Here is a 72,089-nt window from a genome sequence, read left to right as displayed (position 1 = left end):
TTTTGTCAATTTTGTGCATTTGTCAGATAAATATTGCATGGTTATTTTTGTTTTAGTGCGGTGCTGATGGTTCCCGGTGATAGATGTAATTTTGTCAATTTTTTTCAAATGTTTCCTTCTGTTGTTGACGATTTGTAATGAAATTTGTTACTGATTTTCAGATATGAAGGCATTTATCTGAAATTAAGAAGTACATAAAGGTGGTACTTCTTGTTTCTTTTGTTGCATTAATATAGTGGTCTTGCTCAATTGAAAAGATTGCAGGTTTTCTAATCTTTAAAATTCCCGGATACGTGTACAGTGGGATTCTCATTGGCAATCTAAAGAAAATTTGTATATAGTATCTGTTTACTGAGTGCAAACTTTATAATCATCCAAACAAATTCACTCTGTTCTCTTTAGATAATGGTTAAAAGGAGCCAACAATGCAAGAAACACTAAACGTGACAGCAAAACTATCACATCTATTTCTTATGCATTCGATATAAAAATTTGATTATTGTCCTAAACCTAATCCTAACGGATGAATCGGATATCTTGCGACAAGATCCCAACCATTGGTCTGATCGTTAAATCCATACAATCCGTCCCATCTTGCCTCTAGCTTGCAGCTCTTCACACACCTCTTATGATCTCTAGCATATGAGTACACAACAAAACCAAAGGATTCAGCTTCCCATCGAAAACCCGCAAAGCAAAATGCATTTTTGCCCAACTCCTGGTGTTTCGGCATGCTTATCTTGATGCTGGCATTGTAAGTTAATGTGGTTGTTTGACCCCAAGTTTGTGGCTTTGGTCCTTTGCATTGAATTTTCAGCAGTGCATCCTGCCCACCTGCTCTTCTTAGCTTGTCGGTGAAGATAATCTCGTCTGAAGTAGCCAGTTTGCAAGCTGCTAATAGAATTGCTATTGCGATGAGAAGTTGAAAATTTTTCATATTGGCCCTATTCTAGTATCTTTCTTCTCTTCAGAGGCTATCTATCAGATTATTTTAATTTGGCCTTACTTTATAGCGTTAAGTTGTTGACAGAGATCAGTTACTGTTTTTCTATTAACTGCGCCTGAATCTGGAAGGTTTCAGCTTCCTTGGTTGCTGTTTTTAGTGCATGCATCAGTTAGGGAAATATTGAGTTAAATGAGATTCATTGCAAATGTAATTCAGTTCATGTTCATAAAATGGAATATTAACTGAGAGAAGCTTTTACTGAGATATATTTATGATCAAAGTAGTGGACGAACTGTTAGGATAAACCCGGGGACTCTATCTCAGCGAATAGTAGAGCAGAAATAATAAAATGAACACACAGATTTACGTGGAAAACCCTCTAAATGAATTTGGGGTAAAAACCACGGGCAAGGATAAACGAACTCACTATGAGAAAAATTTAGGAGTTATAATCTCTCTTCTCAATGAGAAACTCTCTCTATTTTTCTCTCTTTCTCTCTCCTTCTCTCTTTCTTTTCACTCTTAATTGGAGACACTAAGATAATCTAAACTTAACGGTGGGGAGAGCTATATATAAGTGAGTTTGTGCAGTGTTGCTACAGTAACATTTGTGGTTGGTGATTACTGTAGCAGGGGTAGGTATTTATTGTAGACACAGTAACTCTTCATCAATCTCTCACTTGAAGATTTGATTGAGTATCAATTATATCTTCACACTATTCTTTATGTCTTGTCATCTTCATGTTACTCACGTCTCCGACAGACCACAAAAAGATCGACACAAAATAAAGAACGAAGTGGTACTGAACTCGAATGTGTTTTGTCTTCGAATGAAAGGCTGGATTTTTTGTCAAATGTAAAGCACTTTAACCGTCACAAAATAAAGAAATCTTTTTTGTTCATGTCCGAGTTCCTCCAGCACTATTTTCAAGCATATCACCTCTTACTAGCTTGTGTATCTGTTACATATTCTGCTTCTATTATTAAAGTAGTCACAACTGATTACAGTTTTGAAACCCAGTTTACAGCTCCGCCAGCAAGAGCAAACATATAGCTAGTGGTGGATTTGCTATTATCACGACCACTTGCATAATCAGAATCAACATATCCATTAACAATAAAAACTGATCCCACATAACATAATGCAACATTTGAGGTTCCCTTAATGTATCTTACGATCCTCTTTACAGCATTCAAATGCTCTTTATCAGGATTCACCATATATCGACTAACCATTCTCACTGCTTGTGTAATGTTTAGTCTTGTACAAATCATATCAAACATTAGACTTCCCACTGTTGATGCATATGATACTCGAAACATCTTCATCCTCTATTCTTCACTGCTAGAACTCATACTGGAAGATAACTTAAAATTAACAGGAAGTGGGGTAGAAATTGACTTATAATTGTAGGTTGCCTAAAATTCACTGTAGATAGCTTATCCCCATCAAATACCGATGATGAAAGTTATAATTTGACGACTTCAAGAAGGCTATAATTTAAAAACTTTCTCGTAAATCGATGAAGGTTATAATCTGACGACCTTCACAACAACTGATAAAAGCTTCAATCAACAGCTTTTAAAATTAACATCGAGAGTTACAATCTGATGACTCTCATATTTTCAAAGAGCTAAAATGAAGATTACAAGATAACGGTCTTTGCAACGCTCTAGCAAAAGAGACTAAAAATTAACGGTCTCTTCAAATCCAAACGCAGAGCTGACCTCTGCGTCCCAGATTCAAAACGCAGAGCTCGTGGCCGCATTCCAAACTCCCAAAAGTAAAACAGAGAACTCGTAGCTGTGTTCCAAAATAAGACGTAAAGCTCAAGAGCTGTGTTCCAACTTCAAAACGCAAGGGTCAGCCTTGCAGTCCAGATTCAAAATGCAGCGCGACCTGTGCGTTCTCAGCCACCAACGTAGGTCCCAACTCTGCGTTTTAGTCCCAGAACACAGTGTTCGTGCCCAAATCATAGATTTTGCATTTGACTCATTCAAATACGAGTTAAACGGTTCTAAAACCGTTCTCCCATGATTTTAGAGGGGATTACACCCCTTAAACCACTTGAATGGTTTTAAAACTGTTTTCCATGAAGTGGGGTCGGTTAAGACTGTAGGCTGTCTAAAAATCACAATAGATAGCTTATCCCCCATCAAACACCGAAGTTGGAAGTTACAATCTGATGACTTCCAGAAGGCTACAATTTGAAGACTTTCACGTAGATCGCTGAAGGTTACAATCTGACGACCTTCACGACAACCGATGAGAGCTCTAGTTCAACAACATTCACAATCAACATCGGGAGTTACAATCTGACGACTCTCATATTCTCAAGGAGCCAAGACAAAGATTACAAGACAATGATCTTTGCAACGCTATGACAAAAGAGATTACTTGTTGATAATCTCTCCAAAGCAAGACGCGGAACTCATCACCGCGCTCTAAGACCAAAACGCGGAGGTCCTCCCCATGAATCAACACCAAAACACGGAGGTCCTCCCCGTGTGTCAACACCAAAACGCGGAGGTCCTCCCCGTGTGTCAACAGCAAAACGCGAAGGTCGAACCCACGTTACAACATCAAAACGCTGGAGTCGGACCCGCGTTACAATATTAAAACGCTGGGGTCGGACCCGTGTTTTTCAATGCCCAGCGGGTACCCAACTCCGTGTCTCCAGTCTAAAATGCGGAGTTAGGGTCCTGAACGCCAACGTGGGTGTTTGACTCGTTCAAACACGAGCTGAACGGTTATAGGAACCGTTTTCCCTCCACGATTTGAGGGAGTTCCGCCCTACTTAGGAGCGGATTAAGGGGGGGTTACACCCCTCTCAATCCCATTATGGAGAGAATTAAGGGGGCGGTTACACCCCTTAATTCGCTATAAATATGGGTAAACTCAATGGAGTTCAGGTTGGCTTTTTGGATCGGAGAATTGGCAGCGAGGTTGGCGCGGAGGGGACTTGGCTCTCGGTTTGATAGCAGCAGAAGAGATCCTTGGAGCATTTTCTGGAGCTTGGGAGATCTGCAACAAGATCTTCTTCATCCTTGGCTTATCAACCGAACTTTCGGTTCAAATAAACTCTTTTTCAAGAGTTAAAACTCGTTCAGAGTTATCAACTTATCAAGAGTTTCAAACTTGCCACGCAAGTTCTCCACAACGTCAAATCGTGAGGAGGTGATATCGTTCCAGTGAATCAAGACGTGCGGATCATCAACAGAGAGCAAACTCGACGCAAGCATTCGAGGGAGGCACTCCATCGCTACCGTGAAGAACCCAGAATTAAACAAATGGGAGAATCAAATTCATTCTTCTCTCTTTTGTAATCGGAATCCAAATTGTAATCGATTTTGAGAGAATACAAATCAATTTTTCTTTCATTTCTTTTACATCGAATTTTTTCACCAAACAAAAGATGGCGACTCTGCTGGGGACAAGCTTCTCTGACGAAGAAGTGGTGGTGCAATCCGATGTTCATCTCACTGGAACAATCGTCGAAACTCTCGTGGTAGAGTTTGATCAAGCCAAGTTTGAGAAGGCTATCTCCTCTGGATCCCTTAGCCCCAAGGCTATGCGCAAGATCCACCAAGTCTCCAAGGAGACTAAATCTCTAACTGTTGCTGGAGTGCCGAAGAAAGTCCTCTCCTTTGGCCAAAATTCATCAAACAGCCCCTCCTCTAAAGGACCGGGCTCTACCTCTGCCAAACTCGTTCAACGAGTTGAAAACTCCACACCCGCGTCAACACGACGTGTCATGGGTGGTAAAAGGCCTACGACGGAGATAGATCCAATCAACGCTGATGATGCCCCTGCAAAAGCCTTAAAACAGGCCAAGAAGAGCGTTGCTCGTCGAAGAAGAAGGTCTCAGCGACGAGCACAACTCCGAGAAAATCGATCCTCCAACCAATGCGAACTTCGCGTTCATGAGCTTAGACACGACCCTGAGCTACGCGTTTCTACTTTAGAACGCAAGCCTCGTATTTATGAGCCCAAACATGAGCTTCGCGAGAACCAGACTGAACGAGGCCCTCAATGGCGCGTTTTACAGCCAAAACACGGACCTCAAGCCTTCGTTGAACGCGAACTTCAACTTCGCATTTCCCAGTCAAAACACGACCCTCGCGTCGACAATGAAGAACGCGACCCTCATGTTGCCAAACCAAAAAACAGACCTCGCGTTTCAAGTGCCAAACGCGACCTTCGCGTTTCAAGTGCCAAACGCGACCTTTGCATTTCAAGTGCCAAACGCGACATTCGCGTCTCAAGTGCCAAACGCGAGACCTCCGAATACTCTGCGTAGCATGACTAGATTGAGGGGCGGATATAAGAAGTTCATGGATTCAAGGCATCTCAACCAGATCCATGTTCACCAAGAGCCAGTCCTGTCCAATCATGGACTGGGGGTTCCAGTTCAAACCTCACAATCAGTGAGTAATTCTCCTCGAATCTTTACAACAGATTTGAGAGAGTTCATATCGAGAGAAAGACCGATGCAGCAAGTCATTCGTTCATTCCAATGTGAACGGCTGATTCCTATGGTCCTCTCGGGATATCAATGCTGCTAATGTGTGGCCAAACCATTGGTGTTCGACCAATTAACGGACGTTGCTTTGTCTAACCAACAACGACGTTCGCACAGGAAGAAGTCTCCAGAGACCGAATATCCTGAGGTCACTATCAATGTGATCGGCAGAGGGAAAGCCCCAGGTCCTAGCTCCGATGACTCTGAGACAAGTCGTTCGCCGACCGTCAGAGAAATCGCTAACGAGTTTGAAGGAGTTTACCTGAGACAAGTCGTTCGCCGACCGTCAGAGAAATCGCTAACGAGTTTGAAGGAGTTTACCGACGTACTCGGACGCGAACAGGAGCCATTTCCCCTGTCAACTATCAGAGGTTAGCCAGGGGAACCAATTCCAATGATGAACACTCAGCCATTGCAGAGCCCCAATCATTAATCTCTTTTGTTGAACATGAGAGCCCCGCTTATATGATGGGAAACCATGAAGAACTCAGGAAGAGACTTGATGAGCAGGAGGTCATGATCAAATCTCAGTAAGAGCCCATCAATGAACTCATGGCCCTGTTGACTCAAATCGTTGCAAACAATGCCAAATCTCAGAAGACATATTCGCCACCCAGGCAAGAATCTTCCCGGAGAGGAAAAACGTCTTCATCCCGACCTCACACAAGCAAAGGGAAGGGAAAGGTGGTTGATGACATTGTAGGCGTCAAAAATTACTGAAAGATATCCGAATATAGCTCAAAAAAGGATATCATCCAAAAAAGGCAGAAGAACACAAGTATGGGCTGTCTCGCACGCGAGACAGTCTTTACTGTCTCGCAGGCGAGACAGTATTCTCTGTCTCGCCATGCGAGACAGCATTCTCTGTCTCGCCAGGCGAGACAGTTGTTACTGTCTCACAGGCGAGACAGTATTCTCTGTCTCGCCATGCGAGATAGCACTCTCTGTCTCGCCATGCGAGACAGCATTCTCTGTCTCGCCCACGAGACAGCTCTCAAAGAAGTTAGAAACCGTTTTGTAACTGCCGACACGTGGCCACCAACTGTTCAAGAACGTGGGAAACATCATGAGCGAGAATCATGTTGATAACTGCCAAAATAACGGAGTTGTAAAACGTGGGAAGACAGTTACAAGAAAACTGTTGGGCGGTTGAGGATTTCCGAGATAGTATTTACTGTCTCGGAACCCGAGACAGTGTTTACTGTCTCGAAACCCGAGACACAGTAAACACTGTCTCAGAAGCACTGTTTGTCCTAGGGGCTATAAATACCCCCCTGAGATCATTTTTAAAGAGGGCAGATCATTTCTGAGCACTTTGGAGCAGAGAGAGCAGAGTTCCTGAGCTTCTGGCAATCCCTTGAGATTCGAGCTTTGACTTGATCTTAAGAAGAACGACTATCTTACTTTGATAAGATATCGTTTCAAATTCTCACTTCGATAAACGAAGGAAGAATTATTAAACCCCTCACGATTCAATCAGAATTTGTGATTTGGTGGTCCACGAGTCAAAGCGCTCCCGGTACAGGCAAAGATCACACACAAGCAGTGATCCAAATAACGATCCTGTGTTTGTTTCTAAAAAGTTATAATTTTTTATTTTGTTGTGTAAAAGAAGTCTTATAAAAAGACTATCTCTTTTGAATTTATTGTAATCGACTGAAGATATAATGAATTCCACAACGAGACCAACTTTTGACGAAAACAAACTGGCGACCACAGTGGGAGCCAACGGTTTCGCTGCCGAGACCGTCGTGTCGCAGCCGATCAAGATATTGGTTGAGTCCACGGATGAATATGAATTCGACCAAGCAAAGTTTGAGGAATATCTGGCATCCTCATCCTCAAAGTTTTCCTCGCCTCACAAATGCAGGAAAATTTTGTCTTCTAAGAAGATTTTCAAGTTTTCGACTCCGTCGAACATTACAAATGAATACTCTCGCCTGATTGTTGCTGAGAATTCTACTCGCAACATCTCTGCTCGTGATGACTCTGCAAGTTTGGATTCTAAAGTCTGGAGTTGTGCAAAATCAGCATTCGGAGCCCGTTAAGACTCCGCACCCACGAGGGGGTGGTTCTAAACGTGTGACTCCCGACATAACCTTGGATCGCTCAAAGACATAATAAGTTGTCCTGAGAATGCCAACAAGGTTTTACATCCTCAGAAAAAGACATGTTCGTCAAAAGACATCGTTATACTTGGGAGGTCATACTAACAAATGATAGGATTCTCCAGTAATCATACTGATGAGTCATACTATCAAGTTGGGGTTGTGAACAAAACTCAAAAGAGGATTGTCCGAGAAATGAGCTCTCATTGTTTCTGTATGCGATTCATTAGAGCAGTACCGTCGGAATGTGACTACTCCAAACGAGAGGCCATCCCGCGAAGAGCTTCGGTATTCCACAGTCTTTTCACCAAAATGTCGAAGCCTAAGCCGAGACATTTCCGTAAGAGAAGATCAGCTGTCCAAGATGACGAATTCCCTAAAATCACCATCAACATGGTTGATAAAAGAAAATCTAAGCGGCATTCAAGTGACTCTCAAATCCTGACTTTTCCCCGAGAGGAAAAGTCAATCCAAGAATTGCTCAAAGGATGTCTCGACTCTAATTAGGAGCCATCAGACGCAGAGATTACAAGAGAATGCAAGAAGGAATGTCCTCGGAGTATGAATTCTCAGACACTTGTTCTGCAATCGCTTCTGATGATACAATGTCTAGCACGGGACAAACCAGAGAAGTACTCACGATCACCTCTGATCAATTTGCTCAAATGCTTCAAGAAGCTCTAGCGAAGCAACGTGAAGAAATTAGAGCTGAGATGAAGACAGAGATGGAGTTAGCTATTCAACAAATGAGAGAATTGCTAACTCAACGACCTCAACCTCCTGAGTCCAGTCAGCGAGCTGAATCCAGCCGCCACACTCAGAATGTTGTAGATGACAGTGATCCAGAAGTGGATGAGGTCATTATGGCTGATACACCTCCCAATGACAATAACACTGGGGGTGGTTCAACAGATCCTCCCAATAACAACATTGGGGGTGGTTCAATTGCACCGCTTAATAACACTGAGGGTGACCCAATTATTTCTGCTCAACATCACTCAGAGAGAGATGAAGATGAGGACAAGAAAATGCAAGACCTTGAAAACAAAGTCAATGCTTTGATGTCCGCTCAGAAAGTAAAGAAGATGGGTATTCCGTGTCCCTATCCAAGAGAATGTGATTCAATACCATACCCGACAAAGTTCAATCTGATCAACTTCACACCGTTTGACGGGAAAAGCTCGCCTATTCAGCACTTGATTTATTTCAAGTCTCATTTGGGCATGATCTCTGGAAATGAGGCTTTAATGGTCCGGTCATTCATTGGCACCCTTCGCGGGTCGGCTTTCGATTGGTACCGACGTCTTAAGCCAGGGATCAATAATTGCTGGGATGACATAGAAAGTTTATTCCTCAGCAATTTCTTCGATGATGACACCGAAGTGTCAATCGGAACCCTTATGGATGAGAAGCAAAAAGACAGAGAGTCAATCGACAATTTTGTCAAGCGCTTCTGTAACAAGGCAATGAATTGCAGAGATCCTGTTACAGAGGAGTTCATTTTGCAAACATGCCACAATAATCTCTCTATCGATGTCCTGGAAGCCCTAGGGATCGTACCATCCAAAACTTGGAAAGAGTTAAAACTACGTGGCGAACAAGCTGAACACTTTCTTAAAAGAAAGAAAGCTGAGAGAAGCCGACCGATGACATCTGCAATCACTGGGAACGCGACTCCCGATCCGAGGTTTCAAAAGGAGTATTCTTTCGAAGATGATGAAGCTCCAGCCATCTTGAAATACCTCCTCATCAATGACAAAATTGAGCTACCACCTATTAAGGATCAGGAGGGAGCTAAGAGGATTACAGATCCAAACTACTGTGCGTACCACAGAAGGGTTCTTCATCCCACCGAGATTTGCTTTGGACTCAAAAACAAAATCCAAGCCTTAATTGACTCCGGTGTCATAACGGCGAAACAAGCCAAGTAAAGACGACTCTAACTCCATTGGGTACACGAGTATAAACTGTTTCCCCTCACTCCGAAGAGTATACGAGTATAAACTGCTTCTCAACACTCCAAAGAGTATACGAGTATAAACTGCTCCTCGATACTCCAATAGGTATATGAGTCTAAACTGTTTCCCACTCTTGACGGGAAGTTCCTGGAGAATTTTTACATGTAATATTCTTAAGGATAACCCGGTCATGTAACTCAGTATGATGTTAGACCCAGTTTCGTGAAAGAAGCTGGGGGTGGATGGTTCATGTAACGGGAAGTTCTCGGAAGAAAGTTATATGTAATTTTCTTAGGGATAACCCGATCATTACAAACAAAGTGATAAACACTATATCCCCATGGTGATTTCTGAATACTCTTTTGCTGAGATGAGATTCGATCACTTCTTTAGATCAATCTTCCCTTACAAAACCCTTATTTGGTCAAACCTTTAAACAGTTAGGACCAAAACCAAAATCCCCTCTCGATTCCTTCCATGAACGAGAGGTCCACAAATCGAACGATCAAACCGTTAAATAGTTGGGATCGTCTCGAATTCCCATTTGGTCAAACCTTTAAACAGTTAGGACCAAAGCCAAAATCCCCTCTCGATTCTTTCCATGAACGAGAGGTCCACAAATTAAACGATTAAACCTTTAAACAGTTAGGATCGTCTCAAATCCCCATACGATCAAACCGTTAAACAGTTGGGATCGTCTCGAATTCCCATTTGGTCAAACCTTTAAACAGTTAGGACCAAAGCCAAAATCCCCTCTTGATTCTTTTCATGAACGAGAGGTCCACAAATTAAACGATTAAACCTTTAAACAGTTAGGATCGTCTCAAATCCCCATACGATCAAACCTTTAAACAGTTAGGATCGTTTCAAACCCTCATTTAGTCAAACCTTTAAACAGTTAGGACCAAAGCCAAAATTCTCTCTCGATTCTTTCCATGAACGAGAGGTCCACAAATTAAACGATTAAACCTTTAAACAGTTAGGATCATCTCGAAACCCTCATTTGGTCAAACCTTTAAACAGTTAGGACCAAAGCCAAAATCCCCTCTCGATTCCTTCAATGAACGAGAGGCCCACAAATCGAGCGATCAAACCTTCCTACAGTTAGGATCGTCTCAAAACTCTCACTTGGTCAAACCTTACTACAGTTAGGACCATAATCAAAATCTTCTTTCGATTCATTTTGCGAACGAAAGGTCTAACTTTGAATTGGATAATCAAACCTTATGACAGTTATGATTATTCAAATCAATCTAGATTCTCTAAGTGCAGATCCCACTTCGAGTTTCTTTTGCACCAGGAGATAGAATATAAAATTCTTCCTCTCCATCATCGGGTTCATCTCTACCAACAAACAAGAGACCAGGAGATAGAATATAAAATTCTTCCTCTCTGATTTTGGGTTCATCTCTACCAACAAACAAGAGACCAGGAGATAGAATATAAAATTCTTCCTCTCCATCTTTGGGTTCATCTCTACCACCAAAAAAGAGAGACCATGTTACTCCAATAGGTACACGAGTCTAAACTGTTTTCCTACACTCGACAGGTAGTTTCTAGAGAATATTATTCTGAATATTCTTAAGGATAACCTGACGAACTTTCAATGGACATACAAGCATCAATCTGGAAATACTAGCCTCGATTCAAGATCTCAACAACGGTCAAGCGATAAACGCAGTGCCGAAGAAGCATTAGCTATTCTACAAAGAACTGAATAGACTAATGGATAAAGAGATCAAGGGCTGGAGACATTTTACAGATTCTTCTACACGATCTACTCAATCAAGTATTGAAAGGATCGCAAATAAGACTTGTCTTATCCAAAGTGTCCCAGACTCCTCTATAAAAGAATAAGTCTAGAACAATTTGGAGGGGGTATCTGTAGGCATCAAAAAATACTGAAAGATATCCGAATACAGCTCAAAAAAAGATATCATCCAAAAAAGGCAGAAGAACACAAGTATGGGCTGTCTCGCACGCGAGACAGTCTTTACAGTCTCGCACGCGAGATCGCAGGCGAGACAGTATTCTCTGTCTCGCCATGCGAGACAGCATTCTCTGTCTTGCCAGGCGAGACAGTTGTTACTGTCTCGCAGGCGAGATAGTATTCTCTGTCTCGCCATGCGAGATAGCATTCTCTATCTCGCCATGCGAGACAGCATTCTCTGTCTCGCCCACGAGACAGCTCTCAAAGAAGTCAGAAACCGTTTTGTAACTGCCAACACGTGGCCACCAACTGTTCAAGAACGTGAGAAACGTCGTGGGAGAGAATCACGTTGATAACTGCCATAATAACGGAGTTGTAAAACGTGGGAAGACAGTTACAAGAAAACTGCTGGGCGGTTGAGGATTTCCGAGACAGTATTTACTATCTCGGAATCGGAGACAGTGTTTACTGTCTCGGACCCCGAGACAGTCTTTGATGTCTCGGCCGCGGAGACAGTAAACACTGTCTCGGAAGCACTGTTTGTCCTAGGGGCTATAAATACCCCCCCTGAGATTATTTTTGAAGAGGGCTGATCATTTCTGAGCACTTTGGAGCAGAGAGAGCAGAGTTCCTGAGCTTCTAGCAATCCCTTGAGATTCGAGCTTTGACTTGATCTCAAGAAGAACGACTATCTTACTTTAATAAGATATCGTTTTAAATTCTCACTTCGATAAACGAAAGAAGAATCATTAAACCCCTTACGATTCAATCAGAATCTGTGATTTGGTGGTCCACGAGTCAAAGCGCTCCCGGCACAGGCAAAGATCCCACACAAGCAGTGATCCAAACAACGATCCTGCGTTTGTTTCTAAAAAGTTATAATTTTTTATTTTTTTGTGTAAAAGAAGTCTTATAAAAAGACTATCTCTTTTGAATTTATTGTAATCGACTGAAGATATAATGAATTCCACAACGAGACCAACTTTTGACGAAAACAGACACGGCTTCTGACCAAGAAGCCCACAACCTGGAATCTTCCTCTGATGAAGGAAGAGAGACTGAGAACGAGTATAATCTCCAGTCTGCCAAAATAGAAGAATTGGAAGCCCGTCTCAATATCATTGCTAACAGAAGCGAGCTCTAAGATGAGGGAGTTGTCAGGCCCTATCCAGCCGAATGAGATGCAGACCCTTAACCTCCAAAATTTGAGGTCCCGACGCTACAAACTTTTAACGGCACGTGATCACCGAACCAACATATCTATCATTTCAAGTCACAGACTGGGAATGTGATATCAAATGACGCCATACTAGCTCGATTATTCATTGGCACCCTTAAGGAAATTACCTTTGAATGGTTTAGGAAACTGCCTACGGGATGTATCCAAAAGTAGACGGATCTAGAGAGACTCTTCCTATCAAGATTCTTTGAAGATGATACAGAAGTCTCCATCCATACTCTTCTCGCCACTAAGCAGAAGAAGAGGGAGTCCGTCAAAGCCTTCGTCAAGAGGTTTTGAAACATGGCTCTGCGATGTTCGTCAGGTATGACACAGTCTATACTGGTAGAGACCTGTCGACACAACTTGCAAACCGACCTCCTAGTCCGAATAGGAGTTGCAGAATGCCGTTCCTGGAGATAACTAATTTCTCGAGGCGAACAGGCTCAAAAGAGTATTGACAGGATCAAAGCTGAAGAACAAAGTAGGCAGGATCAACCAGAGCAATCGGACCAAGCCCAACCTTCTCCTGAGCAATCGGACCAAGCCCAATCTCCTCAGTCAGAAGGGGAAGATACTACGACTACTGAAGCTAATCCTCTTCAGTAGGATGTCGGGTCTCCAATAACTATCACGTTAACAATTACCTCTGATAGTCAAACTCATTAGATAGTGGCCTACTCCTTTTTTCCCCTTGCACTTGTTCAAGACTGAGGGTTGGTTTATTTGTAGTTCATTGGATTATGAGTAATAAAGTTTCTGAGTTGTTATGTTTAATAGAATACCTCTGTCAACCACAAAATCTACCAAAACTATCACGTTAACAGTTACCTCTGATAGTCCATCAATCTGTCAATCCTCTTCAATAGGATGGTAGATCCACAAAACTATCACGTTAACAGTTACCTCTGATAGTCCATCAATCTGCCAATCCACTTCAATAGGAGGGCAGGTCCATAAAACTATTATGTTAACATCTACCTCTGATAGTCCCTCAACTTGTCAATCCTCTTCTCAATAGGATGACAGGTCCATAAATTTATCACGTTAACAGTTACCTCTGATAGTCTATCAATCTCATCGCTACCGTGAAGACCCCAGTCTTAAACAAAGGAGAAGATCTCTGTCGATCTTCTTCTTTGTAAATCGGGATTCCGATTAAGAAGAGTGTAATTTCTTTTTCTAGGTTAGTTAGAGAGAAATTGTATTGAGAGAATTATATTCGTTCTTCGTCTAAACCAGTTAGAGAGATAATACAATAAATCATATTCTCAATTGTCTTCTTCAAATTTTTCCATAAACAACAATCTTCATGTTAAAACGCCGCAAGATTTTTTTCAAATAATTCTTCTGAGAAAGTCAAATCTACCTATTAATTCTGTCTTGGTAAATTTACATCCCAAGAATCTTGTTTACAGATACTAAATCCTTCATTTTAAATTTCCTAGTCAACTATGCCTTTAATTCTTTGATACAATCTTTGTTGGGGCCTGCAACTAACATGTCGTCAACATACAATAATAAGATAACAAAGTTATTTTCACCAAACATCTTGAAATATGCACAAGGGAGACCGAATTTTTTTTCTTCAAAACCTTCTGGTTGGAGCATGTAAATTTTTTCTTCAAGATCTTCATGAAGCAATATTGTTTTCACATCTAGCTACTCTAGTTGTAAGTCAAATATAGCGCTCATAGCCAGGACTATTCGGACTGTTGTAAGTCGAACTATAGGAGAAAATATTTTATTAAAGTCAATACATTCTTTTTGAGCATATCCTTTTACCACCAATCTAGCACGATATCTCTACACTTGATTATCGTCATTTCTCTTGATCTTATAGACCCATCTATTTTCAATGGCCATTCTTCCTTATGGTAGTGACACAAGTACCCAAGTCTTATTCTTATGAAGAGCTTTAATTTCTTCCTGCATTGCTGCCATCCATAAAGATACATATGTGCTACTTATAGCTTCATGAAAAGTTAATGGCTCTCCATCCTCTGTTAAAAGACAGTATGTAATATTACTCTCCGTACTATACTCCGAGTGTCAAGTTGGTGGTCTTCTCTCACGAGTTGACCTTCAAACTTCTGGAGCCTCGAACTCGACTAGTTCTTGTACATCATGCTCTGGTGTTGTTTCAGAAGAATTTGAATTATTTTCTACCTGAACAGCTATAGTCTCTGAGTCCTTCCTTGAACCGTTTTTTTTATTCACTTTACAGTTGGTTCTTTACAAAGATAACATTTCTGCTAATGATAGCCTTGCGGGCAATGAGATCCCACAAGCGATACCCCTTAACTCTGTCAGCATATCCCAAGAATATATATTTTCTAGATTTTGAATCCAGCTTTATAATTTCTTGGGCATTGTACATTACGTACACTAGACTTTCAAATATATGGAGGTTGTAATAATCAGCTAGCTTACCGATCCATATCTCTATCGGTGTCTTTAACTGTATTGCAGTTGATGGAGATCGATTTGCCACATAACATGTAGTTTTTATTGCTTTCGCTCATAAGACTTTATCCAGATTTACAGTTGTTAACATTATTCTTGTTCTTTACAACATAGTTTTGTTCATCTTCTCCATCATTCCATTTTATTGAGGAGTATAAGCAATACTGAATTGTCTTTTGATGCCATCTTGTTTGTAGAATGTAAGAAATTCACCGTCTGTGTATTCTCCTGAATTATCTGACCTCAAGCACTTAATCTTCTTTTCAGATTCAAGCTCGACTCACGCATTGTAGGCTTTAAAGATTAAAAACACATCCGCCTTCTTCTTGATAAGATACACCCAACACCTTCTGAAGTAATCATCAATAAATGACACAAAGTACTTTGCTCCTCGTATGGATGTAACTGGTACTTGACATACATAAGAATAAACTAGTTCCACAATAGTCTTGCTTCTAGAACATGATGTGTTGAACTTTAGCCGATATTGCTTACTTGTAACACAATGCTCACAGAATGGAAGAACTACCGAATTAAGTCCAGGAAGCAGATTCTGATCAGAGAGAATCTTCAAGTCTCGTTTTGACATATGGCCTAGTTTGCGATGCCACATTATGGTTTGTTCTTCTCTATGACTAGTTGATGCCACACATGAATCATCTTCCTGCAAGGTTTTTCCCTTGAGCATATATAGATTTACAGCTATCTTTTCTCCTTTTATCACAACAAGAGCCCCTCTAACAATCTTCATGATCCTATTTTCTATATAGGTCTTACAACCGAGCTCATCTAATTGTCCTAAAGACAATAGATTCTTCTTCAACCCCTTCACATGTCGCACATCTTGAATGGTGCGTATTGTACCATCAAACATTTTAATTTTGATAGTGTCAATATAAAAAATCTTCAAGGCATGATCATTTTCCATGAATACAAATCTTCCTGAGATAGGTTCATATTTGAGAAACCATTCCCTCCTGGAGGTCATGTGCCAAGAGGGTGCTGAATCTAAAAGCCAGACATCAGCAAATATCTTTCTGCCTTCATCAACAGTGGATGTTCCACTATATAAAATTTTACCATCATCTGATGTACTGACAATGCATCTTTGAGATGTTGATAGCTCTAAAGACTTTTATCACCACTCTTCTTATTATGCCAACACTCTGATTTCAGGTGCCCCTTTTGCTATAATTGTAGCATTTGATATTTTTCTTACTTCTTGATTTTGATCTATCATGTGTATGACTCCCACTGGAGCCATGTTTCGTTGATTTTCCTCTCGTCACCGATAAAACCGCCGCTTGTTGCAAACTTTCCCATCTGTCTTCCTTATTTTTACGCCTACTTTCCTCCTCTAGAATAGCGGCCGCAATGTTATCGAAGACTAAATTGTCCTTAAAACGTTGTTTGTGAGATTGATGATAAGCTGATCATACGAGTCAGGTAGACTCTAAAGTAGAAATTGTGCACGTTCATTCACACCGATTGCATGCCCCAACGTTGTGAGTTGGAAGAACAGTGTGTTTAGGGTATTGATGTGGTCGGTCATTGATGTATATTCCTCCATCCTCAAAGTGTAATATCTCCTTTTTAAGAAGAATTTTTTGTGCAGAGATTTGATCTCATATAGCTTTGTTAGAGTATCCTAGATTTCCTTTATTGTTATGCTTGACAGCACCCTATCTGCTAATACTAGATGGAGATTAGCAATAACATTCCTGTCCATCTCGTTCCACTTCTTATCATCTGTTGTGTTATCTGGCATTACACCGATGGCCACTAGGTAATTATCTTTTCTCAATATAGCATTTATCTTAAACTTACACAGTGAGAAATTACTCCCGTTGAATTTCTCGATCTTGAACTTCGCTGCCATTGTCTCTACCATGAACAGTAGCTTCTTACTATTTCACGTAAACAATAAATGTATTTTTAAACAGTAATCGTATCCGTGAATAACATTGCACTTGTGAATAGTATCGTATTTATGAACAATATCGTACTCGTAAATAGTAGTCGTCACCTTCAAATGGTAAATGATAATCTAATTTATTTTCTGATGTGGATGATCCACCTTTGATGGCAGCCACAAAGCATATGATAAGTAGATACATGCACCCTAAGCCAGACTCTGATACCACTTGTTGGGACAAAGTCGAGGCCCAATAGAGCAAGGTTCTAGCAAATAGTAGAGCAGAAGTAATAAATGAATACACAGATTTACGTGAAAGAACCCCTAAATGAATTTGGGGTAAAAACCACGGGCAAAGATAGAATAATCCACTATGAGAAAAATTTAGGAGTTATAATTTCTCTTCTTAAGGAGAAACTTTCTATTTTTCTCTCTTTGATTTGATCTCCCTCTCTCTTTCTTTTCACTCTTAATTGGAGACACTGTGATAATCTAAACTTAACGGTGGGGAGAGCTATATATAGATGAGTTTGTGGTAGGTGCACATTGTTGCTACAGTATTACTACAGTAATATTTAGTGTGATTACAGTTGGTGATTACTGTAGCGATATGTATTTACTGTAGGCACGGTAACTTTTTATCACGACCTGGGTAGTGGCTGATGAGATGTCAACAGCCACCTTTTGAATTCCTGGCGCAAGTTTGCAGGTATCTATAGATGTTAATCCCTTTAATAGAAGTATACACAGAGTTTGAAGTATTATGCATTAGCTTCAGAGATTGGTGAAGATGCCTCAGAGTAATCATATTCAGATTTAGAACCAGTACGTCATAGGTATCAGCATGCACGACGTATTTGACGGATATATTGCTGTGTATTTTACAGTTAGGCTGCCATAATGATCGACTTTGTTGCCAACCACAAATTTGTCAAAGCATACATCTGATTTATTTTGGGAATTCCATCCATGAGCATAGTGCAACATTGGACAAATATCTAACAGTTTAAGCTTTTGCACTCATTTGGTCCTCGGTTCACTGCCTAAGTCCCATATACTCCCACGAGGGCACGAGTCGCCAGCAAGGTGTCGCGAACTCGCCTGGAGTTCGTGGAGAGCTCGCCTTCGCCTGAAGGTCGTCGCCGCTGACCTCGTGATCGCCGGAGCCGACGAGGTTTGGGTCTACACCAAATTTCTAACAAAAACATGAGCAGATTTTTCGGTCATGCATATGACATCAAAAGAATTTTTTAGTAACGGGCTTCCTGAGAGTTTACAAGGTGAAATTTCTTATTCAGAAATCACATAGCAACTAAAATTTATTTGAATTGAAGAAATCTCAGACCTGCACTAAAATTCGAACGTATTTTCGATCAGATCAAAAACAAACATTGATCATACACATAAATACACTGTATAGCCTAATAACATCGCATTGTCAATTGCATGAAACCGTTCTTCCTAAAATCTTATATCATTAATCAACTCAAAAGATGAATCACGTACGATGACTCTGAAATCGAAGAACAAGCTCCCATTCCCTTGAAGTAGAACTCCTAATATACCACCCACCATCTTTTGCCACCATCTCGCAACTCTCCCTACAGTTCTGATGATCCCTGAAGTAATCATATGCCGAAAATATAATCCCATTCTCTTCTCCGTTCGCGTCGTTCCACTTCCCCATGCAATGTGCAGGCGCAAGATCAATCAAAGCACCTAGAGGCAAATTAACCGTATAAATATCTCCATTAGAGATTTTATGCCAAGGCCATTTTGATATCATGGCTTGGCATGCTACCTGCAGGACTCCTTTCCTCTTCATCATCTGGTTTTGTATCGTGAGCTTGTCCGCATATCCAAGATTGAAGAAGATGGAGGGGATGAGGAGAGAGATTGTGATTGCTGATGCTTGGTGAAGAGACATTGTGTCTGAGATATCTATGGAGTTACTTGACCTTGGATTGAATTTAAGGTTGCAGAGGTTTCATTAATTTGTGGGTTCTGTTACTTATCTGGTGTTGAATTCGTACTGAAGTTATGGTGGATCATACAGGTGACATGAGACTAAAATGCTTGAAACTAGATTATTGGTGAATTGGATTGAGATTTGAGACCACTTCTTTTACATTTGAAGGAAATTAATTGTCTGGCAGGATCAAGCTATGTGCAAGGCATTCGGATTTTTAATTACTTTTTAGAAATATTTTATTTATCATAAATAAAATTATCTGATAAAATTAAATATCTTCTCTAAACTAATTATAAAAAAACGACTCTCCAATTAATTGGAGAATTAGATATATAAAACTACTTAAATTTTTTAATTAGTTTTAAGAAATATTCAATCTATCATGCATAAAATTATCATCAAATCTATACCATGGTATTTGGAAAACCACTAATTTGATTGTGAAACTCCTACATGGTGATATTTTACCTTTTGAGTTTGAGATTGAAGATGAAGATTGAAAGAATTGGATCCTCTCCAATTACCACATAATTGGAGAGGACCTGAATCCTTTAAACTAGGTTGATTGTTTTTAGAGTTAATACTTGCCTAATTTTGTGGGGTATTTATCACGGGGGAAAACAAAATTTGATTTCGGAAAAAAATGCAGGCAATGCAAGCAACAGCTTGCACAAGAATATGTAGAGACATAATAAATTTTTTAAAGTATATAAACACAGTAATTGCTCTGATCATGACGAGTGTCAAAAGTTTGCTTTAGAAGTTGTATTTACGTTTGTTAGTTGAAAACAATGACGCGCATAGTTAGCTTAAAGTTAGTATCAGGCTATCCAAGAATTCTTCTTCTGAGTGATTATTGTTTCATCAACAAGGGCTTGTCCCGCTGTAGCTTTGGCTTAGCCTTTAAATGTAACTTTATGATTTGTTTGATTCAGTCCTGGGGTTGTGCTTGGTTTTTAGTTATTGGCCATATGTTGGTAGATGGCTAGAAATTGGCAAATTTAGCAAAAAAAAAAAAAAAAGGGAAAAAAAAAGTTGTAGTAATTTTTTATTTCCCCCTCCCTCCCCCTCTATATGAACAGGATTTTTGCAAACCTCTAGTTAGATTCTTTGGTGTAACCCCTATTTAGGTTCTTTTAAATTAGAAGAATGTTTATAACTCCATCCTTTTTGGAGTATGCTTTTTTTTTCAGTGGTTTTCTGTACATACCCCTCAAATCTTTTTATATTTATAAGATTATCCCCCAAATCTTGACATACGCAAAATTACCACATTAAGGTTTTCTACCCTTCCTACTTAACAGTTTTAGTTTCCATGCAGGAAAATGTTACAAACATATTAAAAATTATTGGAAAGTTTTGACAATGCTCCATTTAGAAACCAACATATTTAAATTAAGGGGTAGAGCTAATAAGAGAGAATTGGGGGGTAGTTTATCCAAATACCAATATTTGGAAAATTTCTTACTCCCCCAACCACCCATATCCAAAGGGAGTCGGCAAATATTCCTATTAACATCGATGAACAAATAAAAATGTAAGTATTTTTTATTTTATGACAGTAGAAGATGGTCTCAGAGTCGGAGAGCAAGTTGATCAGACCATGCATCCAATTGTAGAGCAGCTATGGCCATTACAATTTCCATATCAGCCTATCTTTTTGCAAAGTTTTCTCCATTATAAATATTTGTTACTGCGGTGTTCTCCATTAATTGTAAATATTTGTTACATGACGAATGGGTTATCCTTTGTATCTGTCTCCAGCAAGACTGTAGATTAGTTTATATAGCAACTTTTGTCCTTAATTTTTTTTGTCTTAACTATCAACCTAGTAGCATTATATTAAAAATTTGTCATTCACAATTAAAGTTTTTCAAACAGTTGAACATCCAAAGACCAAACCACTGTAAATAAAAATCAACTTTTTACTAATTAATTGAACACGAGAGTGCACGTCTATTTAATAATTCATCAATAACTCACATATCAAGATAATAAAATTGAGTGATCTATCTTCTACAAGGAAAATGCCACTCTGATAACAGTAGATAATGATACATGATTAGTTGACCCCGCAAATTTTTGTACGTAAGTCAAGAATGAATGAAATACTAATCGATCTGCCATTATCCATTAGCGTAAGGTTAATTAAGGACATATCATATGTTTTGGTTCACTTATGTCCATATAAGCTTGTCTACATTACTACATCATTAATTAAAATCATACTCCCTTTAAAAGCACGAGTTCGAAAAAATCTTTTAGCAGACAAAAATATCATTGGAATTCAAATACTAATCCATTAAGTAAAAATAAGTTAATAAATTGATGAATTCTTATTGGATATACATAGTATGAAGATAAGGATATAGTTTAAATTGACCCATTTACTGTGTCTTATAAGCTCTATTTCGGAAACCGTAGATGTCAGGACGAGCAAAGCAAACTGATTTAGAGCATGAGCTGCAACAGGCTCCACAGTATTTGATCAACATCCTAGAATCATTTACAGCTAGAATAGCAGCCTTAGAAGAGCGTTTGGACAACCAGGTGACTCTAGCAACACCGTTAGATGAAATTCCTTCACCAATTACACCAGCTGAGTCTATTATATAGGTGTTATCAGAAGTTACACCAACCCCAACTACCATTGAAGCTACATGAAAAGAAGAGAGCCCTAAGACAGGAGAAACCAGAGACAAGGCAAGAACAAGGGGACATTCGCAAGACCAGAAGGGCCTCAACTAGACAATTAGAAGCAACAGAATAATACTAGTCTGAGGGGACAACCAGATTAAACAACTCCAAAGCAGCGCAGATTTCTAGGATATTATTATAACTATAACAAATCTGGCCATAGAGCCGTAGAGTATCATGGTGAATCAATGAGAGGGCAACAAAGAAAGAGTCAGAACTCACAAAAAGGTACAAAGAGCGTGGAAACACCACAAAACACGGGTGCATGTTATAAATGCCACAAGATTGGACATAGAACGAGAGATTATCACAAAGCACCAGTAGGAGGTCAACAAGAAAGAGATCAGAATCAGCAATTGTAGAATTGCGGGCATGGCCAACAACAGAGGATCGAGTCACCTCTGTTAACTTTGAGAATTGAAGATCAGATGCATGCAAATCAGGAGCTACCTCCGAGTCAAAGAGATACTCATGTTACAGAGCCTTCAGTACAACAGAACATAATGATCAACCAAGTTTTTGAGATATATTATTTGATCTTGATATGAGTAGAGTCGTAGTGGAAGGTATGTTTTCGATGAACACCTTCTAGATTCGTATCTTTTGGGAAATTCACAATATGCTATCATGGATAGCCTTCAGTTAGTTACACATTCTCTAGACGATCCTGTAGGCATATAAAATTGCTTATAGGTCCCTTAGCACAGTTCGGCATAAACCGACGAACCAACGAGGCGACGAGATCGACGAATCGCACGCAAGCGACGAAATGCATCCATACGCGTTCAGAATCAAGCCAAGTGTCAAAGAATCAACGAGTCATCCAACCAAGGGCATACTCGGACGAATCACGATCGAATCAAGATCGGTTTCGGACTCGAACTCAGAAGTGGATTTACTGCCAAATCAGGAATCAGACTTACTGCCAAATCAAGTCAACAAATCGAAACAGAACCGAATCACAGAAAGAACCGGAAACAACGGAAAACAACCAAACCCACCACCTAGAGGGGCTCGGCCGAAGCCGAGCCACCTCAGGGTGGTGCAGGAAAATGTTACAAACATATTAAAAATTATTGGAAAGTTTTGACAATGCTCCATTTAGAAACCAACATATTTAAATTAAGGGGTAGAGCTAATAAGAGAGAATTGGGGGGTAGTTTATCCAAATACCAATATTTGGAAAATTTCTTACTCCCCCAACCACCCATATCCAAAGGGAGTCGGCAAATATTCCTATTAACATCGATGAACAAATAAAAATGTAAGTATTTTTTATTTTATGACAGTAGAAGATGGTCTCAGAGTCGGAGAGCAAGTTGATCAGACCATGCATCCAATTGTAGAGCAGCTATGGCCATTACAATTTCCATATCAGCCTATCTTTTTGCAAAGTTTTCTCCATTATAAATATTTGTTACTGCGGTGTTCTCCATTAATTGTAAATATTTGTTACATGACGAATGGGTTATCCTTTGTATCTGTCTCCAGCAAGACTGTAGATTAGTTTATATAGCAACTTTTGTCCTTAATTTTTTTTGTCTTAACTATCAACCTAGTAGCATTATATTAAAAATTTGTCATTCACAATTAAAGTTTTTCAAACAGTTGAACATCCAAAGACCAAACCACTGTAAATAAAAATCAACTTTTTACTAATTAATTGAACACGAGAGTGCACGTCTATTTAATAATTCATCAATAACTCACATATCAAGATAATAAAATTGAGTGATCTATCTTCTACAAGGAAAATGCCACTCTGATAACAGTAGATAATGATACATGATTAGTTGACCCCGCAAATTTTTGTACGTAAGTCAAGAATGAATGAAATACTAATCGATCTGCCATTATCCATTAGCGTAAGGTTAATTAAGGACATATCATATGTTTTGGTTCACTTATGTCCATATAAGCTTGTCTACATTACTACATCATTAATTAAAATCATACTCCCTTTAAAAGCACGAGTTCGAAAAAATCTTTTAGCAGACAAAAATATCATTGGAATTCAAATACTAATCCATTAAGTAAAAATAAGTTAATAAATTGATGAATTCTTATTGGATATACATAGTATGAAGATAAGGATATAGTTTAAATTGAAATGTAAACATGAATGAAAGAGCGACTTAGGTAAATTAGACGATTTATTAAATACCAAATTTACCCCCTTGCTCTTATATGTGATCAATGATCAAACTGCAAACAATTATTCACGTGCTACATGATTAATTATGCCAAACCGAGAACAATTATTCACATGCTATATGATTAATAATTACACACAACGTGGCAATCTCTCACCGACTAAAATTCAAGTAGTTCATGATACGCTTAAGTTAATTAGACGATTTATTAAATGTCAAATTTACCCCCTCACTCTTATATGTGATAAATGATCAAACTGTAAAAAATTATTCGTGTGCTACATGATTAATTATGCCGAACTGAGAACAATTATTCACATGTTATATGATTAATAATTATTCACAACTGAGATTATAATACTTATATATGGGGTTTGGTTAAAATAAATTTCATGTATGGGGTTAACTTATATGATACTACTTTAATCGAATTAGATAATTTAATATTTGTTCTTTACACTCAAACTCTTCCATAAAACTAAGAGATTTATAAAATTAATCTTGGGGGTTTCTTGTATTAAAAAATTATGTTAGAGGACCCATACAGTATGTTTTATAGTTTAAGATTGTCAACACATTTTGTCACTTTTGCATATCAATTATGAGTAATAATATAATTTAATTGATTCAAGTATATCTTAATATATTTCTAGACTCTGATCTTGTCTTTTGCTCTTTATCATGTACAAACCTAGCGATTCTTATTCAATTCCTTCTTTTTTCTTTTTTGTCTCTTGATATTATCTATTGTTCTTCATTATGTACAAACTCATTTCATGGATTAGGGTTATGGTTTTTGAGGGGAAGCACAAGACAAATGGGTTGATTTTGGTATTGGACTTTATTATTTGAAGAGATCATTTTCAAGAAATTCAACTCCAACATGATATTACAATTAATGTAGATGATGAAGACGCTACTCTAGAATTGTCCAATAAAAAGATGTAGGTGGAGAAAGATTGATCTCGGCTCAATTAAAATATGAAACAAAAAGAATAAATGATAATATTTTCTGAACATTTTATACTATAACTTAATTTTTGAGTAAAATTAGAAATTTTTAGAATGAATTTTCATGCAAAATTTTTAGTATTTTTGTATGATTATGTGATTGCTTAATTTTATCACATAAAATTATACTATAGTTACCATTAATCTTTAGTTTTGTCTTTTTATTATTTAAGTCTATCAAATAATGTAGGCTAAGATGTCATATATATATCATGTTTATCGTACTTTTTTTTTATATTTGCTTTTGAGATTGTTTATTATAAAATATGAGCTTATAATGTTGAAAAACACAGTGTAATTCTATTTTCAATGCAATAAGAAATATTATTTTTTTATTGCTAGAACTATAGTTCATAATGATATTGTTATTCATCCTTGACTCTATACTATAGCTTGGGATTAGTAGAGTTTAGAATATGACATTTAGTATCAATTTAACTTATTTTATTTTACTATTCTGCTTGAAAATGTTATTATGTCAACTGATATATTTTTTGCGAAAATCAATTATGATATCCCAGTTAAGTATATTGATCCCAGTTTAGCACAAAAATCCATTACATCAAATTTTTTTATAATGTTTAAATAAAAATTATAGCAAATCTAATAAATAAAATGAATCTGAACTATTTATAGTAATAAAATAAAAAATAAATTATTTTGATATTTAACCACATGCAATGCACGTGCATAAAAACTAGTCTAATTAAAAATATCAGCCTCTTAGTTTTCAAATGTATCGTCAAAAAAGAAAAGATAATTTCTCTTTTTCCTTATTTGGTTTGTAACTTACGTCTAAATATGGGTAAATTTAGCAAAAACCTCCAAACATTTAGAGTCCTTCCCACAAAGCCCCTATGAATTTTGTTTATTCCACTAAATCATGAAAACAACTTCCACGAAACCCCACACCCAGATTATCGTCATTAGTTTTAAAGAAATGATAGGGGCACAACTTAAACCACACCTCCAACCACACCCCATCTCCCATTCGCTACAGTACTCCGGGGCCCCACATGTGAGTTTTTAAATTTTAAAAACTCATGTGGGGCCCGGAGTACTGTAGCAAATGGAAGAGGGGGTGTGGTTGGAGGTGTAGTTTAGGGTGTGCCCCTAACACCACTCTTAGTTTTAACAGCCGCATGTGCAAAGCATGTGGCTATAAATGACGAGAATACTCCTCTGCAACAACAACAAAAAAATCCCTTATTATATGAATCCTTAATTTATATTTTGGTTGATTGGTAAGTTTGGATGGTTTGGATTAATAGAACATCGGGTTGTTTCTTCATTAATGGTGGCGTTTGTGTATTGTAGTTAAACAGTAAAGCCATCATAGGGTGAATTTTTTTTCAAAATCAATCCTTTTGCAAAAATATTCCCTAAAAACGACATGTTTCAACTTTAATTAACAAAATCGACCTAGTTTTAGCCTCAGGACTGAAACTGGATCGGTTTTGGCAAAAAAAAGTTCCCAAATTTCACGGGAGTTCAACTCTCGTGAAGTTTTTACATAACAAAACTTCACGGGAGTTAAACTCCCGTGAAGTTTGAAAACTTTTTTCGTCAAAACCGACTCAGTTTCAGCCCTGAGACTAAAACTAAGTCGGTTTTGATAATTAAAGTTGAAACATATCGTTTTTTAAAAATAAGTTTTAAAAATGGTTTGTTTTGAAAATTTGTCCCATCATAGGGTTAGATGGGAAAAGTTAAAAGTTTTCAAGAGTTATTCGTGACACTTTGAAGCTTTGTGGAAAATTTTGGGTGTTACTGCAGGAAACACGGCCGAAGTTTTGAGGGTTTTGGGCACACCTTTCCCTACATAATTTCTAGTTGGTAAGCAAAAGCTACAAAATGTAGCGTAAATTGGACCCTGAAGAGATTGACTGGGTCTGGCGGCTTCAGCCAGACTGCGGTCTACACGTAAAATGATCAATGTCAGGGGCGGGTAGGAAATTTTATATTGGAGGGTTAAGAATCCAAGGTACATAAGTATATTAGTAATAATCAATTAATATTTGAGATATTTTTAGGTTGATTGTACTTAAATAAAGATCACACAGTTTCTCCTCTAGTTTGCACTTATACATACTCACTTGTTTTTTACAACACTTACATGAGTTCACAATTATACATCCTAAAAGTTTTTAAGTCTAGCACTTTAATACCCTCAATTATGAAACATGAGAACCCTCACACCCGAGAGAAAAATATTTTTATGAAACACTCAGTTTTGAAACATTTTAACTCTTAATATTTTTAAAACTATTAAAATACTATTTTAAGATAGATTCGTAGTTGGTTAAAATAAAAATATTATAGGTTTAATAGTAAATTCAACAATAAATTAAGGGTTAAAAGTTCTAACTTTAGCATATGAGTATCAAAAGAGAATTTTCCGGGAGAAATTTCATTTGTGTAACAATAGGGTAGTAAAATGTAAAATTTTAAAAATTTAGGTGTGACATGCTGACAGAGACAAGTAAAGTATATATATGTGCAAAGTGGGGGAACCTGTAAGGGATTTAAGTGCAACTAAGCCATGATTTTAAGAAGGATATAAATATGTAAATTGTTGTATATAACCACTATATATATAAGCAATTTCGAAAAAGTTTGGGGGGCCAAGCCCACCAAGCTAGTGATAGCTTTGCCTTATAATTGACGAGAGATGACATTAGAACTATTTGAAAAAGAGAATTCACCAAATCTTATAAAAATAGTCATCTGAACATAAGAAGGGATAAATATGTTTTTTTTCATAATCAAGATCCACAACCCGTTCAGTCTTCTCTCTTTTCTGTTTGGATGCACTATAATTAAATACACTTAATTTAGCGTAAGTATATTCCTTATCAAAATTCATTAAAGCTAGGTAAATGTAACTCTTCTAAGATCGCCCCATTTATGTTGTATACAACTTGAAATTGTTAGTGGGATATAGAAACGAGACAAAATTTGAGACGTGAAGATCACAACAGATTATGAAAATTCTGGGAAATAATGATCAGCAACAAGCGTGTAAAGTGCATCAAAATCGCGCTACCTACACATGGATTTTAAAATATATGTTTTGACTCATTTATCAAAGTCCAATAATCATTAAATGTTTAAACCTCTAGAAAGATGTTTAAATATCTGATGTGGGGCTATCTTCTTTTTACAAATAAATACTAGCAGAAATAACAGTAAACCATAAATGTTTCGTTTACTTAGTTGATCCAAATTAGACACAATCTCTTGTCATATTTCCTTCATGATGTAGATAGGTGCTTGAGCTTTCATGCTTTTGCTTAAAGGAAATCATGTGGCTGGTAAAAATGAACTAGCATAAACGTCAATTTTTTTTTGCCTGCTGAGCAATTGTTTTCTTGTTTCCTCCAACCGATTCTAGAATGATGAAAATAACAAGACTAGTCAACCCTTTATACATTCACACACGTATACCTAAGCCCCAGCTTATCTTCACCAATATCTAAGTAATTCATCCTCGTTCCTTAATTCTTACACATGGCCTACACATTAATTAATCACTAATTAATTGATTATACCCATGAATTTCCCCTTTAATCCTTTGCTAATATTTCCACATCCTTACCTGTCTCCTTACATTTCTTTAGTTGCAAGTCCCCCTATTTCACGTCTTTACTCCCAAATCAACCCTTTCCCAACAACTTTTTTTCAGTTTACCCCCCCAACCTTATAAATACCATCCCCTCTCATTAATTCATTCATCAACCAAGCAATAAAGAGAGCAAGGAAAAAAAAAATCCAAGTTAAGACTCCCGAAGTCTTCTTCCACCAAAAATGAACAAGACCTCTCTCTTCACCCTCTTCTCCCCTCTCCTCCTCCTCTTCTCCTCCTCCGTCGCCGCCGACCCCGACATGCTCCAAGACCTCTGCGTCGCCGATCTAGCCTCCGGTAACAATATTAGTCTTTTTCGCCTCCTAGTGTATGTATATTCTGTATCTATTTTTCTAGTCAATAAATACTCCGTCTTTATCTCGCAGCGACCAAAGTTAACGGGTACACATGCAAACCCGCATCCGAAATCAACATAACGGACTTCTCCTTCATGGGCATCGCCAAGCCGGGATCCACCAACACCACCATGGGCTCCCTCGTCACAGGAGCCAACGTTGAGAAAATCCCAGGCCTCAACACCCTCGGGGTCTCCATGGCTCGCATAGACTTTGCGCCCGGCGGCCTCAACCCCCCTCACACTCACCCTAGAGCCACCGAGATGATCTTCGTGCTCGAAGGCACGCTCGACGTAGGATTCATCACCACAGCCAACAAGCTCTTCATGAAAACAATCACCAAAGGTGAAGTGTTTGTGTTTCCAAAGGGACTGGTGCATTTCCAGAAGAACAACGGCAATGAGCCTGCATCGCTGATTTCGGCGTTCAACAGTCAGTTACCGGGGACCCAGTCGCTGGGCGCGACGCTGTTTGGATCGTCGCCGGCTGTGCCTGATAATGTTCTGACTAAGGCTTTTCAGATTGGGACTAAGGAGGTTGAGAAGATTAAGGGAAGGTTTGCTCCTAAGAAATGAAAGTGTTGATGATCTGTTTGTTTTGATAGCTAGTATTATTGGAAGCAAATTGAGTTTGTTTATAATTGGAATACTATCAATCATGTGCTAATAAGTTGTGGAGATCTGAAAGCGAAACGATTCAGTGCTTTTGTTGTTGAGGGAATAAATTGCAAATTATGGGAGTAGTTGTTCATTAGAATTTTTTTACTTTATATTATTTCAGTAGGTAAGATCTCTAGGTTTTTGTTGGCAGGGTTAGTTGAGATGAGGGTCCATCGAAAGCACCAAGACATAAACAATTAGATTCTTCTTGTCTTGTCCCTCATGTATATGCTTTACACTTCACTAGCAAAGACACTACAAGAGCATGGGAACAAATATGTTCATCATTTTTTTTTAATTTACAGTGTTTAGCTAAAAATGTGGGTCTTGTAGGCGAACTACTAGGACTTGCATCTGGGTATATGATGATCAAGTCTATTTCTGAAAAAAAAAAGATAAAAAGGAAAAAAGAGACGGTTAAAAACTCAAAAAACATGCTATGTGCTTTTTTCTTTTCCTAACCACCAAGCCCACCATTTGGCAACTGCAGCTTCTTTTGTGATCAAGCTCAAGCAGGGTGTTTCTTGTAAAGGTATATAAGCCCCTTTCCTCGAGAATGATGTCTAATCTGATGAAGGTCACGCACACACAAAATGGCTTGTTGAAAGACAAATATTTTTAACTACTCTGGACCTATGTTAGCCATGAAACAGAGCTGTTCATTGCTGAACCTGTAAGATGCCATGCTAGTTGCAGGCTTCCAGTATACGTGATTGGTTCAGTTGAGTTGACACTAAGTTCCAGCAGAAGTTTTCATTTCAATCAGTTTGATCATGGAACTCTCACACTCCTATTTTCGCCAAATTGTTGGATGCCAAATTTCCTAAATTGTTATTTCAGTATGAGCTACATCACTCGTCGTATTCTTTCTGATCAAAAGGTGTGTATTTTCTGTACTGATTTTCTAAGTTCTTGTTGGCTATCGTACTTTCAGGATCGAGTATTACTAATACAACCAATAATTCCAAGGGTCAAGGGTCAAAGGTCAAGAACCTGTCTCTACCCAGCAATTTCTTTGAACATGAACAAGACTAGTATAAACGCAAACTAGTAACAATTTAATTTCTTCGTTAATTTTGACTTTTTTTAGGATGTGGATGGCGTTCTCGATGTCAGAACTCCAGCTAACCAAGCTATTCTGAAAGCACCTTGTATTTGTACAGGTATAAATTTATAAATAAGCATGCATTTTTTATGACAAAATAAATAGAAACCATATTATCCTTCATGGGACAATAACGTAAGAAAACTCATAGGGGCTTCACGATTGCTAATGCAACAATGTAAAAGCTCAATTCTTATGTTCTACCTGTATTATGATATATAAAAAAGTATCCTTAGGAAGATAAAGCAAACATACATCACATAGATGCATATTTACTGCTAGAAGAAACTTACAAAATTCACAGTTATCTTCTTCAAGGAAGTGGCCTGGACACAGTTTAATGGGCAAAATACTTTAAAAGACACTTTTCAAACGAGGAAGAACAATTTTGTCAGGTAAATAAACATGTTGATATAAGGGAGGCCAACTTAGATGATTCTAATCAATCGATTCATATAGTACTCTCTGTTCTATCCACAAATACAATATATAAAGATGATTCCAATGGACTAGTTCTATATGATATCAACAAGAAACTGGACACTGATAGCAATACTCTCGAGCAATGATACAGATGAGGAGGCATACAGTTAATTGCAGTTTATCATTAATTTGAAAGTCTCCACAAATATCATAAAATATAGAGTGGAAAGGGAACAAATAACAGGTATAAATACAGGAGTTGATACAACAACAACAACAACATCAAAGCCTTTATCCTAAATTTGTGGAATGGGACATACACACGCACAAGTATATTAATATAGAGGATGTAATATGGTTGCAGATGTAAGAATTAAGGGTCAGTTTGACAACTCAAAATTGGGCCAGATTTGAAGTTGGACCAGGCTCGATTAAAGAGTGTTCTTTTGTCTGGCAAAAATTGTTGCCTGGAACGTCCCAGTTTGTTTTAGTTCAAATTGTGGACCCGGGGGAGTTGGTCGGCAACTTAACCGGTTCTGGCCAGAACCAGATTCAGGATCAAAATCTAACCAGTTTAATGTGTTGCCAAATACACCACAATAGACGGAACAGGTATTCCAAGATAAAATAGACAAATATATAGAGGGAATTTCTCAGGTGTAATCATTGGCTACTGCTCCATGGTATCAAAAGGGCAAAGAATAACCATGCAGATCAAGGGAGGAAACGGAAAGCTCGCAGTCATATTCATTGATTCTGAAGTGTGAGATTCCTTAATAATAACAAGCCTTTGCTCAATAAACAAGGAATAATAGCAGACATATTCTCTCTTTAATTGGAAAAGAACATCACATTTTAAAGGATTAGGGAGGTGATAGATACAAAAGCTAGAATGCTTACTTGTTAAGTTTGTGTCACTCATCCAATTGCTATCACGTAGACTGCAGGAGACAATATTGGCTATCAGGATAACCATTGGTGTAGGTTACAATGGATGACCCGCTAGGATTTTTTTTATAGCAGCACACAATAACTCTTATGGTCATTTGCGACCTGCTATTACTTGTGATAGGAAGAATGGATATATGAGAGTTTGAGATGATGAAGAAGATGGTTAAAGGCTTGAAAAATGTGTGTTCCCCCCTTTTCTGGTTTTATATCTCCATATTATAGCGAAATCTCTCGTGTTATATCCCATACAGTAGGTAGGGTTTGGCCAAAGGATTTATAACCGCATAAGTTCTCCTCTTCCCTAGTGTGTTAATACATGAGTTTGAAGTTACGTCATTTATCTTCAGGTGGTTAAAAATGAGGGAATTCTCATCTGTGCAAACATTGGACAAGAACTCTTCAATCGGTTACAAAAAGGAAGATAATGGTAGCAATGCCTAACAAGATAACTGTATATCTAAGGTAGCTGATCCATAACAACCTCAACTAGCTTATCGGTTCTATGAAAGGGCACCTTTGCTTAGATTTACTTTTAAGAGGATTCTCACACGGACTCATTGTCATAAATGTCTCAACAGTAGCATGAGACTTCTTAATAAGATACAAAGTCACTGTAAATATAGACTTACCAAAAGAGTAGAAAAAATTACGTTAAAAAATGTTGTGTTTGGTGCATTTAAGTGAGCCACTTTCCCTTTTTCTCCAAAATGGAGAGTTGAGAAAATTCTAAGCATACATCTCACAAAGATCTGACATCACTAAAGACACCATCAATTATGTTACAAAGTATTCACTACTTCGATACTAACTCCTTTATGAAAGCTAATCCAAATCCAGATCATCTGAGGGTACTATCCCAATTTATTATCTCGTTCGCTTTGCTTAGCATTAAATAGAAAGAAAGGCAAGAGAAAGAGTATGACAACTAACCAAACACAATATACATAGCTCTCTTAAACTTCACTTGAAAAGCAATATCATATCAAGTTAGTAAGCTTGCCAAATTCAGAAAGAGAAGATATAGTAACACTCAAATGAGAGCTACTTTCATTCAAACACGAAGAATGATGTTATATATATGCATGTAATGTACACAAATGCGGAGGAGAGGGTATATCATAAACAAGAAATTTATTTCACAAACCTCACACTTCCTCTCATGCCGACTTCTCCTCCACAAGCGATTCAAGAACGCAAGACTTTGGGTTCACCATCGGTGGGCCCTTCTCCCTCCTCTCAAGCTCATCAAGATTGAAAGTAATCAACCTATCCCAATTCCCTCCTTCAAACAACACCCCAGCTTTCCCATCAGTAACTCTCTGCACAATCCCGCAATACATATGGAAAGGATTATTCTTATTCTTCACAATGACAATCATCCCCGGCATTAACAGAGGCAAGTCAGGAGCTTTCGGCTTCGAGCCTTGGAACACAATACCTGCTTCCTCATTAGCTGAACTCTTCTTTGGTGGTGGGTTTTCCTGGATGAATTTTTCGAGGCCCTTTTCGCCTCCGGGGAATCCACCAGTTAAGCCCATTAGCTCCTTCTCAAAGGCATCATTGTCATCAAATGAAGATGACGGGGTCGGAGAAGGCGGAGTTGGTTGGGACTGTGACCCTGTAGATGGGTCTTGTTGGATTTGCCTCTTGAGCTCTTTTTGGAGGCCAGCTTCTCCATTGCAGAGGCCTCTGCCTCCCATGATCTCAGAGAGATTGAACTTGGCATGGGGAGTGAAGATGAGTCTATGAGATGAGGATGAGGGAGCAGAGAGATGGGTTTTGTGAAGTAACTGAGTTTTGTTGAGGAGAGGGTTTTGGATGGTTTGGATTGGGATTGAAGTTGCCATGATTTTTGGGAGGTGAGGAAGAAGAGAGAGAGTTGAAGAGAGGGTGTTTATTTTTGAGTGGAGGAGGTTTCAACTTTCAAGCCAGAGTTTTGGTGCGACGAGCTAATGCTTAAGGTTATTTGATGGGATCATTTGTCAGCGCGTGGCTAAAAACCTGTGGCTTAAAATTTTTGATTAAATTGATGAATAGTTCAGGTACAGTGGAAATTAAATCTGAAGCTTAAGTTTCATTTTCATTTTATTGAGAAATAATAAAAAGAAATAAACACATTATCCTTATTCGCTCTAAAAAGCTTTATCCTTCTAACAATTTACAACTATAATTGCCAGATATTTAGATATAAATACAAGAATTTTTTAAAAAAAATGAAAATGAAAAAGGAAAAATTTATAGCACTTTGGACTGCATCCAGTAGAACTATGATCAACATTAACATACATCATAAAGATCTCAACTTTATGAACCCTAGTGCATCTGTACTCCATAAATAGATCAAACTAAGTATAATTTAGACAACAATTGTGGCTAAAGTGGATTTAGAACAGTAGGGAATACCAAAGTGGATACAGCTGGCGAACTCCCTGCTCCTCCAAGCCCCAAAGCATACATCCGTCTGCACAAAAAAGAAAGAAAAAGAGAAGAAAAAAAAAAGAAAAAGAAGGAATAAAATGGAAAATTCACAGAAACTGCTAACCCTAGAGAGAAATTTAGGAAATGTTTCTTTGTTAATGATTGGTTAAACTTTACATGCGGGAGCTGTGAACTCGAAGACAGCTCTGAAGAGGCGGTAAAAGATCGCCGGCGCGGGGAAGATAATGACGTCATCGCTGACGCCATTTCCTCTGCTGATTTTCTGCACTGTAAATTAGGGTGTCAGGTGAAAATTACGACGGGATGAGGGGGTCGAAGTGAAATCGGTCACAGAAAGTATTGGGCCGGAAAATTTTTGAGATGGGCCTCGCAGAACGTCTATGGACACTTCTTGCGTTTGCGGAACATTACAAAATAGTTTGCATAAGGACCCGGATGATCTGCAATTAGGTGGTAGATAGAGATTCAAACATACATTTTTCATCTTTTTAATAATTTAGTAGGTTGTATTATTTGTAATTAGAGTTGAAAAAAAATTATTAAATAATGAATTTATATATCAACACATTCACTAGTATAGTGCACGTGCACTGCACGTGGGCATACTCATTTTTTATGTTCACTGTGAAGGAAAAAAAATTTATTATAAACAAACCAGATCGTTAAAAAAAAGTGACAATGCAAAGTATGCGGACGAAAGAGTAAGGGAAAATTTTATCAAACTATATTATCATAAAATTCAATGTAAAAGTTTGCATTGAACTGCAATTCTAGATTTTAAAAAAAAAAAAACAGAAGCAACTTGTGGTCTTCTCTTAATACGCTACTTTCTAAAGGTAAGTCGAGTGTTAAAAAAGATGGTGTAACTTCGTCGGACCCGGAGCAAGCCATAGAACACTCAGACAGCAAATAATCTCAATGCCTGTTAGAATGTATCAAATGATCATAGTTGTTGATTATTAGGAACAATGTTATGACTTCAAAGAAACAAAATGAAGCCAAACTAACTTTCAGCAACAGATAGAATGACAGATAGAGCAATATGCCAACATTTAGATATCTAACTACGCCATAGATTATTACTAAGATCTAATCAAGCTTATGGAAATAATTTTCTTGAAAGTACTTTCTTTTTTAATGGTGACCGCGGCTAGGCTGTGAGCCTATTAGACCTCTGGTTAACTATATACAAACATAAATAGAACCATAAATACTACAGAGAACGAATCGGTCAGAACTTGTATGAGCAATGTGCATTGAGAGAGCACATATTGTGGAAACATCTGATGATGTATTTAAGGCATTGACCGAAATGGCCTGAAGTCTAGCTAAGTCAATTCTATGAATATAATATAATACCATTTAAGTGATAAATGTCATCTACATGCTTACATAATTGTAATATCTAAGAGTTCCAGTACTAATAAAATGTTATTCGTATAAAAAGAATCATATATGATCTCAAGCCTAATATCCAGACAGACTGCATTGGAGCAACACTACCCTAATCACCAAGACAAGTACTACTTTTTGAACTTCGTTTGATGGATGTTTGCGAAGATTATTAGTCTAGAAGCACGAAGACCAATTATTTTGAAGATTACACTTGAAAATCCCAATTCATTTCAAGAACCCCTACATTCACTACATAAGTAGCACGAGGAGATAACTCCTAATAATTTCTGCAATTGGATATTAGGTACACATGAGATGGTAATTGAATATGGTTCGGTGTAGCATAATAACGATAAGGATCGACAAACTTAGGGATTTGCACTATTATTAGGGTTCATTGTTGTGTCTTGATAATTACCTAGGTAAATAGTTTCACCAACTTTTGAACTGCATTTGATAAATACTTGCCAAGATCATCAACAAAGAAAGATTATCAGCACTATATTGAGACCAATTCTTTTAACGGTTGCAGGGCTTTTCATGCTGTCAAAAAGATCTGCAGCACAATTGTCACCATGACATGTTTACATATTGAACGCAATAAGCCAAATTCTCATACCAATAGTTATAATTAGAGTAATTGATTAGTATATGTATTCAGTAAAATAGATGTTAGTGACTTATGGTACATAAACGAAATTAAATTTAAGCTACAAGGTTCTTCAAAACTTATTACTTTATGAATGGGCAAGCTCAATAAAAGATACTAAAGAATAGTATCCAGTAGCATGTTATTGACCAATTGATCAAATTTGTAACCAGTTACATGTTAGATCAAAAAACATGATATTTCTTCTTAATAAAAATTAGAATAAAAACTCAAATATAATTTTAACCTTAAGAATAAAAACTCAAATACAATTCTAACCTTAAGAATAAAAACTCAAAATAACATGGTATTTCTTCTTACTAAAAATTAGAATAAAAACTAAAATACAACTTTAACCTCAAGAGCAAATTACCATACTATTTAGCGAGCCATGCTTGTCCATGGTGCTTATATTATATATTAGACATCAAAAATCTTTTCATTTTCATTGAATCAACACAAAAGGAAAAGCTTATAATAGTACAAAAATTGGATAAAATTGAGGAGGTAAACAATTTTCAAAACTCTATTATAATTATTAAAAATTAGATTAAATTTCTCCAATAAACAATGATAATAGCTTACAAAAAGAAAATTTTAGGTATAATTTAATCTTTGTAGTTGAATATTCTTGGTGCAATGGGTAGCAATTCTGGAACTAAAAGGAAATAAAAACTAAAGAAAATAAACTAAAAACTTATCAAAAAAAGGAAAAATAAAGATCAATATTTAAATACAATATTTTTAAAATATAATTAAATTTGAAGAAATAAAAACTTATCAAAGAAAATGTACATAGTCGTACTTTAGGGAGGGAGAAATTTTATTTGAAAGAGGAGAGGGAATGTACACGTTGAGGGATGTTAGGAGGTTGCAGGGGGCTAATCATGAAATGAACTGAGAGAACGTGGGGTGTTGATTGGACATTAATTAACAGGCATTAGAGTGAGTCCTTAAGAGGTTTGTTGGTTAATTATTATATGGAATTTGAAGAAGCAATATGTTAGAGATTGTAATGGTAGTGGATGATTATATAAGCATTGAAGAATGATTGCAAATTATCAAACTTGAGAATCATAATAAATATTGACAAGAGCAAAATAGGCAATCAAAAGTTTTAACACATATATTCTCTTTTATAAGTAGTATAGATATAGATTATTGATTTGAATAAGCAATAACAAGTGCCCAATTTTGGATTGAAAAAAGTTCTGGATGTGGATTAATTATAAAATTTTATTTCTTGTTTTCTTATATCACATGCTTAAATTATAGAGTTTTACCAAATAAGCTATTCAATAGGTGTTTGGGGTAATTAACTAATTTTTGGTCAAACTAGCTTTTAAGCTACTTTTTTAATTAATATCTATTTATTTTGTAAAATATCAAATAAGATAACTTTTAAACCCCATTTTAAAAAGCTGGTATACCCCAACTTTTGAAAAATTAGTTTATATGTTCATTTAAATAAGCTAGGTTTGACCCCCCCAAAAAAAATTATTCTACCCAAACAATTTTTATAGCATTTTTATCATAAAAGCTAAAATCTAGTAAAATCTAGCATAACTTATAAGCTTCAAAGAATAAGCTTTCTCAAACACCCTCTAAATCTTGGGTACCTTTTACATTGAAACCTATGACTAACTTGTCTAACTATAGATCAAAGTCTTTCACTCAAAAAATATACAAAACTCTATTTGGTATAATATATTGTAGAGATAAGGACTTTGTATTAATTTTGAAAAATTAAATACATTTTTAAAAACTTTTGACATACTGTATTAGGACTAATGAATTTTGTTGATAAAATACATGGTAGGAAGCTGAATATCCAAACAAGATGCATGTGTACCTGTATCCCTATCTGTATGAGAAACAAGATACATATGTACGATAACACCATAAACCCTCCATTTACTCCATTTATATTTTAGTAGCTTAATTAACAATTATATTTCCTTAAAACAAGGGAAATCCTTACCTGGCCTTCTCAATAAAAGAAGTACACTCTACGGTATATATATCAGCAACTTTCTGTGGGTACTAATACGGATTAATGCCAAGTTTAAGTTAACAAACACTTGTACGGTTCATTATTCCTACCTTAAACTATATATAGATACCCAAAGAAGTCAAGTCAATTATGTGGAATCACATGCATCATGTTTGCCACTTGATAGGATATTCCATTGCCCATATATATAGGTCATATGGGTTATCAAAACTTTGACAAAATTAATTTGTGTCATTTTCAAACTTTCATGATAGTTATTTAACTCTACACATCAAAACAAATTCATTTGCGAGATTGGGATACATGTATTATTATTTTTTGAGTCTAGATGTAGTACATGCAAATTAGTGTGTATGTAACAAATTTTATTTATTTAGTATGTCAACTAAATAAATATTTTCTGGAATTAAGCTTCTAATTTTTATCCCTACTACCAAAATATGAACAGTTTAACTTATAAACTACAATCAAACTTCAAATAGAAAATTAGTTAAGTGGTCATTTCATCATCATTAACATCACCATCGTCATCTCCCATGTGCTACATCCCCAAAAGTCTGACAAAAAACATGAAATGCCATAAAACCCGGCCCAAATTCCTCATTCCTCTCATAATCTTCTTCATAACTTGATTATAATTATTATGATAACTATGATAGTCATAACAACTAAATTATACACCTACACCAACTTCTTAGTTTCAGCATGATCCTTAGAATTTATTTGACTAACACATTAAACTATTTGCTGCGACCACGTAATAAAATAAATTTTCCCTTGTGCTGCTACATGCCAATTCATATTACTTCTAACTAACAAAAGGAGCAGCAAGGGGGGAAAAAAACAACTAGACAAGTTGATTGACTTTGAAAAAGTCAACTGATTGAGTTTAAAGTATTTCTCAACAGTTCCCCATTCTGAAAGTACATGTCATGTACCTTCTTATCCACAATGATGGTAAATATTACCAAACATCCACTCACTACTCCAACTACCCAACAAATTTCAGAGCTATGCATGTGAGTAGTTATGTCGGTTTCTCGCAAAAGACAGATCAAATGGCATAAGTATAATCATTTTAAATTATAATCTTGCATTAGTCAACTAACTGAAACAGTTATATATAGAGAGGATGAGGAGATGCATTGGCATAGAAAGAGCCAATAAGAGAGATACTCGCAAAGATAGCCAGTGATCGAACATGGCTCTGAGAATTGCAAGTGCATTGGTCATGCTTTTCACATTGCTCATCTCCGACCTCGGAGGTTCGGCGGCTTTCTATGGCGGAGGCGACGCCTCGGGTACAATGGGTGAGTACCTCGTACTTCTTGTTATAATATCTATATATATCGCGGTAAAAAGATTCAAATGAGTATTGTGGATTTAATTCAGGCGGCGCTTGTGGATATGGAAACCTGTACACCGATGGTTACGGAGTGAAAAATGCAGCGCTGAGCACCGCGCTGTTCAACAGCGGAGCTTCCTGTGGCTCCTGTTATCAGATTGTCTGTGACGCTGCGAAGGACCCGCAGTGGTGCAAGAGAGGCACGTACATAACAATCACCGCCAAAATTTCTGCCCGCCGAACTACAATTGCTCCGAGTAACAACGGCGGGTGCCGAGAAAGCATTTCGACATGTCTCAGCCTGCTTGGGAGACCATCGCCATATACCGCGGAGGAATTGTCCCCGTGTATTACAGAAGGTAACAATGACCATAAATTCTGGGGTTAATTGCAGGCAGTTTAGCCAGTTCGATCTTAACTACCCGTCTAGTTCTGTTGCTGTTGCGGATACACCCCTCGAGTAAAATTTCTAAACATATTTCACTCAGGGGGTATACCTGCTACAATAAAACTAGAGGACTCGGGGCGTGAGATTCACTGGTTGCCAATTATATATCATTCCTCCGAATTGACATAGTATTTTTCGAACACGAGATTTGCAGGGTTCGGTGCGGGAGGACTGGGGGCGTGAGATTCACGATCAACGGAAGGAACTACTTCGAGCTGGTTCTGGTGACCAATGTAGGAGGAAGCGGGGTTGTGTCAGCAATGTGGATCAAAGGTTCGAACACAGACTGGCAAACGATGAGCAGGAACTGGGGGATGAACTGGCAGAGCTTCTCGTACCTCAACGGACAGAGCCTGTCCTTCAGGGTGCAGACCGACGACGGAAGGGTCAAGACCTTCTACAACGTGGCGCCCTCTAATTGGCAGTTCGGTCAGACCTTTTCGACGTCGTACCAGTTTTAGTCACTTGTTGTCCTGCAAACACAGAGTAGGAGCCATCAACAGCTTGTTTCCAATTGCTATGCCCATACTCTCTTTTTTTTTCTCTTTTTTTTTTTTTTTGTGAGTGTGTGTGATGTCTGAGGTTTGTGTTACTTGGATTGTGGCTAAGTATTGAAGTTAGCCCACCAAAAGTAACATGGATACAAGGAATGAGTGGTGTGCAAGTATTTGAAGAGGTTATGGTGTGTATCATACAGCAGTTGCTTTAGATGTTTTAGGTAAAGCAACCTCCCTGTACAAAGATGGCCTTTTACAAGTTGATTCCAAGAATAAAATATCATTTCATCTAAAGTGGGAAAGCGAATGAGATGCCTCAGATGCTTAAATGTGCTTTAACTTTCATTTTCAGCATGTTTAGTGTTAATGGATACCTTTCTTCAGAACGTGAAGCTCTAAGAAATAATTAATAATTACAAGAACTAATAATATAATAGTATTTGGGATGAAAATAAGTCACTACAAATATAGGTTTCTTCTCCAACTCAGTGTTTAATATGTTGATGCGCTTCTGAATGTGACGAGAATCAAGTAATTTCCCCACTGTTTTTCTTGGAAGCTATGGAGAGAGCGTATTTTATGCTTTATTCTCATTCATCACCCATTTGTGCATGCGTAGTAAAAAGCAGTTGCACAAGCAAAGAATCAAAACCTAAAACACCACAACTTTAACGGGAAAAAAAAACAAAAACAAACACAAAAACAGGAGTACCACAGGCTACTGAAAGTAACTAAGAACACAATATATGAATTCAGCATCCGAAAGACCATCAAACGAAAATTAGCTCACGAACAATAAATGAGAGACCATATTCTCCTGCAGCAAAATTTACAATAGCATCAAGAAACAGAGGAACGGGAACCAAGACTAAACTTCATAACACCCCCGCTCAGAATCAAAGTTACAAAACCTTTCTTTTGGATTTGGAGGACTAAAGCATATCCGTAAGCTAGCTATGAAGAAGCACAATGAATAATAGAACAGGCCATGACCACGTTTCCTGGTTTGAAGCTATCAGAAGAAACCATGACACAAATAGAGCGAAGAAAAGATGATATTGTAGCGCAAGTTGATTCAAATTTCATGGTTTTCACTCCCCTTCAATAGATTTCCCATGTAATGCCACTTCGAACTTTTCCCAAAATAGCAATTCCACGCTCCTTCAGCCAGCCTATCAACCACACAAGAGTTGGCTTCCTCGCTGAAGACACCGAGATTACTGATCCCCACATGTAGCTTTCCAGAAAATATCGCTCCCTCACTATCTTCTTTTACTTCGCTCTCGTAATTCCAACGCTCTAATCTCAACAGAAAACAGCATGCTTCAATGTGATCACCATAGACGCTGTTGTTAACTTCATCATCATAAACTTGAACCACTCCACGCCCACTCTTTTCTCCATGGACGAGTAATATTTCTTTCGTCGCTTGCCTTTCTGATAACATAAACAGATAAAATGCTGTGAAGCATATTGCAGTAGAAGATAATAGAGGAAAGAAATAGATAACAAGTTTTAAGATCAAAGGACACAACGAGGACAGAAGAAATGCAATAAAGATTAAGAAGGCAGCAATAAGTTGATCATGCAAGGAGGCATCTAGGCGAGAGTAAAGGGTTTTCATAGGAAGAAAAAAATTGGTGAGCATAGCTAATTAGAAGGGCTAAAGATTAGGCTAGACTCGAGATCAACCTGCACCAGGCTTTTAAGAAGGAGAATATATTCTTTGGATTTAATGGTGGGTCATTACTACTAATAAGCTGGGTCTATATTCTTTGCTAGTGGAAGCAAAGTTACATAACAGAACATTACTTTTTCAAACATTGTTAAGAGGTAGAAAGGAATGCTTAGAATATGAATTAACAATAGTTTAGGGCCTAGCACTAAAGTTGTTTTTTGAGATTATACAAACCTGACAAAACTCTAAAAGATAAGATGTGTCCTGAAGTGTGAACGGTAAGGGGCTGTTTGGTTCATTTCCATAAAATTATGGAAATGGATTCCCCTAGTAAAAAACCAAATTCAATTTTTTTTTAGGATATCTAAGGAATCCAAAACTTGTGTTTGATTTGGAATGATAAAGCAAATAATAGGAAAGCATATCCAAAACTCATGTTTATTTCATTTTCAAAGAATAAGAAAAGAACCATCATAGAGAGAGAGAGAGGAAAAGCCGAGCTAGCAAATATATCAACTTTCTAGCCTATTTCCAAGCCAAAAGATAGGATTTGTGCTCTCCAAAAAAAGTCGTCGTTTTATCACTTTTTAAGAAACTCATTCTTAAATTTTTTTTTTTGAAACAAACCCAACTTTTGGAATCCTAAAATGGCCCAAAACCTACTTTTTGTTCTAAAAATGCTAGTTTCCTAAAATTTTGACCCAAACAAACAGCCAAGCCAAAAATAATATAGAAAATACAAACTAAAGCAGCTATAGTGCTTTGCACATAATTTATCTTGCTTTCTCTTAAACTTCATTTAGGCACCATCTTTCATCAGAAGAGAATAATACACGCAACCCTCTGTTGTTTATTATATTCGAAGAACTGAATCTGATGCTTAGTTTATCTTGGAAACTGGTCTCCAGACAGATGCTAACGTTAATTTGAAGGAATATTATGATTCAAAATCAATATGCTTACTGCTTGATATGCATACCATAACCAATAATGGAAATCTCTATAAATACAGACCCTATACCAAGTCAAACTTGCTCCAAATTTTGCAGGAGAACTTGAAGAATTTTCCTGATTCTCCAAAATATAAGAGCAAAAATGAGGCCGACTTAGTCGGGCCACCTGAAAAGGTCTCAAATAATATTGAGAATCATGTTAGGCCTAAGCTAAAAAATTAAGCCCACTACCAAAAATTGATTGTAGTTAGGTGCATCGATATAAAAACTAGGAGCACCAAGTCTTAAAAAACTGCTCTATACAGCCCATGTCCTCTCACACCATTCTTTCAATGTAGTATTCTCTAATCAAAATCAGTTACTTGAGACAGCGTACTTAAGCTTATAATCATAACACTTTAGAAAAACAAGAAAATAATGTTGCAAGTGCCACCTAACCCGTTATTATGTTATGACAGGAGAACATAATATGTGACATCAATCTTGAAATCAGAATATTACAAAGCGTTCTGTATACTAAAGCCAAGAAATGTCTATTAACAAGCTACATCCTTTTCACTCAACAAAATCCATGAGCTTTAATCAGTGATATTCATTAACTGTATGGTCAACTAAAACCCCCAAGTTACATTTGATGTATCAAAAACACAAAGCTGCATTATGAAGAGGATCTATCAGGAGAAATTTCATAATGGTTGATCACTTACATCTAATGCTATCTACGGACAACACGGTGTCGTTCACGTTTCCTGAAGCGCTCAAGCATGAGTTCATCTGTCGCAGCTTGCCTCCGAACTGCTTTGTCTGAGTTGTTAACTTCTGTTGCCTTGGCTCCTATGTCATTACCTTCTGCATCTCTATCCTTGTATAGTTCCGGATGGTCTGCTTCAAAAGGTTAATGGTTAATGAGTATGAAATTTAAGAAAACTAAAAGGATAAAAGCCAGTCAATGTTTCACTCCACGTAGATATTGGTGGCTACTCTGTCCCTTGGAAAAACCAAGAACAACCTACTGTATTCAATTACAATGCAAGGTCAATGATCATATAGTTACAAACTAGGTTGCATAGGTACGGGTACGGGTACGGACACGGGTACGGACACGGGTACGGGACACGGCAAATTTGTAAAAAGTAGGGTACGGGGACACTGCTCATATATATATATATAAAACAAACCAAAGTCCAAGCTGGTTTTTAACCTGGACCCAAACCCAAGCCCAAGCCCAACTTTCCTAGATCCCTCTAAGGCTCTAACTAAAACATAAAAGAAAACCCTAGCTTTTCTCTTTGCTCCTATCCGCCGCCTCAGATTGATCCAAGAGATCGGCTCCTCTCCTCTTTCCTCCTTCAGATCCGAGTCCAAGGAGATCTAGGGCTAGGGTTTTCAATGTTCTCCCTCGAAGCTAAGCTCGTCGTTCACTTCTTCGAAGCTCGTCGTCCCTCCAATCTCGTCGTCGACTCTTCCCTCGAAGCTCGTTGTCGACTCCTCCTTCGAAGCTCGTCATCCCTTGAAGCTCGTTGTCCCTCGAAGATCGTCATTTCCTCCCACGACTACTTTCCCTCTTCAGGTTCGTAACTTTTTTCCCCTTCACGCCTTCAATCGCCGTGTCCCTGCCGTTTGGGTGCGGATCCGCACCCAAAACGTACCTGACACGGGTACGGGGCCAATTTGGCCGTGTCGGGGTAACATAGGTTACAAACAACTGGGGATTCCCTGTGAGCCCTCTGTCTTGTTTGTCATACTTGAGGCTGTTTGGGAGGCCTTATTTTCAGAAGCTTATAAGCATGTTACCTTTTGCTGGCTATTGGCTTTTATGATAAGAAATTTATAAAAATTGTGTGGGTACAATAGTCATTTGCTTGTCCAAACCTAGATTATTTAGGTAGCTATAGGCTAGTTTTCAAAAGTTGGGGGATCCCAATTTTTTTTAAATAGGACTTAAAAGCTACATTAATTGGGATCTTACCAAGCATGTAGATACGAAAAAGCTATCTTAAAAGTTCTTCCACCAAAATATAAGCCCCCCAAACATCCACTTAGAATTAATTACACTGCCATGATAAGTCATGCTGCTAGGTAAGATATTCATGGTCCACCTCGCTTGTGGAAAAAACCATGGAGTGATTGCCACTTCACAGCATTCGCCGATCCTAGTAATTTGTCTATTATCATTTTTTTGGTTGAATTTTCGCATTGCATAAAATATAGAATTAGTATATCAAATATGCATAGTGCGCGTAGGAATAATGACAAATTTCATTGGTTGTCTCTCATGTTAGTCCCCTAGTAGTATAGGTCACTCTTCTTTTAGCATCTTTTTCAGCACTAATGAACTTTCTTTAACATATAATTATTTGTCGTCTAAATGTATTGATTTCAGCCATTCATTGTGTTAAAATTCTTGCTGCGAATTGTACCAAGTTTGTTCCTGACATGAGCTCAAAATAGTAACTTTGAGAAACACCCAGCTAAATGTAATCTAATTCTTTAGTAGGGAAGTTATCAAAAATTAACGGGACAAATATTAGTATATGATACTCCACCTACTATTTATAATTTATCACATCAAACAGTCCATAATTTCTACACATATATCATTCAGCTGGTGATTATTGAAGAATATGGATTAATTAGACCAGGTTTTGTTGTAAATCAAAAGATCCTATCAGCTTCACTCGTCAGCATTTCAACTTATATGTAATATCTCCTGTGCATAATGGACAGCACATGCAAGATGACGAAAATCTTTCTTCCCAAGGAACCACCTGGGTGCAGCGATTGCCAGGTCTAGTGACTTTCCCCTTCTACCACCACATCATTTTTGTCATTTTGTGTTGGGTCTCAGATCTTTTTGCTTGGTTTTCTGATGGCTTATTTTATGACCTTGTGGGACAGTTTGCATTGCTATATATTTTAAGATGAAATGCCTTTAAATGATATTTTATTTCACATCTTCTTCTTAGTGAAACAAGAGGAATAGCCCAGCCTCTCTCTCTCTCTCTCTCTCTCACACACACACACAGAGTAAGCTACTTAATCAATGGCATCATGTAACAAACCAATAAATCTAAACCCTATTATTTTTTAGGAAAACCAAAACCCTCTTCTACTAGAAAAGCATGAAACCGGTAAAAGAATTGCACCAACCTCTTCGAAGTTTTTCAGCGTAGTCTCGGCCACGCTGAAAATAATCTGCACTAAAGCTTGAGGGGATAGTCAGTTCAGATTTAGCTCTGCCTGCAAGCCTCTTCTCTTGCAAGAGCTTCTTGGCAGCCTCTGTCTCTTCTATATTCCGCAATTTATATCTGCATCCTTAAAAAGTGATTATCTGCAGAGAGTAATGGAATAAAAAAGCCACAAGGAAGGAAATTTTAAGCATCATTAACTGCAACAGAAGTTTTTTCAGAAAAGACAATATCTTGCACGCATCTCTCAAGTAGGTCATCATGTAATAGTAAGCACATACCCCAAACATAAACAAAAACTTAATCTGACATATAGCAGTAACATTTCTATCAAACGATGAACCTGATTGTAGACAAGAAAAATATATCATTCACTTATTTGATTGAATTTAAAAAAAAGAATAAAAAAGAAGTGAAAAAACATAAGAACAAAAAGTTCCTCTGAGAATGTACACTCATCAGATGGAATGGCACGACTGTGTGTGTATATTGGGGATAAGCTGGTTAAGACACAATTAGAAACATCAAGACCTTCCTGGATCTTTCCAACGCAACTGAATCCCAGTCAAAGCGTAGTATTCTCATATCAAACAATTCTTTATCTGACTAAAGGCTATTTAGATCATGTTCAATCCTTCCTGAAAAAATCAGTTTACATTTACAACTTCCTCAGCAGTTGAGTATTTTTCTTTCCTTCAGCTTGTCCTCACGTCAGTCAGGGTCATGGTAGTAACTCACACAAGCACACAGTCTCACTATCCATCGCTTTCTTTCGAAACCATAGCAGGATATAAGACAAAACAGTTTCTTATTAGATTTATATGATATCCTCAGTGGAATACTGGATGATAACGCTAACTTGTCCCACTTCCAACCATTACAGGACAATGGCAGTCAGTCAAAGGCAAAACATTATAACAAAAGAAATCCCACTTCCTTAAACAATTATTTATGCTTGCATGTCAGGTAGTTTCCAAATCAATGTATTATTTCTATTTTTGAGAAATTGTCTGCACATATGCATGCTATATTGGACAGTCAATGGATTAACACAAAAAATTTGATTCACATTGTAGTACTCTTATTCGCTACAAGAGATCATGCAGATAAGCACGTACCACCTACATAGGCACAGGGAATTTTTGTTGAAATTTTGAAATTCATGTCCAAGTTATATAATTCCAAAAAAGTGAAAGGTGCAGTATTCAAATTAAAGAAGCATACTCGATGGGGAGCTGAATTTCTGCAATCCCAGTAGTCCACTGTGTGGAACTTTCCTCAGAGTTCCTCTTCTTTACCTGAAAAGGAAACTAGTGAGAACAGTTTCGGTAGACCGACTTCCAATGGTCAACAAAAGTTAAGAATGTTTTCTATCAGATAACTTAAAAACCTACCTTAAGGTGCTCAGGAACAACATACAATTCATCCACCTGATCTTTCTCCTCTTTATCGCCTGAATCAACACTCTTGCCTCTTCTTTTTGCCAGTTCTTGCTCAACGTACTTCAACCTGTTAAATAGAAAAAAGTAGAAAATTCAGCAAACTGTTCATTCCAAGTTCCAACCAAGGTTTTAAAACCGGTGATATAGCAAAATTCCAAATAGGGCTGAAAATCATACTGACTGAAATTTCAGATAATTCTTATTCATAAATGATACATTAGCATACTATCCTGCTTCAAAAATGAAAATGCAGAATCAAATTTTAACGGATTAAAAAATAATGGGAAATAATAAGAAATATATGTGTGAGCATGAGAATATTTCACCTTTATTACTAACATTATTAGTTGTCATTAGACCTTGGGGGTCAAGGTGTCTAACAAAAAACTACAGGGATATTTCTTATCACGTTGAAACATTGGGAGGGATAATACCAGAATAAATTTCACTAAACCCCCAACAAGTTTGAGCTTTTGGCACTTAACCCGCAAAAGTTTGAAACTCTTGCTAAACCACTAAGTTTGGGAATTCCATAAAACCCCAAAAACAAAATCAAAACTTTTGGTTTTTTTTTTCTTTTTTTTTTTTTTTTTGAATCTCAAACATATTAGGAGTTAGTGAGAGTTTCAAACTTTTTTCCGGTTTAGTGCTAAAGGCCCAAACTTATTAGGATTTAGTGAAATTTACCCTAAATACAGTTTATCCTACTTCTAACATGAGTGATATTCTGGTGTAATCTAGTTAAATCAGTTGAATCTCCAATAACATTTAGCTAATGATTTGATTAATCAACACAATGTTACAGCCAGGTCATAAGCTTCAGCCAAGATTTTGAAATTGACAGTTAATTTCATCCCATTTTTAAATAAAGGGTTATTTGCACTTTAGAACACCCAAAATTTCGCCCTTTCTAATAAGATAATTTATTTGCCGTTTCCCTATGATATTCTTTAACAAAATTAACGTCAACTTTGTTGCATTTTGCATCGGCAATTTGTCAAAATAGAACTTCAGGAGAAAAAAAAAGGTGAAACTTTAGGATAGTAAAGTACAAGTACCAGTATTTAAACTGAACTGAAATTGTGTATTCTGACTAAAAATTGAGCAATTTTAATAATCAAACTCCTAAGCAATCAAATTCCTCCAAAAGATTCAAACTTGTTTCGAACTTTACATGTTAGGGTCTTCAACAGTGACGGCGGTCTCCTGAGCAAAAGTATCCTGAAGCACCAAATCCTCTTTCTCTCCATCGCCATCCCCTTTCTCGCCGGACCCCTGCAGTCTGTTGGATCCGGACTTGCCGGCGAGGACCGCCGGGATCCCAAGCTTCCGCTCCCTTTGCTTCTGCAGGAATTTCACCTCGTCTAGCTTTAATCTGACAAAGAGAAACCCTAGATTTAGATGAAATTTGGTAGATGAAGGAATAAATATGGGGGTTTTGAGGGGGTTTTTTATTAGCGTTAGGGTTTTTTTCCCCCTGGTACCTGCGCTCTTCTTCGTCTTCGGATTCGGGGGTTGGGTCTTCGTCGCGAGTTCGCTTTCTGAAGTTTTTGTTGCGCATCGTTTCTCTTTGGTAGCGATCAAATTTTTGGGAGGAGAAGGTACAGATTTGAAGGCTGTATAGCGGGTTCAGATCCGAAACCCGAAACCCGAAGGTTACTAAAGGGCTAACCCGCTTCCCCGTTGGCTGAGGTTCCGTTTAGGGCCTGATTGTTTTGCAAAAAAATTCAGAAAATGGGGGAAAGAAAATAAATTTTGATATTTTTCTCTACTTTTTGATATTTGGTTCGTCAAAATTCGGAAAGAAAGTGAGGGAAAAAAATTAGTTGTCACCATATTATTGGATCAGATAAGTAATTTTTGATGTTTTCCTCCACTTTCTTTATTTTTTGTTCTTTCTTGTGTTTGGTTCATTCTTAAAACTAAGAAAATAAATGAGAGAAACTTAGCTGTTATTATATTATTGGATGATGTGACTCATACTTAAGAAAATTAATTTCCTTATTTTTTTGGAGGAAATGGATGGAAGGAAATTTTAATGAGATGCGATGAGTTGTCACCATATTATTGGATGATGTGAGTAATTTTTAAAGATGATAGAAAATGAAGGAAAGTTGAGTGAGGCGAGTTGGATGAGTTGATTGATATGACTCATTTCTTGTGTTTAGTTTATTTTTAAAAGTAAGAAATGAGATGTGATGGAATGAGTTGTCACAATATTATTGGGAGAAAGTGGAGAAAGTGAAGAAAAGTGGGTTAGGGTCTGTTCGTTTGCCTTAAAAAAAATGGGAAATCAAAGAAATAGAAAACTATTTCTAAGAAGAATTGTTTTGGGAGTGTTTGGTTTGCTAAAAAAGGAAATCAAAGAAATGAAGATAAGATGAGATGAGTTGTCATCTTATTATAGGATGATGTGAGTGTTTTTTTAAGAAAACTTGTTTTGAGATTTCTTGGTTGGCGAAAAAAATAAGGAAATAAATTATAAGAAACCTATTTCTTGTAATAGGTAGTTTTCTTTTGTTTGGTTATTTCTTAAAAATAAGAAAATAGATGAGATGAGATGAGTTGTCATTATATTATTGGATGATGTGACCCACACTTAAGGAAATTGTTTTCCTAGCTTTTTGAGAGGAAAACAAAGAAATGAAATGTTAATGAGATGAGATGAGTTGTCACAATCTTATTGGATGATGTGAGTGATTTTTAAATATGAGATGAGATGAGTTGGGTGATGTTGTGGATGAAAATAATATTTTATTAGATGTGGTGGATGTGATGGATGAGTTGTTGGATGAAAATAATATTTTATTAGATGTGGTGGATGAGTTGTTGGATAAAAATAATATTTTATTAGATGTTGTGAGTGAGTTTTAGGGATGGAAATGTGTGAAATTGTACTTTTTGAGATTTCTTGGTTTTCTTTTCTTTTTTTTGGTTTTTTAGGAAATAACCGAACAGACCCTTAAAGAATGTGAGGGAAAGTGAAAAAATGAAGGAAAGTGGGTTTTAGATTCTAAGGGAAACGAAACAAACAGGCCCTTTAAAGAGAGAATTAAAAAACAGAAAAATATAATAACAGCAACAACATCAACAATGATAACACATACTTGCCTTAAGCTGTTACTTTGACTCTGCGTGTCATCTTAACTATTTCTTGTTCTTTTCTTTCATCTTGAATTATTAAATTGATTTGAACCCTTTTCAGTTCAGTGCGTAAAATATGATTAAAAATAGTTAAAGAAATAAAGAGAAATGAATTTAACAGTTTGTATGTAGAGTAAGATGAGATAAAACAATAGTTCTGATTTTATACAATGGAAAATTTAATAAATTAGAAGACAATAAGAACGGGAGCACAAAGAACTTAAGTTTGTTAAATATTTAGAAGAAAAGGGAGCTAAATGAGTTAATCCTCGACTAAAATCATTTTAATTCTTGAGAATTCATTACTATTTTGAAAATGGGATTCTTTTTTGCTTTCACTCCTCATATACTTGGAAAAAAACCACAAAAAATGTCTTCACACTTGAAAAAAAATCAATAGAAACAACTTCACGTTTGAAAAATATTCAAAAGAATATAATAAATCATCCGTTCTCTTGAGAATTCAATTACAATATTACTTCAAATTCCTTGTAATTCACACGTCTCATGCATTGAGATGAAAGGTGCATACGATTTAGATGCGGCTCGGGTATGATATTATTCACATCCATATATGCTTACCACTCACGAATAATGGTATTAATATGGATATGCATGAATAAGAAAAATTCATGTCCATATTCACTGAATTCGTATGCATATACGGATGTACATATGAATGGGCCAACCTACGTGCACGAATTCACGTGAAGAGATGGGCAACGCGTGAAGAGATGTTGAAAACGCGTGAAGTAGGGAGAAGTCGAGCAGATGTTTGCTAAGAGCCAGTGGACGAATGCGTAAAGAGATAGGATTGTATCTCTTTTCCGCTGGACAAAGCAATGTGTGAAGAGATAAGATTGTATCTCTTTTCCGCTGGACAAAGCAGGCCCACCCGATTCAAAGCTATATATATAGCTACCCTAGGTCTTTTTTATTCGGTGAGCAAGAACAGAAGTTAGGGAAAAGAAGAAACAGAAGGCGGCTGTGTGCGAAGGAGGCTGGCTTTTGTTTTGTTGGTTGCGGCTTGGTGCGAAGAGGAAATCGCAGACAGAGAAGAAAAAGGGTGCAGTTTTTTTTTCTCCTTTGGCAGCGTGCAAGTCAGAGGCCTTTTGAGAGAGTTTTGTGTGAGGGATCTGAGAGTTTGTGTGAGGGTTTAGATTGAGTGATTGTAACCCCTAGTTGTATCTCTCCCTCTAATAGTAGATCTCCCCCTCCTTGCCCCGTGGACGTAGGCTGTCTTTTTGTGATTTGTATAGCTTGTAGGTTCCCTCGACAAGTCAGTCCTAGAACTGATGAGAGGAAGAGCTGATATCTCACTTTGTTGAGTTATTTTGCTTTCGGTTCTTGTTTCATTTGTGAAACAAGATTTTCATTAATTATGATCTAATCTCTTGTTGTGCACCTTGTGCACCGGAGGTGCTGCCGAAGTTTCCGCTGTGCACAACAATTGGTATCAGAGCTCCGGGTTGGACTTGGGAGCTTGTTCGAAGGATTCGTTAATGGATTCTTATTTGAAGAGTTAGATCTACAATATGGGTGAAGCAAGCACATCAGGATCGTCTCTTATGAAGACGATACATAGTTTGAGCATCAATAACATGAAGATTGATGTTCCGAAGTTCGACGGCAAGATCAATTTCAGATTATGAATGTGTCAAGTGATGGACGCCTTGGATGCACAGAATTTAGCAGAGACTCATAAGTTGCAAGAGAAACCTGCCGATATGGAAGATAATGTTTAGAAGAAGATGAATAGTAGGGCGTGTGGAGTTATTCGGTCATGCTTGACGTCAGATCTTATTTATGATGTGATGAACGAGACGTCGGCGAAAAGGATGTGGGAAACACTCAATAAAAAGTATCTTACTAAGAGCATTGAGAATCGACTTCACTTGAAGAAGAGGTTTTACCAGTTCAAGATGAAGAGGGAAGTTTCCATTAGGGAGCATGTTAACAACTTCACAAAGCTACTTTCAGACATGGCCAATGTGGATATCATTTAACAACTTCACAAAGCTACTTTCAGACATGGCCAATGTGGATATCATGGTTGAGGATGAAGATAAGGCAATGCTACTTTTGTTTTCGTTGCCCGAGGATGATTATGGTACCTTGTTCTTACTATGATTAATGGAAGAACTACTGTTAGCTATAAGGAGGTGACCTCAGCGTTGGTGAATTATAAGTTGAGGAAGAGTGTTGATGAGTCCTCCGAGAAGGCATCGGGAGATGCATTAGTAGTTCAAGGCCGTGGTTCAAACTAAAGCAGAAGGTCGCAGTCTAGAGGTGCACATTGTGGGATTCGTAGGAATCAGTGTGCTTTTTGTAAAGAGGATGGACATTAGAAAACTGAATGCCCAAAGTTAGATCGAGTTGAGAAGAATAAGGGAAAAGTTGTACAAGCTTCAGAGGTGAATGTTGTCAAGTCTAGTGGCAACAATTCAGATTCAGATTCTTCAGGGTATTCGTTATCCGTACTACCATCAGTTTGTGATGCCGACTCTACTAAGTGGATGTTGGATTCGGGTGCTTCTTACCATGTTTGCCCTAGGAGGGATTGGTTCTTCAGCTTTCAGAAGTTGGAAAGAGAGGATGTTATGCTCATGGGTAATGGACATGCATGCTCTATTGGTGGTATTGGTACTGTTCGGATTAGGATGAGTAATGGGATGATACGAGAGTTGGATGATGTGAGGTTCATTCCGTAATTAAAGATGAACATCATTTTACTTGGAGCTTTGGAGGCAGCCGACTATAGGGTGACCTTGGTGGATGCACGTTTGAAGGTCACATTTGGGGTCCATGATTATGATGAAGGGCGTCAGAAGGAGAAATTTGTATTATTTGCTCGGAAGCACGGCGATTGATAAGGAGCTGACGACTTCATCAGATTCGGCTACACTATGGCGTTGTTTAATGCTAGGTTATTTGATTGGTAATGCCGTGCATAGGTTGTTAAGGAGTGCTTTGACCTGCAGTTTAAAGTCCTGTGAACCCATTGGTATGAACAAGAAGACCGGAGTTGAATTTGGCACTTCTATCCATCATTCGAGGGGTCTTCTGAGGGGTGTTCATTCAGGAATTCGGGGGCCTTCCAAGGAAGCATTATTGGGAGATAATAAGTATGTGGTTTTTGCAGTTGGGGATTGTTCTAGACATTGGTGGGTTACAACCAAGTCCCGTTGGTGTGAAGTCCTAGAAGCTGCAACAGATGGAGGAAGTGTATTGGCAAAAAGGTAACCCGATGTTCTGTTTATGGTAGGGGTTCTTTCTTACGTTTGTGCCGAGCTCAAGGTAATTAGAGACACTTTATTGTTGTAGAAACTTCGAGGCGACGTGATGAGATGGCAGATTTAGGGAGCTGTTCTTTTCTGAAGGAGGATCGACGTTTGATGTCAAGCATTAGTATTGGTGTGTGGGCTACGACATGTTTGGGCCATCTTATGCATAGGTTACCGACTACTACATGTAGATATTTTGGATCTGGTGGAACTGCTTCAGATTTTGGGTTGCGTCGGATGTTTGGCTACCTAGCACTTGGTCACATCGTGGATGTGTGATTTGATCCGATAGCACATTTGGGATTCAGAGCGTGTTTGATTATCAGCGGGTGGAGAGTGATGCTAAACCACTTTGGGTGGAGACTCCAGATCATACTGCATCATTTGAGATTCTAACTGATGTGATACAGATTGGGAATCATGTTGTTTTGGATGCAGATGATAGGTTGATCGTTTTGAGTGCAGCTGATAGATGCAGTTTGGATATGACCATTGGTTCACCTCAGGTGGAGGTGTTTGAGGCTATTGGAGGTGCTATCAGCCACAGAGTTGATGATATTGGAGAAGGGTTACGAACTCTTCTATTAGATTAAGGTCGTTCGCGACCATTTGGGTGAACTACGTGAAGGCTTGATTCCTTGAGCAAGAGGATACGTAGGCAGTCTTTATGATGCATCCGATTTGGTGAGTTGATACCGACATTTGGAGAGTGTTTGCATTCTCATTTGGGTTCTCGACTTATTGTGGATTGAGTCCGTTGTCGTGAATTATTTCACGGTGTACTGGACACAACAAGTGGTATAGTTGGTTTGGTTGGTGTCGGCTCAGTTTTGAAAAAACTTCGCCGAGGTGGAGAATTGTGAATGAGCCAACCTACGTGAACGAATTCACGTGAAGAGATGCGCAACGCGTGAAGAGATGTTGAAAACGCGTGAAGTAGGGAGAAGTCCAGCAGATGTTTGCTAAGAGCTAGTGGACGAATGCGTGAAGAGATAGGATTGTATCTCTTTTTCGCTGGACAAAGCAATGCGCGAAGAGACAGAATTGTACCTCTTTTCCGCTGGACAAAGCAGGCCCACCCGATTCAAAGCTATATATATAGCTAGCCTAGGTCTTTTTTGTTCGGTGAGCAAGAACAGAAGTTGGGGAAAAGAAGAAACAGAAGGCGGCTGTGTGCGAAGGAGGCTGGCTTTTGTTTTGTTGGCTGCGGCTTGGTGCGAAGAGGAAATCACAGACATAGAAGAAAAAGGGTGCAGTTTTTTTCTCCTTTGGCAGCGTGCAAGTCAGAGGCCTTTTGAGAGAGTTTTGTGTGAGGGATCTGAGAGTTTGTGTGAGGGTTTAAATTGAGTGTAAACCCTAGTTGTATCTCTCACTCTAATAGTAGATCTCCCCCCTCCTTGCCCCGTGGACGTAGGCAATTTGCCGAACCACGTTAAATAGATTGTCTTGCTGTGATTTGTATAGCTTGTAGGTTCCCTCGACAAGTCAATCCTAGAACTGATGAGAGGAAGAGCTGATATCTCACTTTGTTGAGTTATTTTACTTTCGATTCTTGTTTCCTTTGTGAAACAAGATTTTCGTTGTGATCTAATCTCTTGTTGTGCACATTGTGCATCAGAGGTGCTGCCGAAATTTCCGCTGCGCACAACAGTACACGCATATACAGAATGGATATAAGAAAACTAGAGAATATTGGAAAAATATAGTTCATATGATACAAGAGAGTTCATTGATATGCTTATTATATCTGAAAAAAATAAAGATTAGACCCCTGATTAGTAAACTCAACCTCAATTCGATTAATCTAACGATTAAAACTGTCACAAGTATATGACCATCATATACTCGCGGATATTACACTAAATATCCATATCCGTATCCATAATTATTATGCTATCAAATATGAAAAATGCCGTAGGGACCTAAAAACATGAGACCCTATATGGGACAGGCGATGTGTCGGCTCCATGTCCCATGATGCACGAGGTGTCGGCTCCTTGTCCCATGATGCATGAATAGTGCATCATGAGACATGGAGCCGACACCTCGTCTGTCCCATGTAGGGTCCCATATTTTTGGGTCCCTGTAACACTACCCATCAAATATAGATTTTAATAACTATACTTGCACAGTTGCACCGTAACCGATTCGGATTTGGATATTTTTGCGCACCCCTAAGCCGAGATGCTATGATTTGTAATGAGCAGGTGATAAATTTGAAATCACAATCATTAATACAAAGAAAACGGACCAAACCGAAGGCAGGCCCATGATCATCGTGACGCCCAGCCCAATATCCTTGTCTCCTTTCTATCCAAAACTTTGGATAACACCCTTTCTAACCGCGAACGAAGCTAACCATGGCCGTCTCATAAACCCCAAATCCAACCTCCTCCCAATCCCTTCTCACTTTACAAAAAAATAAAAAAAAATAAATAAAAAAGCCATGAATGTTTGCATTTCTTGCACTCTCAACCCATCGCCTCTTCTCCTCTTCTCAAACCCATCAACCACAAGACCCAATTCCCCAAAAAGAAGGGGCTCAAGTGTAAAATCCCAGCTCAAGACTGTCGAGTCCAATCCAGTGACGTCTTCGTCCGGTCCGGTTCCGACCCATCGGGTCACTGTTCGTGATCGGCAGCGGGGAGTTGTGCACGAGTTCCTCGTGCCCGAGGTAACCATCGTTTGCCAAAATTTAACAAAATGGTGGGTTAATTTGGAGAAATAATTGAATTCCGAGTAATGGGTTTTCTGCAGGATCAGTACATTTTGCATACCGCTGAGTCGCAGGACATAACTCTTCCCTTTGCTTGCAGGCATGGTATTGGATTTTAGCTGAGTTTTGTAAATTATGGGTTCTTTTGGTATAAGTGGGCTAGTGTAGTATTTATTTATTTTTCCTTACGAATTTTAGTAAGTTATATTGGAAACCATAAGCAAGGCTATTTCTGGCCTAAGTAATTAGTTTTTGGTTTATGTAGAATACCCATAAAGGATTGAGGTTTTAACTTTAGTTTAGTGAGCAAAATCTGTTTTTGGAGTCCTTTGTTGCAAATTTGCAGATGTAGTTTTTACTTATTGCCCTATCCGTCTGATGGTGTAACTGACCAGTTTGTTTCATCATATACACACTGTGTAATGGAATATTAGTTGCATACAACGAGGAGGTGTACATCATCACCATGTTGTAGTATACTAAGGAATAAATGTTACATTCATATATCAAACATTAACTATTTTCCTTTTTTTTTGCGTCATTTGCATATGGATGGTGTTATGTTAGTGCATTTGTTAACCAAGATCTTGGTATAATAATAGAAGAAAAATGAGTGAAATAAAAAGGTGTCGGGTCTATGAAGCAGAGATGAGGATAAAAATACGATAAACGATAAGCTTTTAAGAAACAGGACAAGGAGACATACATGTATATCGAAAATAAGGGTAAATTTCACAGAAACCCACCAAGTTTGAACCATTTTGATATAAGCCCCAAAATGTTTGGAAATGCAATTTTAGCCCCAAAACCTTTTCAAATGACCCACCAAAAGTTAGGAGTTATCTGGAAATAAATTCATAAAAATGCAAAATTTTTGAGGGTTGGGTGACATTTCCAAATCTTTAGGGGCTATTTCAAAATGGGCCAAACTATTTGGGGTTTTGTGAAATATACCCTAAAAATAACAAGTATATCAAGAATAAGCGTTAAAACAAATTCAATCAGCTAACTAATAAATCTAAAAAATGGATTTTTTTGCCCCTTGTAACTGTTGGTTACGAGAAATGAGGGTTTCTCATTACTTGGTGATTATTCATCTCTCATTGAGTTAGATTTCATGTAACACTATGAGAGGGATAGATATGTGGATAGAATCCACATAGTAGTATAAGCTGAACTGATTTTGAACTTTCAATTAAAGCTAATTTGAATCTCATAGATCCAAAGAGAGAAAGTCTCCGAAGTGCATCTTAGACCTAAAACATCAAGATTTTAGTGTGAACATAGCTGGATGTGATACTACCTCAGAGAATTGTGCTTTATAGTGCAACGTTGAATCCCTAAGAGGGATCTCATAGTATGTTTGAGAACTGGTCAAAGCGGCTTATAAGTCACTTTTGTGGCTTATAAGCCATGTTTGGCAACCAACTTAATTGGCTTCTAAGTCAAAAAAAGTTAAGTTGCCGTAACCCAGCTTATTTTTTCAGTTGCTTATAAGCTGAGTTGTTTGACCAAGTAATTGACCACCTGACCCCTCAACATTTAAGATGGTTCCAAAACCTATGTTATTTTTAGTCATTTTAAGAATAATAATGTATTATGATCCACCCATTTGCCAAACACTCTTTTGCTGGATGCAGCTTATAATCTTTTTTTTTAACCAAGAACTTAGGCTTTTCATTTGTGGATTATAAGCCAATTTTCCAAACATGCTCTTATGGGGTGTGCCTGATGAAGGAGAAGCGATGAAAAACTAAATTCATATAGCGTACGGAACATATTCTACATGTCATAAACCAATTAGTAGCTTAGAATAGCGAAATTGTGGACAACAGAATGGTGAAGGGATGAATTATGGTTAAATGCTTGACCTTAACCATTGTAAAATTGATCATTATGCTCAGTTTCATTCTAGTTTACTTATTTTTTAGATTATTGATCCGTTTCAGACAATCCCTCTCAAGTTAAAATTCGGCTTTTATTTCTGTAGTTAAACAATGAATAATTTTGCTTGAACTCCAGCAATAAGTTTGGAAGATTTGTAATAGATAGTTATGCTAGAGTATTATCTCATTTGTGGTCAGGATAGAGCATATATTGTAATAGATAGCTAACTTCATAAGGAAACATATATTGTTCAGGAGAGATCGAGCAGCTCTAAGAGTTAATGAACCTTAAACAGAGTACTAAAAACTAATGAATCCAATAGTTTAAGCTATCAATTACCGATCTTTACTTTCTATTTACACCTTGTTTAGATTGAGGGGAATGAACGGAGGTGAAAAATTACTTTGTTTGGGAGTCTCTTTTAGAGGGGATTGGAGGTGAAAATTGTACCGCCTTCAATGTGATTTTGTACTCAAATAGAATCCTAACTGTCCTTTCCTTTCATTTGTGAGTATAACTCAATCTTCCATGGGAATCATGAGTCTTCCACTGACTTAGTCCAAACTAGCAATCAGAGATATAATTTCCCATGATCCCATCACCTGTGGCCTAACTAGACCCTAGTCACTCTTGTGCGCAATCATAGGTATCCTCCATCATTCTTGAGGTAAGTGGCCTTTGGTCCTGGACTGACAAACAGAAACGAGGATAAAAATACGAGAAACGATAAGCTTTTAAGAAACAGGACAAGGAAACATACGTATGTAATGAAAATAAGGGTAAATTTCACAAAAACCCCACCAAGTTTGAACCATTTTGATAGAAGCCCCAAAATGTTTGGAAATACAATTTAAGCCCCAAAACTTTTTGAGATAACCCACCAAAAGTTAGGAGTTATCTGGAAATAAATTCATAAAAATACAAAATTTTTGAGGATTAGGATATCTCAAAATAGGCCAAACTATTTGCAGTTTTGTGAAATATACCCTAAAAATAACAAGTGTGTATCAAGAATAAAACGTTAAAACAAATTCAATCAGCTAACGAATAAATCTGAAAAATAGATTTTTTTCCCCTTGTAAGTGTGGGTTACGAGAAATGAGGGTTTCTCATTATTTGGTGATTTTTCATCTCTCATTGAGTTAGATTTCATGTAACATTATGAGAGGGATAGAGATGTGGATATAATCCACATACTAGTTATAAGTTGATCTGGTTTCGAACTTTTAATTAAAGCTAATTAGAATCTTATGGATCCAAATAGAGAAAGTGTCCAAAGTGCATCTTAGACCTAAAACATCAAGGTTTTAGTGTGAACATATCTGGATGTGGTACTACCTCAGAAAATTGTGTTTTATAGTGTAGTGTTGAATCCCTAAGAGGGATCTTAGAGCATGTTTAGGAACTGATGAAATTGGCTTAGAAGTCACTTTTGTGGCTTATAAGCCACTAAAATATGTTTGGCAACCAACTTAATTGGCTTCTAAGTAAAAAAAAGTTAAGTTGTCCCAACCCAGCTTATTTTTTCGGTTGCTTATAAGCTGGGTTGTTTGACCAAGTAAATGACCAGCTGACCCCTTAACATTTAAGATAATTTCAAAACCTATGTCATTTTTAGTCATTTTAATAATAATGATGGATTATAATCCACCCATTTGCCAAACAATCTCTTATTGAATGCAACTTATAATCTTTTTTTATACCAAGCGTTTAGGCCTATAATATACTTGGTGTAATAATTCATTTGTGGATTATAAGTCAATTTCCCTAACAACGCCCTTATGGGGTGTGCTTGATGACGGAGAAACGATGAAAAACTAAATTTATATAGCGTACAGAACATATTCTACATGTCGTAAACCAATTAGTAGCTTGGAGTAACGAAATTGTGAGCAACAGAATGGTGAAGGGATGAATTATAGTTAAATGCTTGACCTTAACCATTGTAAAATTGATCATTATGCTCGGTTTCGTTCTAGTTCACTTATTTTTTAGATTATTGATCGGTTTCAGATAATCCCTCTCAAGTTGAAATTTGTCTTTTATTTCTGTAGTTAAACAATGAATAATTTGGCTTGAATTCCAGCAATAAGTTTGGAAGATTTGTAATAGATAGCTATGTTAGAGTATCATCTCATTTATGGTCGGGATAGAGTATATATTGTAATAAATAGCATAAGAAAATATATATTGTTCAGGAGAGATTGAGCGGCTCTAATAGTTAATAAGCATAAACAGAGTACTGAAAACTAATGAATCCAATAGTTTAAGCTATCAAGAACCGATCCTTACTTTCTATTTACACCCTGTTTGGATTGAGGGGAATGAATGGAGGTGAAAAAAATCACTTTGCTTGGGAGTCTCTTTTGGAGGGGATTGGGGGTGAAAATTGCACCGCCTTTCACTCCCTGTCAATTTAATTTGTTTTTTGTACTCAAATAGAATCCTAACTGTCCTTTCCTTTCATTTGTGAGTATAACTCAATCTTCCATGGGAATCATTGGTCTTCCACTGACTTGGTCCAAACTGGCAATCAGAGATATGATTTCCCATCACCTGTGACCTAACCAGACCTTAGTCACTCCTGTGCACAATCATAGGTACCCTCCATCATTCCTGAGGTAACTGGACTTTGGTCCTGAACCGAAAAATTTGGGCACACCAGCTTGGCCACACCATTCTAGGATCTTTCAGTATCGATGGTCTAGCGAATATTAGTCTACTTGACTTGGTCCAAATCGGTAATCGTGGATCAAGACATTGCTAACAATATCCATGGGATCTTTCATTTTCTGCATGCTCCTTCATTTGTCAGTTAACAAGACATTTCGGCAGGATAACTTGATTCAGTTGTTCTCTCGACACCTTCAGATTTCATGTTGAACTTCACTCTCCCTTTCCCTTGTACCATAACCTGTATCTGATAGCACTTGTAATATGGACTGGGAAGAGTTTGTTTTTTTTTTCCTCTTTTTTTGGTTTTTTTTTGGGGGATGGGGTGGGGTGGGGTGGGGTTGGGGAGAGATCAGCCCCTCTGGAGTTTATGTATAATATGGATTTTAAACGGAGGTTGAAAACTAAGATTAATTTAATTTATTAAGAGTTGGTCCTACATCTGGTTAAATCCATCACTTTCAACTTTTTCACAGTGGGACTATGCTCATGTGAAATACCACATATATTCTATGTGTTGATCAGATACCACTGAAACATGAGTCAATTAATATTTTGAGAGGATTCTTTTTGGGTTTGATTCTTGAATGATACACAAGTTCTTGCCCCTCCATGGCGAGAAAAATAAATTACTAATGTTAGATTTACCTATGGTGGTTTTGAGCTATCTGTGCTGGCTTATGAGGTTGATCTTTCTAGTTTGGCTTGATCCTAGTAATAAGAAGAAACATGTTACATGGAAATATCTTACAAGTTATAGGATAAAGAAAGTAATTCAAAGTAATGATGATAACAAGTTTTCGAGCATCTTAATTCCTTGATACTCAATGTTGTTTTCGTATTCCTTATATAGGTAAATATAGATGGAGGGAACATGTTTTCTGATTCTTTCAGGTTGCTGTACTAGCTGTGCTGTTCGAGTAAAATCTGGGCAAATTAGACAACCTGAAGCTCTTGGGATTTCTGCAGAACTAAAATCTAAGGTTCTTTTGCCTTCACTTGCTAATTGTGGTTCTGAATAATATTTCTGTCGGTTAATGTTATCTCTTTCCTTCTTATCTAAATGAAGCCCACGCACTGTGATGTTAGTTTGCCTTTTAGTAACTACTGAGTAGATATTGACAAACTAAAAAATATGGAACGTGGCTGATAAGGCAAATTTCCTAATAAGTGATGAGGTTTTTTATTTGGTTGCGGCCGTGTTAACCAGGTAAATAACCTTCCAACTGTGACAATGAATGACTCGTGGAAGTAGGATTGAATCCTGCATGCATGAAAAAAATGAGAAGGAGAATAGGGAAAGGATATTACATGTGAGGTTCTCCATGTCGGTATCAGATTTTCTCATTAGAAGTTTTGATGTCCTGTGAGGTAAAAATATGGATCATTTCGTTGGATAGCTTGAAGGTGATATATTGTCCCCACAAAATTTCATTTAAAGGCTTCAGAGAATTTAGGTATATGTTGAGTTTCTTTGTCAATTCAGATTCACTAGAGCTTGTTAGATAGAACTTGATGAAGCTTTTGCCTCAGCACACTGTTCTTCCTGATCCGAGAGCTTCAACTGTTCCTGGATTTATTTGTGTATTTATTTGATAGGTTATAATTAGCAATAAGTGTGCTTGTTGCTACAAAAACAAAGTTTAGTGATCAACTTTTTTTCAGACTATTGAAATGGATTGGTAGACATCTTGTAGTGATTTGGGAGGCCATTAACTATGCTATTTTTCTTTGCAGGGTTATGCATTGCTCTGTGTGGGCTTCCCAACTTCTGATATTGAGGTTGAAACTCAAGACGAGGATGAGGTATTACAGTCCGAGCAAGAACTCAAACTATAATTATCTCATTGGAAAAGTGTATTAATGTATTTGCTTTCAATTTTAATGGTTATAATATCTCCAAACCCTACTCACTGATTCCTGGAAACATTATTACCCCTTCGTCTTTACAGGTGTACTGGCTCCAATTTGGACGATATTTTGCAAGAGGACCTATCGTATGTTTTCTACGACTATACACATTAGCTCTTGCAAGATTTTACTATCAGTCATAAATTACTCATATTTGCATTTCTTTTCTATATGATGCACATTAACCATTGTTGAAAGCATGATGGGGTTCTGTTTCCTGGATTTTAACTATTCCCTATTATCTGCAGGAGAGGGATGATTATGCACTGGAGCTGGCCATGGGAGATGAATAAGATAGGCGTAATCAGTTTGGAAGTATTGATTTGAAAAGACGACCCATATATTCTCTTTTGTGTATTGTATTATCCAATGTCATCTGAATCAAAATAGACTGTAGATTCATCAGAAAAAATTCGAGAACATTTCTAACTATTCATTTTCTTCTTTGATACATTTGTAAAAATATGCCATTACCTAGATTATATGCTATTCGATCATTCTGGCCACAAAACGTCTTCTTTCGAACTGTTGAACCCATCTTGAAATCTTATGATGGGTACTTCTTTGATGCAAAAATTTGTTATTTAGTCGAAGTTTCTTTTCTACTCTCAGTGAAGATCGTAGACATGACTGGTGAGAACTATGTTGCGCAAGTTCTTTGATTGTTTACTGTTAGGATATGTGAAGCCTAACTATCAGACCTGTCATATACTTCAGAATGAAGAGGAACAAGGCGGAACAGGAGGAACAGGATTGACGACGACGAAGTTCAAGAAAAACGACGAAGAATGCATTTTGACTGGGTCGCGGTCGACCGCGCATGGCGCGGCGGTCGACCGCGAGTCGGGTTTTGGCCCAGTTACAATTTTTGACATGTTTCTTTTTCTATTTGTAAAACCCTTAAGTCTATAAAAGGGTTGATTAGGGCATGATGTATATAGACGAAAATAGTGAAATTTTCTCCTGCGGCGGTCGTGGACGTAGTTTCTCACATTGAAAAGCGAACCACATAAATCTTGTGTGTTTGTGATTGATTGAATTCTCTATTCTCTCCTAAATCTCTATTTTCAAATCGCATCAGGGGGGTTGTGCATCCCCAACAAGTGGTATCAGAGCGACCAGGTTCGGCGCGAGCGATTTGAGGTCAGAGACATGGGATCTGAGAAGGAAACATCCAAGATTGAGAAGTTTGATGGAACAAACTTCGGGTTCTGGAAGATGCAGATGGAAGCCTACCTCTATCAGAAGAATTTATACCTACCATTGGGAGAGAAGCCGACGGATATGAAGGATGCGGATTGGAAGCTATTGGATTGAAAGGCCCTTGGAGCGATGAGGTTGACCTTGTCTAAATCAGTAGTGTTCAACATCAAGAATCAGAATACGACGGCGGATCTCATGGCGGCGTTGTCCAGTATGTATGAGCAGCCCTCTGCGGCGAATAAGGTACATCTCAATAAAAAGCTGTTTAATTTGACTGCGGCGAATAAGGTACATCTCAATAAAAAGTTGTTTAATTTGAGGATGTCCGAGAGCCAGAAATTCAAGGAACACCTGAACGAGTTTAACGAGATCACGGATCAACTAAACTCGGTCAATATTCAGTTTGACGATGAAATCCAAGCCCTCTTGATACTTGGTCAATTACCCGACAGTTAGAAGAGTACCGTTATCTCGATTAGCAGATCATGTGGCAAATCAAAACTGAAGTTTTCAGAGGCGGTGGACATGATTATGACTGAGGAGATTAGAAGACAAGAGGAAGAGATTTCTAATTCAGGGTCGGCGTTGAATCTTGAGAGCAGAGGAAGAAACGGAAACAGAAATAGAGGGAATAGTCAAGGAAGACCTAACTCGAGGAATGGGAGGTCAAAGTCCAGAAATCGCAAGAGCAAGAAGGAGATCGATTGCTGGAATTGTGGCAAGTTTGGCCACTTGAGAATCAATGCCGAGAACCCAAGAAGGACAAGGAGAACAAGACTGAAGCGAACGTGGCCTCAGGAGAATCAGATGATGCCCTAATCTGTTCGTTGGAGAGCAAGACTGAATCGTGGGTGCTGGATTCAGGAGCTTCGTTTCATACTACCTCAAATAGAGATTTATTTGAGAACTACGTTTCAGGAAACCTAGGAAAAGTCAATCTTGGTGACGATCAGCCCTGTGATATTGTTGGCAAAGGAGTCGTGCAGATCAAGCTCAATGGGTCTATATGGAAGCTTGAGGAAAAAATCTGATTTCCATAGGACAATTGGCGAAAGAGGGATATGTATCAACCTTCGCATGTGATACATGGAAGGTTACAAAGGGGTCCATGGTTGTTGCCCGTGGTACAAAGACAGGATCCCTCTACATGACGATAGATGCACGTGGTTCCATTGCAGTGGCTGAAAGTAAGGAAGACCCAAATTTGTAGCACCAGAGGCTAGGTCACATGAGTAGCAAAGGCCTAAAGGTTATGCAGTCGAATGGGAAATTACCAGGTTTGAGATCGACTGATATTGACTTATGTGAAAGTTGCATTCTTGGGAAACAAAAGAGAATAAGCTTCAAAAGGGTTGGCAGAACTCCTAAAGAAGAGAAGCTTGAGTTAGTTCACACAGATGTGTGGGGTCCAACATCAGTACCATCGACCGGCGGAAGGTTATATTTTGTGACCTTCATAGATGATCACTCGAGGAAGACTTGGGTCTATTTCATGAAACACAAATCAGAAGTGTTTGAAGTCTTCAAGAGATGGAAGGCTATGGTAGAGAACGAGACCGGTTTGAAGATCAAGAAGCTTCGTTCTGACAACGACGGCGAGTATGAAGACTCAGAGTTCAAGAGGTTCTGTTATGACAGCGGCATTAGATTAGAGAGGACAGTGCCAGGTACACCCCAGCAGAATGGCATAGCAGAACGGATGAACAGAACGTTGACTGAGAGAGCCAAAAGTATGCGGTTACAAGCAGGTTTTCCAAAGCAATTCTGGGCAGAAGCAGTCAACACAGTTGCCTACTTGATCAACTGGGGACCATCAGTTCCTTTGGAGCATAAAATACCCGAAGAAGTATGGAGTGGAAAGCAAGTAAATCTTTCTCACCTGAGAGTATTTGGGTATGTTTCATACGTTCATCTGAGTGATCATGCAAGAAACAAACTTGATCCTAAGTCTTTGAAATGTTTCTTTGTTGGCTATGGCGGTGATGAGTTTGGCTACAAATTTTGGGATGAGCAGAACAAGAAAATCATCAGAAGCAGGGATGTGGTCTTTAATGAAACAGTCATCTACAAAGACCGTGATGCCGTTCAGTCCACTAGTTCGGTGCAGAGTGATCCCACATACTTTGAGTCAGATGATGCCTCGGATGGAGGCAATCCTGAAGCTAGTTCTGATGAAGAAGAAGAGTTGATGGATGAGACTACTTCAGAGGGGGATGGAGGCAATCCTGAAGCTAGTTCTGATGAAGAAGAAGAGTTGATGGATGAGACTACTTCAGAGGGGGCAGATGAAGATGGATGATGGATGAGACTACTTCAGAGGGGGCAGATGAAGATGGAGAGCATGTTTCGCCTGTCAGAGAGTTGAGACGGTCAACTAGAGTCCCCAAGCCTAATCCAAAGTATTCATCACTACAGCCCAGAGCCCATCTCAACTACCTATTATTGAGTGACGGTGGAGAGCCAGAAAGTTATGATGAGACACTTCGAGTGGATGATGCGAGCAAGTGAGAGCTCGCCATGAAAGATAAAATAAAATCCTTGAACACCAACAAGACATGGGAACTTGCGAAGCTACCAACGGGGAAAAAGGCCTTGAGCAACAAATGGGTGTACAGAATCAAAGAGGAACATGATGGTTCCAAGAGATACAAGGCCAGATTGGTGGTTAAAGGATTTCAGCAGAGAGAAGGAGTTGATTACACAGAGATCTTCTCTCCAGTAGTCAAACTGACTACCATCAGAACAGTCCTGAGTATTGTTGCAGCTGAAGATCTACATCTCGAGCAGCTAGATGTAAAGACAGCTTTCCTCCACAGTGATCTAGAGGAAGAGATATATATGCAGCAGCCAGAGGGGTTTACTCAGAAGGGAAAAGAGAAGATGGTATGCAGATTGAAGAAGAGCTTGTACGGCCTAAAACAAGCTCCAAGGCAATGGTACAAAAAGTTCGATGGATTCATGCACAGGAACGGTTACTCCAGGTGCAATGCTGATCACTGTTGCTTTGTCAAGGAGTTTGACAACAGTTACATCATCCTGCTTTTATATGTCGACGACATGCTAGTAGCCGGTTCAGATATGACAGAGATCAAGAAACTGAAGAAGCAGCTGTCGAGTGAGTTTGACATGAAGGACCTAGGCGCAGCAAAGCAGATATTGGGAATGAAGATCAGCAGAGACAAACTCTTAGGCACACTACGACTATCTCAGGCCGAGTATATTCGACGGGTGCTTGAGAGATTCGGGATGAGTGGTGCTAAGGCCGTTAGCACACCGTTAGCTAGTCATTTCAGATTGACTAAGGAGCAGTGCCCCGAGACTGATGAAGAGAAAGATTACAAGAATCCACTACACAACCCGGTTTGGAAGCCGGAACTTCTCTACACACTCGGTTTTCTAGCTAACCGAAAACTCTACACACTCGGTTATCAAGTCAACCGACAACTCTCACAAATCCTCACAATGTACATACAAAAGCAACAACCTTAAGTGATGGTCCTCACGTATCGCCTCCCTCAAGTGCTCGGAATTATCACCTCTCACTAGGCCACCGACGCCACTCCTCTCGGTATCGACTACGTCCTCACCACACACTCCTCTCGGTGTACAAGTGTATTACAAAGTGAACTTCACAAATTAAGAACAAATACAAAGTGTTTGTTCTCTACAATGAATGAGAACGAATTGTAAGCTCACTCTCTAAGTCACAAACCCACAACCCAAATTATACTATGAATGTAAATACGATAAGCTCAATAGGTTGTGTGTGAACAAAGGGACTCAATAAAAAACAATTTAACTAAACTCAATATAAATCTAGCTTATGGAAATTATAAACAAAATAATAAATAGCTAGAATGAGTTTAGGAAAAACTTCTCTAGATGATAACAAGAGAGAGGGAGAAGAGTGATTGCTCAAACACCAAATGATGATCTCCACTTGCTCTTGTGAAATTATCTTCACAAACCGAAATTTTGAAACAAGGCTTTAAACACCTTTAAACAAATTTAAACCCTTGTTAAACTTTCTTAAAACATTCTCTTGGTTAGTGAAAGATGAGAGCAGGGAGGGTATTTATAGGAACCCAAAATATCAGCAAAAACCCAAGCAAAAAGACCAAAAGGCCCTCAGAAAACACAGCTGGAAAAGGACAAAAAACTAGCCGAATAATGTGCCAAATTACCAAACGACCAACAATGACATATTAAACACACTAGATGCTATGATGAGAAGATCAGATGCATGTGCATGTGTGTGAGATGAAAAACCCTTATGAAGATGGCACAAGAAGGCATTAATCTTAAGAAGATTGTGTGGGCATCCATAGCAAAGATTTAGGCAATGTGACCTTTAACATCGCAAATTGAGCATATTGTAAACTTTCTAATACATAATGCTATAGGTGTAATGTGATTTTGTAGTAGCTAGTTTAACACACTTGTCCCTTAAGTTTCTTATGGTTTTCAAATGCCATATTCTCAAAGTTGAATTAAAAGATGAAATGTGTTTATTCACAAAAGATTCAATTCTTCAATTGTTTAGGCACATATGCCTTTATTAGAAGTAGAAACATAAATAGTAATTAGAAAGAAAGCAGTATCATTTAGTATGTCTCTACTTCTAACAATGGCATTATTTTTGGTCATGAGTCAAGTTAGCAATATCCAATTTCAAATTACTATTTCCATATTTAGCAAATATCATTATTTTCTTAAAAGGCATCATCTCTTGAGAAAGTGATATCAACTTTGGAAGGCTAATTCTCAGATGCGGATTTAAATCTTCCAATGCTTGCTTGTAAATCAATAAATAAATTTTTTATGCCAATTTGTTATAGGCATGCAATAATTTTTTACTAGCACAGAACGAGTTCATCAAAGATACATTCATATTCGATTCAGGACTCGCTTACCACACAGGGCTATCGCTAGTGCCGTGTGGCATAATGATGGCTCACACACTCATTGAAGAAGAATCCTCCCAAACTACGTCGAATTCCTCCGAATTTGCCTTGATGGCTGCTATAAATTTCATTAATTGAAGCACCATCAAAATGAACAAATAGTTAGAAAAGATGAGTCAAAACATTAGCAAAAAATTCTAACAAAGCTTGTTCATTGTAAAATTGCTTATGGATCATTTTACAGCCACTTGGATTTCTCCGTAGTAGGTCCATAAATAAGGCATCATCTATAATTCCCATAAATGATGTCTAGATCAAACAAAAAGTTTAAACTACACACCATTAGGCATAGGAATTATCTAATTCTAAGAGTAATATTAATTGGGCATACACTAAACAATTGTGCACCGCTGCATATCCATAATGTATATATGTGGCAAGCAGGATAACAAAAAATATCAAAAACAAGTTAGCACAAATAAATAACTTGGATCTTTAACATCAAGGCGATTAGAAGCCCTTAAATCAAGGGCACCGTAGCTCTGATACAATTGTTAGAAACGCCGTAAGGTCGCTATGTAAAGAAATGTGCTGGGGGGGGATGGGTGTGGGGGGGTGAATAGGGTTTATGCTAATCTAATCCGATTTAAATCCATTAAAATCTTACTAATAAATATGCCTAAGCAAGGTAACGAAGAAGTAACTATGCAAGGATCATGAAACTAAACACAAAGGGAAACAAGTTAAACTAGATAGTGAATAAAAATAAACAATGAGCAGTTGACAAAGGCTATGAAAATAAGGCACGAATATACAAGTGCGCCAATGCAACACAAACAAAACAATATGGTACGAGTTCGGTCCCCATCACGCTACGCCTCGTTCTCACCTCAAGAGATCTCCACTTAAATCACGAGCACACCCGGTTGGAAGCCGAACTGTCTCTACGGTCGACCGCAGAGGCAGGTCCGGTCGACCGCGAACAGCTGAAAAACAAAGCTGACTCTCTGGAAAAATTACGGTCGACCGCAGAGCCAAGGGCGGTCGACCGCGATCTGATAAAATGCAGACACAGTCTCTGGATGAAGTGCGGTCGACCACAGAGGCACGCGCGGTCGATCGCAGAGGCACGCGCGGTCGACCGTGAATTGATATACACAGTTTACCAGGTTTGAAAACAGATTATTGAGACTTTTAAAAATATGTTAAAAATAACAAATAAAGTTCAAAAATTATGAAACTTTGGGAAATGATTATAAACATGTTTATGAACATGTTACAAAAAGAATTTTTTAAATTGCATTTCCCATTTGTGAAAACTCATGTATTTTGCAGGTATGTCCAAAACATGAAAATGCAAATACATGAATTTTGACATTTTGGCTAAACCATGTTTTGAAACTTTACAAAATAATTATATAAACTTAATAGAAGATGTATATCATTATTTTTAAGTCCATAAACGAAGAAAACAATATTTTCATAGAATTGCATATTCTATGCAATATATTCTTAAACATAATAGAATATGAAACAAATTAAAATGTGAATGAATGTAAATTTGTTTCATATCTATATAGCTAAACCAAAACACATGTGTGTGTGTATATATATATATATATATATATATATATATATATAAATCAAATACGTGTGTGTATATATGATTGAGCTTAATGTATCAACACACATAATATAAACACCTAAACTAAGTTACCCAAGCAATCTTGATCTTCAATAAGCTTGACTTGGTACACTCTGCGGATGAAGCTTGAACTTGGATCTTCAACTTGAATTGTATAGGCTTCAACCACTATTCCGCCAACCTCCATTGGATTTGATCGTTGAAGCACAATCCATCCAACCTCCAACATGTTGTTTGTCTATAATAAATAAATAAAGACAAATACTAGACAAACAATATTAGATGTAAATTGTTTGTAAATCATCATCAAAACAAGAAGGTCAACAATCTCCCGCTTTTTGATGATGACAAATAATTTGCAAAAAAAAGATATATGCATGAATGAAAATTAAAATATAAATTATAATTCACATGCATATAAACACGAAAGAATATACTCACAATATTTCTCCCCCTTTGACAACATCAAAAAGGGGAAAACAACAAGAATGAAGAGAGCGAAAGCTCCCCCTATCAATATGCATGAGTGAGTATAAAACAAGTATAGGGAATAACTCCCCCTATCAAAATGCCATATAGAATATATGAAATGAAAGCTAAGGCAAAAACATGTGAGTAAGCATAAAATGCCATATAGAATATATGAAATGAAAGCTA

At 37.8% G+C, this 72,089-nt stretch overlaps 6 protein-coding genes across 8 annotated transcripts in view; 4 read left to right on the top strand and 2 right to left on the bottom strand.

Annotated features, from left to right (window-relative positions):
- LOC109848296 (nuclear pore complex protein NUP98A-like) overlaps nt 1–71 on the top strand; it is a 3,528-nt gene extending 3,457 nt beyond the window's left edge. Inside the window, exon 8 of the mRNA XM_020417728.1 lies at nt 1–71. This exon is cut by the window's left edge and continues 678 nt beyond it. The gene's annotated coding sequence lies outside the window, so the exon portion shown is untranslated.
- LOC109850324 (germin-like protein 5-1) lies at nt 28,636–29,674 on the top strand. The gene is made up of 2 exons (XM_020420325.1): nt 28,636–28,820; nt 28,910–29,674. Exons 1-2 carry the CDS (start codon nt 28,706–28,708, stop codon nt 29,452–29,454), a joined length of 660 nt encoding a protein of 219 aa, XP_020275914.1. The 5' UTR covers nt 28,636–28,705; the 3' UTR covers nt 29,455–29,674.
- LOC109850399 (NAD(P)H-quinone oxidoreductase subunit S, chloroplastic) lies at nt 33,022–34,752 on the bottom strand. The gene is made up of 2 exons (XM_020420421.1): nt 34,613–34,752; nt 33,022–34,478 (listed from the first exon to the last, which is right to left on the bottom strand). Exon 2 carries the CDS (start codon nt 33,862–33,864, stop codon nt 33,175–33,177), a length of 690 nt encoding a protein of 229 aa, XP_020276010.1. The 5' UTR covers nt 33,865–34,478; nt 34,613–34,752; the 3' UTR covers nt 33,022–33,174.
- Nucleotides 39,463–41,070, top strand: LOC109850665 (expansin-A8-like). The gene is given in 4 exon segments (XM_020420722.1): nt 39,463–39,824; nt 39,907–40,080; nt 40,083–40,218; nt 40,462–41,070. Coding segments are annotated over 4 exon segments (726 nt in total). The 5' UTR covers nt 39,463–39,715; the 3' UTR covers nt 40,769–41,070.
- On the bottom strand, nt 41,527–49,641 carry LOC109848599 (uncharacterized protein C9orf78). Of its 3 annotated transcripts, XM_020418189.1 has the most exons (7): nt 49,550–49,641; nt 49,240–49,440; nt 48,018–48,132; nt 47,848–47,921; nt 46,586–46,743; nt 44,143–44,317; nt 42,102–42,241 (listed from the first exon to the last, which is right to left on the bottom strand). In XM_020418189.1, exons 1-6 carry the CDS (start codon nt 49,624–49,626, stop codon nt 44,151–44,153), a joined length of 792 nt encoding a protein of 263 aa, XP_020273778.1. In that variant the 5' UTR covers nt 49,627–49,641; the 3' UTR covers nt 42,102–42,241; nt 44,143–44,150. The 3 variants fall into 3 exon arrangements, with proteins under 3 accessions (XP_020273777.1, XP_020273778.1, XP_020273779.1); XM_020418188.1 differs by lacking the exon at nt 44,143–44,317 and having other exon boundaries at nt 41,527–42,241; XM_020418190.1 differs by lacking the exon at nt 42,102–42,241 and having other exon boundaries at nt 43,901–44,317.
- Nucleotides 56,816–64,183, top strand: LOC109850071 (ferredoxin-2). Its single transcript, XM_020419989.1, has 6 exons — nt 56,816–57,167; nt 57,251–57,314; nt 62,664–62,752; nt 63,507–63,575; nt 63,722–63,766; nt 63,929–64,183. The coding sequence occupies exons 1-6, from the start codon at nt 56,940–56,942 to the stop codon at nt 63,971–63,973; spliced, it is 540 nt and encodes a 179-aa protein (XP_020275578.1). The 5' UTR covers nt 56,816–56,939; the 3' UTR covers nt 63,974–64,183.

Source organism: Asparagus officinalis, chromosome 7 (assembly GCF_001876935.1).
Source record: "Asparagus officinalis chromosome 7, Aspof.V1, whole genome shotgun sequence".
NCBI classification, from domain to species: domain Eukaryota; kingdom Viridiplantae; phylum Streptophyta; class Magnoliopsida; order Asparagales; family Asparagaceae; genus Asparagus; species Asparagus officinalis.
Note: the sequence above shows the minus strand (reverse complement) of the source record. Positions and strands in the feature narration are given on the sequence as shown.

Bases quoted from the DNA above. Each gene is read 5' to 3' on its own strand.
- LOC109850324 (XM_020420325.1), top strand. From the start codon at position 28,706: ATGAACAAGACCTCTCTCTTCACCCTCTTCTCCCCTCTCCTCCTCCTC. The intron at 28,821-28,909 runs GTAACAATATTA...TTTATCTCGCAG, and splicing joins CGTCGCCGATCTAGCCTCCG to CGACCAAAGTTAACGGGTAC.
- LOC109850399 (XM_020420421.1), bottom strand. From the start codon at position 33,864: ATGGCAACTTCAATCCCAATCCAAACCATCCAAAACCCTCTCCTCAAC.
- LOC109848599 (XM_020418188.1), bottom strand. From the start codon at position 49,626: ATGCGCAACAAAAACTTCAGAAAGCGAACTCGCGACGAAGACCCAACC. The intron at 46,744-47,847 runs GTATGCTTCTTT...TTAAGGATGCAG, and splicing joins GAAATTCAGCTCCCCATCGA to ATATAAATTGCGGAATATAG. The intron at 42,242-46,585 runs GTTGGTGCAATT...TTATGTTATCAG, and splicing joins CGCTGAAAAACTTCGAAGAG to AAAGGCAAGCGACGAAAGAA.
- LOC109850071 (XM_020419989.1), top strand. From the start codon at position 56,940: ATGAATGTTTGCATTTCTTGCACTCTCAACCCATCGCCTCTTCTCCTC. The intron at 57,315-62,663 runs GTATTGGATTTT...TGATTCTTTCAG, and splicing joins TCCCTTTGCTTGCAGGCATG to GTTGCTGTACTAGCTGTGCT. The intron at 62,753-63,506 runs GTTCTTTTGCCT...TTTTCTTTGCAG, and splicing joins CTGCAGAACTAAAATCTAAG to GGTTATGCATTGCTCTGTGT.